The 60,948-nt window shown below is 41.2% G+C and overlaps 7 protein-coding genes across 13 annotated transcripts in view; 5 read left to right on the forward strand and 2 right to left on the reverse strand.

Moving 5' to 3' along the window:
- The window catches only part of ints13 (integrator complex subunit 13), an 8,568-nt gene extending 7,736 nt beyond the window's left edge, over positions 1 to 832 (forward strand). Inside the window, exons 15-17 of the mRNA XM_080051220.1 lie at positions 1 to 120; positions 364 to 499; positions 598 to 832. The exon at positions 1 to 120 is cut by the window's left edge and continues 11 nt beyond it. Coding sequence (XP_079907346.1) covers positions 1 to 120; positions 364 to 499; positions 598 to 634 — 293 coding nt within the window. The 3' untranslated portion in view covers positions 635 to 832. The remainder of the gene's footprint in view (positions 121 to 363; positions 500 to 597) is intronic.
- A 2,816-nt stretch (positions 833 to 3,648) lies between these two features.
- LOC307268624 (high affinity choline transporter 1-like) lies at positions 3,649 to 28,350 on the forward strand. 5 transcript variants are annotated; one of them, XM_080051333.1, is made up of 10 exons: positions 13,621 to 15,820; positions 16,214 to 16,336; positions 18,531 to 18,725; positions 18,826 to 18,939; positions 23,928 to 24,083; positions 24,179 to 24,327; positions 25,116 to 25,313; positions 25,410 to 25,563; positions 25,791 to 26,008; positions 26,611 to 28,350. In XM_080051333.1, the coding sequence occupies exons 3-10, from the start codon at positions 18,542 to 18,544 to the stop codon at positions 27,157 to 27,159; spliced, it is 1,722 nt and encodes a 573-aa protein (XP_079907459.1). In that variant the 5' UTR covers positions 13,621 to 15,820; positions 16,214 to 16,336; positions 18,531 to 18,541; the 3' UTR covers positions 27,160 to 28,350. The 5 variants fall into 5 exon arrangements, with proteins under 5 accessions (XP_079907461.1, XP_079907460.1, XP_079907459.1 ...); XM_080051335.1 differs by lacking the exons at positions 13,621 to 15,820; positions 16,214 to 16,336 and adding an exon at positions 3,649 to 3,705; XM_080051334.1 differs by lacking the exon at positions 16,214 to 16,336 and having other exon boundaries at positions 13,620 to 15,820.
- Positions 3,738 to 13,315, forward strand: LOC307268625 (high-affinity choline transporter 1-like). 2 transcript variants are annotated; one of them, XM_080051336.1, is made up of 8 exons: positions 3,738 to 6,776; positions 6,877 to 6,990; positions 7,301 to 7,456; positions 7,560 to 7,708; positions 7,979 to 8,176; positions 8,273 to 8,426; positions 8,640 to 8,857; positions 9,469 to 13,315. In XM_080051336.1, the coding sequence occupies exons 1-8, from the start codon at positions 6,563 to 6,565 to the stop codon at positions 10,015 to 10,017; spliced, it is 1,752 nt and encodes a 583-aa protein (XP_079907462.1). In that variant the 5' UTR covers positions 3,738 to 6,562; the 3' UTR covers positions 10,018 to 13,315. The 2 variants fall into 2 exon arrangements, with proteins under 2 accessions (XP_079907462.1, XP_079907463.1); XM_080051337.1 differs by having other exon boundaries at positions 7,979 to 8,122; positions 9,469 to 13,313.
- Positions 28,351 to 30,497: 2,147 nt separating the features above from the next.
- LOC307268594 (uncharacterized protein) lies at positions 30,498 to 36,594 on the reverse strand. Of its 2 annotated transcripts, none has more exons than XM_080051288.1 (7): positions 36,440 to 36,594; positions 35,298 to 35,497; positions 34,735 to 34,827; positions 34,495 to 34,584; positions 34,169 to 34,279; positions 33,622 to 33,742; positions 30,498 to 33,272 (listed from the first exon to the last, which is right to left on the reverse strand). In XM_080051288.1, the coding sequence occupies exons 1-7, from the start codon at positions 36,480 to 36,482 to the stop codon at positions 31,594 to 31,596; spliced, it is 2,337 nt and encodes a 778-aa protein (XP_079907414.1). In that variant the 5' UTR covers positions 36,483 to 36,594; the 3' UTR covers positions 30,498 to 31,593. The 2 variants fall into 2 exon arrangements, with proteins under 2 accessions (XP_079907414.1, XP_079907413.1); XM_080051287.1 differs by having other exon boundaries at positions 34,495 to 34,587.
- Positions 36,595 to 41,512: 4,918 nt separating this feature from the next.
- Positions 41,513 to 46,404, reverse strand: LOC307268768 (uncharacterized protein; the record flags this gene model as incomplete). Its single annotated transcript, XM_080051514.1, has 7 exons — positions 46,343 to 46,404; positions 44,482 to 44,589; positions 44,236 to 44,292; positions 43,977 to 44,135; positions 43,313 to 43,472; positions 42,726 to 42,826; positions 41,513 to 41,677 (listed from the first exon to the last, which is right to left on the reverse strand). Exons 1-7 carry the CDS (start codon positions 46,352 to 46,354, stop codon positions 41,513 to 41,515), a joined length of 762 nt encoding a protein of 253 aa, XP_079907640.1. The 5' UTR covers positions 46,355 to 46,404.
- A 1,029-nt stretch (positions 46,405 to 47,433) lies between these two features.
- Positions 47,434 to 52,860, forward strand: asb15b (ankyrin repeat and SOCS box containing 15b; the record flags this gene model as incomplete). Its single annotated transcript, XM_080051228.1, has 13 exons — positions 47,434 to 47,537; positions 47,708 to 47,760; positions 48,020 to 48,157; positions 48,564 to 48,722; positions 49,828 to 49,934; positions 50,050 to 50,188; positions 50,310 to 50,481; positions 50,934 to 51,094; positions 51,278 to 51,422; positions 51,529 to 51,684; positions 51,873 to 51,969; positions 52,096 to 52,249; positions 52,385 to 52,860. The coding sequence occupies 13 exons, from the start codon at positions 47,434 to 47,436 to the stop codon at positions 52,552 to 52,554; spliced, it is 1,755 nt and encodes a 584-aa protein (XP_079907354.1). The 3' UTR covers positions 52,555 to 52,860.
- Positions 52,861 to 54,622: 1,762 nt separating this feature from the next.
- lmod2b (leiomodin 2 (cardiac) b) lies at positions 54,623 to 58,018 on the forward strand (the record flags this gene model as incomplete). The annotated part of the gene is made up of 6 exons (XM_080051515.1): positions 54,623 to 54,898; positions 55,142 to 55,627; positions 55,882 to 56,142; positions 56,300 to 56,512; positions 56,747 to 57,196; positions 57,833 to 58,018. 6 exons carry the CDS (start codon positions 54,623 to 54,625, stop codon positions 58,016 to 58,018), a joined length of 1,872 nt encoding a protein of 623 aa, XP_079907641.1.
- Positions 58,019 to 60,948: the final 2,930 nt, after the last annotated feature.

Raw genomic sequence — 60,948 nt, forward strand, 5'->3', positions numbered from 1 at the left:
TGCTTGAGAAAGAAGAACAGGAGTCAGAGGTGATAAAGGATTCCCCGGACTCTCCCGAGCCGGCCACCAAGAAGCCACGTCTGTCCACAGAGGAGGTTCAGCTTCCAGAGAGAGCTAAAGGTAAATTGGTCTTAAGTTAGGAGCATGCAACATTTTTGGGTCTTATAAAACGTAAGGGGTAACAGACTGTAAGTGCAGGGTACACACACTTAATGTATTAACTAAATGAACACAAAGTGGCAGAAAAGCTATGACAATTCTCAGTATATGAGCCTTGACCACTAAGCTTATTCTGGCAAATACCTTACCATGACCGTCCCTATGTGTGTTTTCATCTGGGGCTTTGTTTCACTGTTGCTGCAGGTCCGGTCTCACTCCTCACCATGTGGACCAATCGTATCACTGTAGCCAACTCCAGGAAGCACCAAGAGTTTCTCGGAAGAGTGAGCTCCGTCAACAACAAATTTGAGTTGTACCAGACACTCAAAGAGGAGAATGGGTACGTTGCTTTGAGTGTGTCCAAATGTATCAGTCTTTGTTTTTGCTTTTCAAACATGTCCACATCTTAAAATGACTTTTTTCCCTCCCTATTTACAGGATGGATGTTCATGAAAACGGCAAGTCTTCTAGATGATGTTTCCACCGATCAGTTGCTTTTACTCCTGCCAAGGAAGAGATTGTGGACCACAGTGTTTTTTTTAGTCTAGGGTGTCACACCTTAAGACTCCCAAAACAAGGACATCAAATAAAATAGACGATGAACAAGGAATTTATAAGTTTTGTACCCCGAATTTTGTAGATATGCTCTTCACATATTGTGTAACACAATAAAAACCTGTCTATAGAGAATTTTGCTGCTCCGCTTGTTCATCTTTTGAAGGGAAACTGTTGGGATGCACTAGACACAAGAGATATTTCCAGGACGTCTGCATTGGAAAATAATGGTGCACTTGAATCAAACATTAGAAACTGTGCTGGGGGAGAAGTCCAGTACTTGTCAAAAAGTCGAGAACGTGCTCTATTGTGCAGACTAGGTAGGTACTTTTTGTTTATATGATCACGTGCCACGAATTGGCCACATAATGGGAATGGAGGGTCGAATTTCTGTATGTGATCGATGAAGGCTGTAGCATATGGCCCTTTAACAGTAGAGGGAGCAGTTGGATCAAAATGGTCCGACACTAGTCTAGTGCTCTTAAATATTGAAAGAGAAACTGAATAGACGTTGTGCAAATGAAGTGAGGACTCCTGTATTGAAAATCACGCTTGTTGTCATTCAAGCATCAGGAAATTAATTTGCCGAATAGCCTCAATCCGCAGTGTTTATGATAGGTTGTTTATTATAGAGTTATTCTTTAGAGGGCTGGTCCTTGAATATACAGTACATTCTGTATATCATGGGGAATACACAATATGAAGGCACATTTGAAAAGCCCAAGATGGGCATGTTGGTAGTATGCTTTTGGTAAAATGTCTGGAGTTATAAGTGCATTAAAATGTCTGCAGTTATTAGTACATTTTTATTAAAACACAAATTTGTGCCTGATTTGACTGTAATTGTGTTTCAACTTGGATTTTGAGATTATTGCAGTGCCATAGGAGGTTATGCTTCGAGAGACTGTACAGTTATTGTTTTGGATGAGAAGTATTATGGGAGCTTGTACAGTGTTGATTTGGCAGAGTGCTGGTCTAGGGATCTTTGTTCCCAACAATGTGACCTATGAAATAGAAACTCAAACATGCAACAAGTATAACAAGTACAATGGAAAAATACAAGTTCCATAATTCCAATACATTATCAAATAAATAAAATTATCAATACTGTCAAATTATTTACTTCATTCAGCCATATTTTCACTGATAGTCATGCATTTATTATTCCTCACCAACAAAAAGACTGATCTGTCTTAAAACAATAATTCATTGTTTTCAGTTATGAAAACCTGCTTCATGTTTTTTTTATTAACAATCTCTACAATCAATGTCTAGAGAAACCAGATACAAACAACTCCGTATACCTCCATTTTAAATAAGTCAATTAGTTACATTAGTGTTATTACAGATCTTTTTTTTCAGATGCAGCTGCCAGCCATGGTGGCTCTACAGTGCTTTTGCTCTTTCATAACGTATTTCCTCATGTAATCCTCAACACAACATACAACTCTATAACATAGTCATTTGTTTTCCATATCTCCTCATATTTCCATCACTACATTAGCCCATATGTTCCTCTGTTTCATTCATCTTTGAGCTCCATTCAGTTGTGGGCTCCCTTTCAAGCATGGGTCAAGTCATTACAACATATGACTTGAATGACTAAGCAGCCAGAACAATCCCCTATAGTCATACAGAAGTCAACAGCAGCAGACTTACCCGGTGAGCTCGCTGTGGGCTGACTTTCTGAGTCAATGTGTCTGGCTCTAAAACATCCAGTCCAGAGGGGGGTTTCCTTTGGGTAGGGTCGGAGGGTCAGACGAGTGGTGAGCGATTTTCTGTCCACGGCCTTATGTGTCAGCCTAGAGAAGTGACACTGTAAGAGGCATGGGGTCAGCCGCAGTCAGGGGTAAATATCGTGCAGTGTGTAGATGAGGTTAACAATGAGAGAGCTGTGTCAGCTTTCATTTTCTTCAGTGGTTCAGAAATACTCAGAAAAATACTTGGTGATAGATCTGATGTGATCTTTGATAATTCGTGCCAGCAGCAATTCGTTCCCACGAGACGTTTTATGTTTGAGGCAGAAAGCCCAGCTTGCTTGATATGTTCCCAAGAATTATGATGATAATAATAATAATAATAATAATAATAATAATAATAATAATAATAATAATAATTTAAACCAGTTTGGATGACTGGAGCTAAGTAAAATAAATAAAAAAGTAAAATAAGAGTGATAAATCTGTATATTTGAAAATTAGATGCTTTCTCGCATGACTCTGGGACTTGATCAATCTGTGCACCAAAGGGCAGTGTGATTAGTTGCTGACAGAAATGACAGTATTTCAGATAAATCCTGTGTGTGTGTTGGCTCCAGCATTGTCCTCATATGGTTCATACTGTATATCAAGTTGGTTGACCAGCCGGTTCTTGTCAGTCCCTGTTCTGTTTAGGATTTCCAGGTAAAAGTGCACAGCAAACTGTGCTCCAATGCCAGACACATCAAAGTGAAATATCCAACTATCTTCAATAAGAAGCCAACTAGACCGTCTCCTACAACACATCTAGTGGAGCTATTATTTGAGATATTTGTAGTTTGAACTGAATTATTATTTTCATGTATGCTTGTTTTTGATTGTGTACACTTGCATGTAGGCCAGGCACTTGAGTGTCCACAGTGCCTCTAGGTTAAGGACACATCAATGTTCAAGTTACCAAAGCAGGAAGGGGATTGCTATTATGAAGATATTACCCCAAAACATCACCAGCTCTGCATTTCCATCACAGGATGATGACTCAGTGACAGTGTTTTTGCATTGCTCTGTGCACCAAAGAGGAAAGCAACCCGTTTTAAGTGCATGCTCACCCATAACAGTCATAAGATTGGCAAGGAGGGCACAATGAGGAATGTGATTGACGTATGGCATGTCTTAACTCCTTCGATTTGAAAGTAGTGCTTTACGAGGGGAGTGAAATAAAAAGCAGAAGCCAAACCTTTTTGAGACAGTTGGCTTTGAGGATCTCGACACAATCATAATACCAAATAAAAAGGTAATACATCTTATATTTGTATACATTATAATAATTAGTATGAGAGAGGGCATATTTTCAAATCTGCTTTTTATCTTGTTTCATATCAAATTTGATCATGTAAGCTTCAACTGGGATTTTAGTCGGTCCGCACATTTTACACACACACATATATCTTTAAACACCTTTTTTTTCCACGTTAAATGGGTGTTTATCTTTATCCGACTTGAGGGTTATATGGTAGAGGATGTCGTGTTCTGGCAAGATTGTAAAGGACCCCAAGGGAAAATGTTAATGTGATATTGGGATTGTAATTAAATTGATTTGATTATGAATGTAATGTCACAAGGCTTTTGTTTTTTCTGTAAGTCTGCATGTCGTATTTTAGAGGTAAATTGTATCGTTAATGGCAGAAGCCCAAGCACCGGAAATCCGGAAGCACATTCAGCAGCTGTATTAGTTCAGATATGTACAGTTGATGCTTAATATTCAGCTTGAGATTGGATATACTGTATGTCAAAACATTAACAAATGTCAACATGACCCAAACCCATACTAGCTGGGATAAGTCCACATATAGCAACCTGTAGTAAAGTAATATGATCATTGATTGGGATGTAAGTGCAGAATGATTTTTCTGCAGTGGTGCCAAATAACTACTAAAATATCAGTACACACTTTGTATGCGTGTGCATACTTATACCTGCTCAAATGTATGTGAGTACATGCCTGTTTACATATAATATGTGTGTGTGTGTGTATATGTAGAAGGGAGTGTGTATGTCAATGTGGAAGTGCAGAAGAATAATGTACCAGTAGAAACAGATAAAACAGCATAAAGCAGATTCACAAGCTTCACAAATTCAGAAAACTTAGTGGATTCTAAATGTTTTGAAAGATTAGATTTATAATTTTATACTGAGATATGCGCTGCATGTAAACTAATTTCAACTGTCTAAACCTCCAAAGACTCAAGTACAAAGCTTTTCTTTGTAGTTCCAGGAAACATACCTCGATGGATGACATGTAGTAACCTGTTGGAAAGAATGAGAGTCTCAGATCACAAGTTGTATGCAGTTTTAGTGGCTAAAAACAGGCTTAAAAATTGCACATAATGAATATCCTTTAAACATTTTAAAGTTTAAATTAACTAGTACATTTAGAGTAAATATACGTAGATAACCATGACATGATTTTTTTTTTAAATGTTTTTCTTCAGATACACTTAAAGCCACTACGAGTAACTTGGTCCCTTGGCGACCCCTTTGGACAAAAGCGGTAGTATTTTTACGACGCCAGCTGTCGTGAAGCTGTTTTCTAGCTCGTGCCGGGCGTGCGAGATTCAAATAATCAGGAAGCAATATAGTGCATGTCCGTGTGTTGAAAGTGTGAGGGCACGGACTCTTTTCGGCTCCGTGAGAGTGGTTAGTGACACAGCATCAACTAATGCCAGTAAGTGCTACACACACCTGATTGCAATGAGTTGATGCAGTGTCACCGAAGTACTCTCACGGAGCTGAAAGACTCCTTGTCCTCACAGAAAGCGAATGAACGAGAGACGGAAGTTAGTATGGATCAGATGAGGTAATGTGTTTATATTGTTGTAAATAATGACTAGGCTTCTCAAATCGCGTTGTTGCGCCACACTGAAATCTGCGACCAATACGGATATGTGACCGAAGAGCCTGCACGAGCGAACCGAAAATCGGACTGGGTGTGCGAACAAGACCAAACGCAGTAATACAAACTATATAAAAACGTCTTTCTTTGCACTGATGGTCTCGTTTGCTGTTAAAGGTAATTTATGATTATTAGAGGAAACATGAGGCTGTTTAAACGATATTTAAATGTTACTCGGAGCTGCTTTAAGACCCCGTTTCCACTTGGCATTAACATCTGACTTTTGTAATCGGATCACATGAATAAAGCTTTAACTACAGGTGAAAACACTCTCAAGACGCATTGAGATCGGATCACAAAAACCACATTCGGAGGTGGTTTACGTCCGTTGTGACCGTTGTGTCCGCATTCATTTGGTAGTGGAAACACCAATGTGACTCTTGTCCACTTTAGGGACCTCCTACTCAACTGCTGCCCCCTGCCTGAGCGGAAATACGTTAAAAGTGCATCACTGGCGTTCATGCAACTTTTATAGAAGCCTCATGAACGTTAGTTGCATCTGCCAGTATTGCAAATGACAAGCTTTCTGTCGCATTTCACTGCGTAAATCTGAAAACACGGAGAGCTGCAAGGCAACAACTTCCTGTTCTTATCCGCTTAAAAAAAAAAGTTAACTTGCGTTTGGCTAGTGACAGGCTTTTAATGTGAAGGCGCACAGGAAATATTCTGTTCGCACGTAAAGTAACTTAACTGCATAAAGCCGTGTACTGGTGGTGGTGACAAGAGTGTAGCAGACGTTAGAAAAGTCGCCCGGCAAACACACATCTTTCACCAGCCAAAGTGGCACAATAACTCACTCGCCTAGGAGTTTTTACTTTTATATACTATCTATGATATTTCCCGCATTTGGCGAGTGTTAATGTAGAGCCCTCTAAGCAGTGTTGTGCATCGCTCCTCCTTGTCTAAATGAGACAGTAGCCTATCTCTTCAACCTAGACTAATTATCTTCGCATGTAATGCATTTATTTAATAGCAAATGCGATTAAAACTGTGGCACTGTACAGCCCTGTATGTTTACTTGTTTGAACCCCACCGGTTAAAAACAGCAATGCAAACGGAAATGATGTACGTGTTGATTTAAATACAGCGCGGGTAAATGGAATCGGATCACAAGTAGACAAAGAAGTCACATTTGAAAATACAAGTGGGAACACACATACTGAGAGCTGGCCACTTGTAACCAGATTCAAAAAGTCAGATGTTAATCCCAGGTGGAAACAGGGTCAAGATGGCGGTGAATTGGCTAGGACTGCTGTCCATTGGAGTGTTTTACATGATCGTACTGGGCACGGGTATCTGGGCTTCAATGAAGTCCAAACGTGAGGAGAAAAAGTGCACTGGGAACCGCAGCGAGGTTGCAATGGTTGGAGGGCGGAACCTAAACATCTGGGTCAGCATCTGTACTATGACAGGTACAATAATAACAATTTACTCACGGACATTTATTTTGAGATCTGTCTTTTGTGGACCTGCTTTGCTCTCATTGCCTTCATGTGTCCTGATGTTTTGCAGCCACTTGGGTGGGAGGAGGCTATATTTTGGGTAATGCTGAAGTGGTCTACGATCCAACTAAGGGGTTGCTGTGGGCCACCGCACCCTTTTCCTGCGCCATGCACCTAGTTATAGGTGAGTGACGACAAATTCAATAGCTTAGATACAACAAATTGATATGCAGAGGAACCATATACTGTTCAATAATCATTCTATGAAAATACACAGTAAAGGTAGATGCTATAAAAGTTACAAACACTATTTCTATGTCTTGCAGTGATGATATTTAGAGTGTATATTTGTCACTGGACTGCCCTGTGTCACATTGAAGGCATTTACGGAGAGGCATCAATTACAAAGAAATTTGCTGCCTGTTTATTTTTAAATGTGTCGTTAAGGTACTGTACATTTAAAGTTACAATATTTTCTGTTTGTCTATCTTCAGGTGGACTCTTCTTTGTCAAACCTATTCGGTCAAAGAACTATGTCACCCTCATGGACCCATTTCAAAATAAATATGGCAACACCATAGCCGCTGTTATCTTCATTCCTGCTCTCATTGCCGATATCTTCTGGATAGCATGTGTTCTTGGTGCACTGGGTAAGACGATTCATTATTACATTATTTCTTCCAAAATCTGCAAATCTTAATTATAAATCTTTGGATCAAAATATATACTCTGAATTTATGTTTTTGGTTCCAGGAGGGACTATAAGTGTGGTCATGGATGTCTCCTCCACGCTGGCTGTGGGCATTTCTGCTGCTGTGGCAATCCTCTACACATTAATGGGGGGACTGTACTCTGTGGCCTACACTGATGTCATTCAACTTAGCTTCATGTTTCTCGGCTTGGTAAAAACATTTTACAGTATTGGTGTATCTGTCGGTCCGTACATCACTTTGGTATACGTTCTAAGAATACCTCCACAACTATAGGATGGATTGCCATGGAATTTGTTGGTCTGACCTTTGGTGCCCCTTTGGATGGATTCATTTAACCTTATTGATCCCTTAATTATTCTTTCATGCTGTTGGTAAATGGTAAACTACTTGCAAATATACACCTGAGCTGTACTCCGTGTTTGATGCTTATCAGCTTAAGTCTTTCCCTCCTTATTGCAGTGGCTCTGTGTGCCTTTTATCCTGACAAGCCCCTCCTCTGCTAACATTACTGCTGCTGCAGTAACCAGGCTGCAACAGGAACCATGGATCGGCAAGCTGGAGCTGGAAGACACAGGTCGCTGGATAGAGGACATACTGCTACTGGTAATGGACACTTTGAACTGTCTTAGAGAGACAGTTCCACTAAAAGTCTACACTGTGAGGACATAAAGCACATTATAATGTATTTAATGTTGAACTTACATGACTTATCTTGCATTAACCTAAGAAGTCCTTTCTCTATTGCTCTCCAAGTCCTTTGGGGGGATCTGCTACCAGGCTTTCTACCAGCGAGTCCTGTCCACACCTACTGATGCCCAAGCTAAGATCACCTGCTATATTGGAGCAGTATTAACCGCAATCCTTGGCATCCCTTCAATTATCATTGGAGCAGCGTCGGCATCTACCAGTAACTATAACAATCTAAGATATCTCTCTCTGTCTTGGTGTAGCGCTATAAGTAGGAGAAACTAAGGCCGCAGTTATGTTTAAAATAATTCACATCCTACAGGAGCAATGTTCTTTGGCCATGGTACTGTACAATCAGTAGTTGACCAAATACCACTCATAAATATGCCTGTCACTCTTATGTATGTTTTAACATGTGCTCAATGTCTGTTAGATTGGAACCAGACCACCTATGGTTCACCCAGCCCATACGAACAAGGCAAATCTGGCATCATCTTGCCAATTGCTCTTCAGCATCTGTGTCCCTTCTACGTCTCACTGATTGGTATGGGAGCCCTCGCTGCTTGTGTAATGTCATCCGTCGACTCTGCACTTCTGTCTGCCGCCTCCCAACTGGGCCGAAATATTTTCAAGAACATCCTCTACAAACGGGTAACATCTTACATGACCAACAGTCATACTGTGGCACTGTGGTTAATATGTTTTTGCTGGATATTATAGTTATTCAAATGAAATACTGAATAAATGTTTACTTTAATTACAATAAAAATACAATTTATTTTCATACATAACCCAAATCACTGATAATAATGTCATGTTATTTCTATGGCATTTTCAGGCCCTTTGTTCACCAGTTTAAAGGCGCACTTTGCAGTGTGCATCTGTGTGAACAGGCATTTTCCTATGGCATGCAAGGCTTTTTTTCATGAGCTCTGTTCATTATTTTATTTTTGCATAGTAATGCTGTTATATAGCACAAAATGTTATGAAAGCTCTGTGCTGTATTACCACACAACAACACACTTGGGGAAGCAACTTTTAAGACAAATAGTTGATGGATTAAACAAAATTATTTTGTTTAACCGTTTATTGTTTAAAGTCATTCATCAGACTTTCACAGCCTTGGTAGACCCTGTGATAATGAACTTATTTAAATTAATTAATTCACATTTTTATCATACTATGCCAAAAAAGAAAAGAACATCAATTGTGGTTTTGGCATATTTATTCCATGGCTTATAAATGGTTTTCCTCTATTTCAGGCATCAGAAAAAATGATAATTGTGGCAATTAAAGTGTCAGTGCTCCTGTGTGGACTGATGGGAGCTGGCCTGGCCATGACAACAAAGTCTGTTCACCTGTTCTGGATCGTCAGTGCAGATGTCTTGTATTCAATGATGACTCCCCAGGTGACTTGCATCTTCTACTTAGCTAAGTGGGTAAACCACTATGGTGCCTGTTTTGGCTTTGTGTTGGCTCTACTGCTGAGAGGTCTGGTTGGGGAACCTTTGATAGGCCTTCCCGATGTGCTGCCACTGCCATGGGACAAGGTACAGGAGGACGGCCACCGATACCGCTTGATCCCTTTCCGCACTGCCATTGTGCTCATCACCACTGGGGCTATTGTACTAGTATCGCGCCTTGCTGTGTGGCTGTCTGAAAAGGGGCTGCTGGGAGGAATAAGCGATGCTAAAATGGACATAAACATATATAACATTACACCAGATCAAAAAGACGCAGAGGAAAATGAGAGACTGGATGAAGAGCAGTTTCACCTATCATCCCAGAGAAGCAATGAAGAAGAGTTTTAAGATTTTTCTCAGCATTAACACTTTCATACTTGTGAGGGAATTTTGGGTCTTTAGTTGTAATATTAATGGTAAAGATTAATAGTTCATATATGCCTATCTTGTGTGTCTGTCTCTCAGACTCTAGGTCAGCCTTGGAGCCTGTTAGGAGACACTTAGGTCAGTTGTATAGATAAAGTCTCACCTCCTTCTACTCCAGAATGTTATGGTTCACTGTGTTCAGCTCTGAACCAAAACATTGGTACGCTTGGTTCCCGAGCCGGGGAGGTGTTAAAGATAGCGAGGTTAATACACAGCACTAAGCATGAGTCTGGCAGAATTGAGGTGCAAGACACGAGAGTTGCAGTCCGGTTCTCCTTGGCCAAGTCTGTAATAGATATCGCTTCATAATTCATCCAAGTCTCCTGAAATATTCTTCCACCTGAGTTGACCTCCAACCTTAAAATAACTTCCTTCACAAATTGGCGTCACAAACAGGATCTCAAGATAACATCGACCTGGTAAGTGCACTAAATTTGATCTATGCCTTACCATGTCTTTGTTTGACGAGATCAGAAAAGAATATATGTGATAGTTCTAAAACTCGGCTTAAAGAAATTAAATTGAAAATAATTGGTCTGTTTATGGTGGAAGGATAGTCCTCGTAATAACGAAATAGATTAGAATTCTGTTTGACAAATAGGTTAACGCCCTGTTTGGCTTAAATGAAAGTAATAACGAAATAGGTTAGCGCCCTGTTTGACAAATGGGTTAATGCCCCATTTGGTTTAAAACTGTGGGGTAGAGCTTCCACTGAAATAGGTAAAGGCCTATTTAGACAAATGGAGATCTTGGATGTTGTTGCAATACTTTGCAGTGTATATGTTTTTGTATAAGTGAAATACATATTTTATATGTTAAATTTGTGTTAGTATGAAACATTCTATCTGTGGGTCACAACATGGAAACCTGCCAGTCCAAAGCAGAGGTTAAGCCTAAAACAAAACACATACAATCTTTGAAGAAAAGCACTAAACATGCACAGACACATGATATTAAAGATGACCAAGAAACACACATTGAGAAAGTTTTTGGTGCCCGACCCGGGGAGGTGTTAGCAATAGTGCAAGGTTAATACACAGCTCTAAGCATGAGTCTGGCAGAATTGAAGTGCAGGTCACGAGAGTTGCAGTCCGGTTCTCCTTGGCCAAGTCTGTAATAAATATCGCTTCATAATTCATCCAAGTCTCCTGAAATATTCTTCCACCTGAGTTGACCTCCAACCTTAAAAGAACTTCCTTCACAATACTGAATGTGAGTGGTGTGTTTAAGCCAAGATTTATTTGTGGGTGTCTAACAGGGATTTGCTGTCATACATACAGTTTGATGTGATCAGGTCCTCATGGCTTTGTTCATCTTTCAGCTTCAGTTCTTCATCTCCTTTGCTCCAGTTATCAAGATACTAGGGACTTTAAGCAGCGGTGTTTTAGCGACGGCTACAGCGTCGGGGAAAGATTCCAACGGTTTCCACTATCACCTAGCAACTCTTAGAACGGCTACTTGCTGCAGTTGGTGTAGCGCTCACAACGTCAAACCCTTGTTCTGCCGTTGTAAACAGACGGACTACGGCTCTGACTCGCTCTGACTACAGCGATAGGAGGTGATGACATAAGTTCTCAAATGCTAAAAATTCTACTCGACCGCCGTAGCCGTCCTCTCAACCGTCGTTGCTTAAAGTCCCTACTGTTTGATATCAGTTCAGTTATCCTGAATTAGCTCATCATCGTCACTAATCTAGGTTTAGGATTGGTAGGGTCAATGAGGGAGTTGTAAATGATCTCCACAACTTCAAAGTCTGTTATGTTTTGTCTTATCTATTAATAAAAAATAGATGCAAAACAGCAATGTTGTTTTGTCAGACCATCTTGATTGTCTCCCACAAACACTCTCACACTTGTTGCTGGTTTGCTGAAGTCAGTGTACAGCCGGCCGCGTCCTGTGGGGCAGGGACACACCAACTCTTTTCTTCTCTTGTCCTGCAGAAGACACAGGGTCAGGTACTTACCAATCAAAAGAAAGTGCAATGTGAAAATGTGCATATGCAAGATGGATTGTATCTCACCATTACTGATTGTGACAGCAAAGGCCAGGTGAAGGAAGAACTGCCTCTGGACCACAGTGAATAGGAACTCCTGGGCCCGGTCATGGTGAGGTGTCCATGGCAGGAAGTAAGACTTCTGGCACAATGTTTTGTTGTTCAAGGTGTGGAACCAACGCCATGGTGCGATTGTCTCTTACTGGCAGCTTGAGTCCCTTCCAAGGCCATCCACATTTTCAGCAGCGGTCAACTGCTGGTTGTCTTTGTCTTGTGTATGAAAAAGTATTTCTGTTATTATTACTTAGGCCTATATAACTTATTTTGATCTGTGATGTGAATGTGATCCGTCATGATAATGATCAGTTAAATGCCTGTGTCATAGGGGAATGTTCACAATTGTTAATGAAAGGAGAAAACATTTAAAAACCTCAATCATATTTACCATGTTAGTGGCATGGCAGCAGTAGGGAAGAAGAGCAGCTTCAAGCGTGGCTTTGTGTTTGGCAGCAGATGGGCAAGGAACAGCAATGTGTAGAAGTTAGAATCAAAAATAAAGAGACGGTGTGTGTGAGAGAGAGAGGCACTGGTCAGACACAATAAAAGTAAAGAACCGTAATAACGTTGTACATTTAGTCAATGCAATGGGCTTGTAAGAGGCCATAGTGTAACAGTGACCCAATACGTAATACTTTTTTTTTTAATGAAATCTATAGCTAGGCCTTTAATGTGGAAACCTTGGTTGAAATTGCTGAGCGCATAATATAATAACAGTTTGCCCATAATGTTACAACCTAAAATATTTTGTTTCACCAATTACATTATGAAGCAACCATAAAAATGTCCTTATAGTGTGAGCATTTAATTAGATTACAAAATGAGTCAATTTATGGTTTGACGGGGTAATTGTTAAATGGAAAGTGTAGTAGACTATATTTTGATATTGATTACGTAAAATGTATGAAGCAAGCATGAGTCAATTTAATAATAACAAACAGCTTCTACAATACTCAAAGCAATAAAAGTAAGTGTAACAACAGCTAAGGCAGCAACAAACTACAGCGAAATAAAGCACGGGCTTCTGGGGGAGGGAGAAGGACGGTCAGGACGAGGGCGAGATTGCAAATGTATATTGGCTACCTGACGTGGAGAATAATAGCCTATAACATTTTAGACGGCGGGGCCCTAACTACAGTGAAATAAAGCACGGGCTTGTGTGGGGGAGGAGAGTAATATTACATTGTAGCAAGTATTTTAGCAAGTTTGTCGACGGCGGGGCAAAAAAGTGTAGTGTAGCTAGACATTTTGGGGCGACTGTGGCTCAGTTGGTAGAGCGGGTCGGCTGATGATCAAAGGGTTGGATGTTCGATCCCCGCCCTGCCACCCGTGTCATAGTTGTTGTGTCCTTGGGCAAGACACTTCACCCACCTTGCCTCGTGTGAATGTCGATAGTTAGCCTGCTATCGGTGTGTGAATGTGTGTGTGAATGGTAACGTGTAAATGGGAACAGGTCTCCCTTGAAAAAGAGTCTCCGGTCTCAATGGGATTTACCTGTATAAATAAAGGTTAAAAAAACAAAACAAAAAAAAAACATAACGACTTACCTGGGAGAGTGTGTCGACGGCGGGTCCATGTAAACCCGGCCGGCTGCTGGGGAGAGCGTCGACGACCGCGGGTCCGTTATCTTAATCCTGCCGTTAGCAACTTTATGTCCGTTATCTTAATCCTGCCGTAAGCAACTTTATGTCCGTTATCTTAATCGGGACGTGTCGACGGCAGGTCAATGTAAGCCCGGCCGGCTGCTGGGGAGTGTCGACAGCGGGTCAACTTTACGTCCTTTAAACTCTGCCGTATGTCTGTTAAACTTTATGTCCGTTATCTCGAACCTGCCGTTAGTTTGCGGCCGGCTGCTGGCATTCATGTGGCATATGTGTCAGCCAGGTATGATACCTGCATACTGCTGCGCACTGTGAGACTGCGTGCGCACTGGGCGTTGGCACATGCGCACTGGACCAACTGTCGAGCAACTGTGCGACACGCCTGCTATTATAGTAGTATGATAATAATTTAAACCAGTTTGGATGACTGGAGCTAAATTCAATAGTGACTGCCATGTGCAAAGTTCTCAAAATAAGTAAAATAAGAGTGATAAATCTATATATTTGAAAATTAGATGCTTTCTCGTATGAATCTTGGAATTGATCAGTCTGTGCACCAAAGGGCAGTGTGATTAGTTGCTGACAGAATCCTGTGTGTGTGTTGGCTCCAGCATTGTCCTCATATGGTTCATACTGTATATCAAGTTGGTTGACCGGTTCTTGTCAGTCCCTGTTCTGTTTAGGATTTCCAGGTAAAAGTGTACAGCAAACTGTGCTCCAATGCCAGACACTTCAAAGTGAAATATCCCACTATCTTCAATAAGAAGCCAACTAGACCGTCTCCTACAACACATTTAGTGGAGCTGTTATTTGAGATATTTGTAGTTTGAACTGAATTATTTTCTTCATGTATGCTTGTTTTTGATTGTGTACACTTACATATAGGCCTGGCACTTCAATGTTCAAGTTACCAAAGCAGGACGGGAACTCCTATTATGAAGATTATGGGCTCCAAACTAACCTTTTTTACTAGGAGCACTGGCGCCCCTAACTCAGAATATTTAGGGGCGCAAGCAGAACATTTAGAGGCACACCTTAAATAGACCTGCAACGCATCTATTCAAATATTTCCCAATTTTAACTAGCCCTCTGATTTTTTCCTCCTCTATTTTTGCTGACTCCTCTATAAGGAAAATGGTTATTGGCCCAAAAGCAAGTATTAGTAACTAGATGACATTATCAACTAATCAACTAATTTGCATTATATGCAATTCTGAAAGAGGCACAATTAATAGAAAATGTTGACCAAGTAATTTACAAATTAACTAGGCCTATTTACATACACAAACTCACTTTCCAAACTTTTTGGGTTGCCATACAACTACAAGGTTAGCTTTTTTATAGATATGCAGTGGCCTATTGAATGTGGACCTATAAAATAATTTTCGTGTTCACAAACATCACCTGACACACGGTGCTGGCTGCTGCAGGTGGCGGGGGGCTGCTCAGACTCAGCTCAGACTGCCCGTGTGAGTGAGTGCCCCTAGATTTATAAAGTACTTGCATTGTCTCAAAAAATTGTCGCAAAATGTGAGCATTTAGTCGCAGTTGGAGCCCTGAGATATTACCCAAAAACATCACCAGCTCTGCATTTCAATCACAGGATGACTCACTGACAGTGTGTTTGCATTGCTCTGTGCACCAAAGAGGAAAGCAACCTGTTTTAAGTTCATGCTCACCCCTAAAGAATGTTCTAAGTCATAAAAATTATGTGAGGAGGGCACAATGTCAAACGTGAGTGGCATACTGTCTTAAAGCTGGGGGTGGAGGACTTGTTCTCTTTGGTCCCTCCCCTATGGTCCCTCCCTGACACGCTCTACACCATCAAAGTCGTGCCAAAGTGAATGGACAGTCCCAACAGCCAATAAGAACAGAGAATCGGAGCCTCGCTCTGATTGGTCAAAGTGTACAGTTTATGTTAATTTTGACCAATCAGAAATCACATACCCCAGCTTTAACTCGTTCGACTTGAAAGTAGTGCTTTACAAGGGGAGTGCAATAAAGAGCAGAAGCCAAACCTTGTTGAGTCAGTTGGCTCTGAGGATCTCTACACAATCATAATACCAAATAAAAGGTAATACATCTTATATTTATATATTATTATACTCATGCTTTTCTCGAATGTGTGTATGCACTTATCCCTTAATAGAAACTAGTCATACCTCCTTATGGTGTGACACCTGGGTCTGATCTAGTATTTCACATGTGAACAAAGAGCACGCTATGGAAAGAGATCATTAAACTCGTCAGAGTAATTAACCTGTCCTCTTCATAAGAATGTAGGAGAATTACTGTACCAACTAGTTTTTTCAATGAGGTCCAAATACTTTTCAAAATTCATAGAACGACGCCCAGACACAAATAGCAGAGCGACTCAGATAAAATAATCCATATGACAAAACTGTACAATTATATATGGCACACAAATGGTTAATTTTTTTTTTTTTTTTTACCTTTATTTATACAGGTAAATCCCATTGAGACCGAAGACTCTTTTGCAAGGGAGACCTGTTCCCATTCCCACGTTACCATTCACACACACATTCATACACCGATAGCAGGCTAACTATCGACATTCACACGAGGCAAGGTGGGTTAAGTGTCTTGCCCAAGGACACAACAACTATGACACAGGTGGCAGGGCGGGGATCGAACGTCCAACCCTTTGATCATCGGCCGACCCGCTCTACCAACTGAGCCACAGTCGCCCCATAGGATGTGATGATGTTTGAAACAATATTTTGAAAATGTCTACTTTTCTAATATAATCTGGGTTTGATGCTTCCACCGATATTGTCCGAGTACAGTAAAGGAAAGTTACACCTAGGCCTTCAGAGCCATCATCCAGAAAATCAAACCGCTTAATAACTCCTCAATTGGTCTCTCGAGGATAAATAAAAGTTAAATGAAAATGAAATGAAAAATAAATTAATAAATAACTTCATGATGACGTCACGGCTATTGTCATTGGATTAACCACCCAATTGCAGTAGTTACAGTAACCTTTAACAAGTGTAATACAATGAAATTACACTAATGACACTAAACATGTTGACTAAACCATCAAGAGCATAGGCCAACTAATATTACACACTACACAGCTTGACAAGATGCTGCATCACGAAAAGACCCCACGTAGTCTAAATCATGACATGACCAAATAATCAAGAACAAATTCAAAACAGCCACAAGTCACTAGCAACTACCGGTCAAGGCAAATGTCACACACACACACACACACACACACACACACACACACACACACACACACACACACACACACACACACACACACACACACACACACACACACACACACACACACAGATCCCAGCTTAATCACAGACCCTGCGCCAGGATAGAAACTAACTGTCAGATCTTCTGTCTATCAATTTAGTTTACATTTTTAGAGCAGCAGCTTAGAAAAACAAACACTATTTGCATGTTTTCATATGTTTTAATATGGAAAATTATGCTGGGAAGCAGCGCACTACTAGCGGGTCATAGAATGAATAGCAGAACGGCACTGGCAGCGCACGTAGCGCGTCCTGTGGTCACCGCTCCTAGTAAACACCGGTTTGAAAACCCAGCGTAGCACCACACACGGCAGCGATCGGTTGCAAGTAGGCTAGCAGACATATCCAGCAATAGAATTAGCAATGAGCCAACTACAGGCCTACCTTTCATAAGTTGCTGTCTTTGATTGGAAGTGTCGCACAGATCGTTTATCCAGCTGGGTCATTGCGGCTAGCTGCGGTGTTGTTCGACCCTGCTTCACAATGTCCAGCATTTCTTAAATGGTCCTTTTCTCAATAAAAAACTTCCCCAGTAAATTGGCCATTAAATCCACTCCAATTCTCCTCTGTAATCCACTGTCTTTCGACAAAGTCTTCTATCTATGGAAAGTAATGTCGGCTAGCTAGCGGTAGTTCAAGTAGGCTACTTTCCCTCCCGATTGCGATTGCAACCTCTTTACATGTCCATGATTGCAACAAGGCCAGCTAGAAGGCCTAGCCGTGTAAAATGATACGCCCAACTCGGAAAACTCGAAAACATGTCAATCACAACATCGTCCCAATTAATTATAGGCAACTGTCATGGTCTGTCTTTGTCCTGTCTTGTTCCTCCCAATGTCCTGTCAAGTTTGATTACTGCTCCCTCCCCTAATGATACACCTGTCCCTCGTTGTCTACCCTGTCTTGTGTGTGTATTTTACTCCCTGTGTGTCATTGTGCTGTGTCTTTGCATTGTACCTGTTGGTGAGTCCGTTCCATGTGCCTTGCCTTTTGCCTTTTTGGAGTTTTTGTGGTTTTTTTTGGACAATAAATTACCTTTATTTGAAACGTCTTGCATTTGGGTCCTGCCTGCCTGCCTGTCTGCCTGCCTGCCTGCCTGTCGTCACCGTAACAAGCAGATTCATAAGCGGTGCGAATTCAGAAAACTTAGTGGATTCTAAATGTTTTGAAAGATTGGATGTATAATTGCACACTGAGACATGCATTGAATGTAAACCAATTTCAACTGTCTAAACCTCCAAAGAATCAAGAACAACGTTTTTCTTTGTAGTTCCAGGAAACATACCTCGATGGATGACATGTAGTAACCTGTTGGAAAGAATGAGAGTCTCAGATCACAAGTTGTATGCAGTTTTAGTGGCTAAAAAAAGGCTTAAAAATTGCACCTAATGAATATCCTTTAAACATTTTAAAGTTTATATTAACTAATATATTTAGAGTAAATATAGATAACCATGACATATGAATAATTTTAATGTTTTTCTTCAGAAACACTTAAGATGGCGGTGAATTGGCCAGGACTGCTGTCCATTGGAGTGTTTTACATGATCGTACTGGGCATGGGTATCTGGGCTTCAATGAAGTCCAAACGTGAGGAGAAAAAGTGCACTGGGAACCGCAGCGAAGTTGTAATGGTTGGGGGGCGCAACCTCAACATCTGGGTCAGCATCTGTACTATGACAGGTACAATAATAACATTTTCCTCAAGGACATTTATTTTGAAATCTGTCTTAAGTGGACCTGCTTTGCTCTCATTGCCTTCATGTGTCCTGATGTTTTGCAGCCACTTGGGTGGGAGGAGGCTATATTTTGGGTAATGCTGAAGTGGTCTACGATCCAACTAAGGGGTTGCTGTGGGCCACCGCACCCTTTTCCTGCGCCATGAACCTAGTTATAGGTGAGTGACGACAAATTCAATAGCTTATACGCAGAGAAACTATATACTGTATATACATATACACTCACCCGCCACTTTATTAGGTACACCTGTTCTGAGGCTTACAAAAACAGAAAGCTAATCAGCCAATCACATAGTAGCAATTTAATGCATTTAGGCATTTAGATGTGGTCAAGACAATGTACTGAAGTCAAACCGAGCATCAGAATGGAGAAGAAAGGGGGTTTAGGTGACTTTGAACATTGCATGGTTGATGGTGCACGGCAGGATGGATCCATTCTTTCATGTTGTTTACGCCAAACTCTGAACCTGCCATCGGAATGTCACAACTGAAATCGAGACTCATCAGACCAGGCATGATTTTTCAATCTTCTATTGTCCAATATTGGTGATCCTGTGAGACTTGTTGCCTCATTTTCCTGTTTTTAGCTGACATGAGTGGCACCCAGGGCTGGACTGGCCATCGGGCGTACCGGGCAAATGTCCGGTGGGCCGGCAGGCATTTTGGGCCGGGCCGGGTCCATTTATAAAAAAAAAAAAAAAAAAAAAAAAAAAAAAAAAAAAAATTATGGACCCTCGGCTGTGTGACTCGGCCCGGCCCGGCCAAGTCACACAGCCGAGGGCCGAGGGCCCTTCCCTCTCGGGAGTGCCATGGACATATAATTGTGCGTGCAGGCTGTCAACTTCACCTGAAAGTTAAATAAAACTTTGTCCCAGGCCAGGGGTGGCCAACCAGTCAGAGACAAAGAGACACATTTTTTACTGTGTTACTGCAAAGAGCCACATCGTACACACGGGTACACACTAGGGGTGTGAACGTTTACAAAAATGCCTAACCGTGTACACGACAAAAAAAATTTCGTGTACACGGTTAACCGTGACGTCATTGTCCTCGTGCCCCCGCCGTCTTGTAGGCGCGCGCGCACACACACATACGCGTTCGTTCGCCTGTAAACACACAATTGACATGAACTACGCTCGTTTACACACCTCTTATAATAGATCCATGGCACACACACACACACACGTTCGCCGTCATAATCGCGCTTCATTCATTTCCTAATTAAATAGCCTATCGCTTTCTACATGTCCACGTTAAATGCATGTTGAACAGGTGTTATAAAGTTCGGGCTACTTACGAGCGTAGTTCACGTCAACCGGGTAACTTTAATCTTTAGGTTATCTTTCATCACTCTTCCATGGCTGTGAGTCGAGTCCCAGCACGGCGACTCCCCGTGTGTGTGTGTGCGCCGATACACACACTCACTCACACACACTCGCCGAGGGACAGACAGATTCTCGGCAGACTAGCTTTTATCCTCCCCAATTAGTTTATTAGTGATGTAAAATCAATAAACGCGTGTCTCCAGAACATATTTAAAAACTTTGAAATTTGAAGGAAAAAAAAAAAAAAAAACGGTTTTCGTTTATTGATTTTTCCTAAACGGTTATGATTTACTAAACGGTTACACGTGTACACGTGTACACGTGCACACCCCTAGTACACACAGTGGCGATTCCAGGAAATTTTGACTGGGGGTGGCCAAGGTGGGCCACAGAGCTAGAGTGGGGTGGCCATTGCACCCCTGAATGAATAGCATGTGATATGCTGTACAACCAATTCAAAGATGATTTATAATCCCAAATGCCCAAATCATGTTAGTATCCATTGTAATGTTTGTCAGAAAACTAAACCCCTGAAGGGGGGTCTGGGGGCGTCCCCCCCCCAGAATATTTTTTGTGTTTTTAACATGTAATCTAAGCATTCTGGTGCATTCTGGCGAAGATAATAAAGGAAAAAGTCAATATTTATTTCAGCTCAGATGAATAGTAAAATTAGCAAGACAACATAACTTGCTAGCAGCCAGATGCCTAACAACTGCACAGAGGGACGGATGACCACTAGCTTTTGACCAAATATCTTGCTAAAAAAATAAACCTTTATTTATGAAAGTCTGCCCTTGCTAAGAACATGTTACACTCACTAACTACAAACTTTAATTTTTTTATTCAGATTTCAAAAATCTGCTGGGACACGTGCCTATACACAAGCACACTTATGCTGTTTTCAAGACCTTTGCTGACCAGAGACCAGTTCTAGTGGCCACAGTCCTACCACTAATTTAGTAATTGAAAATTGCAAACTGATCTCATATCAGTGGATTGGAGTGTTTGTGTGATGAACTTGGCAACTACCTATCAAAAAAAGTTAAGAAAGAAAATACATATCATCTCTGAACTAGGATACATATCAGGAAAAAAATCTTACTGGCACTGGGGTGGCCAGTAAGATTTCAGGGGGGTGGGGGCGTTTTTATTTTCGCGGGGAGCTTGCACATGCATGCACAAGCATTATTTATTAAAAAAAAAAAAAAAAAAAAAAAAAAAAAACAGGGGCCCCACACTAGGACTTGAAACGGGCCCCCAGATCGTTAAGGCCGCCCCTGTGATAATGACAGGACTGGACTCCTACAGTACTAAAGACGACAGGGCAGTCATTTTCAACAATGAACATTGTGTGCACTGCCTCACACACAAACTCTCAGTTCAACCAAGTCCACAAACAAAAATATAACAATTTAAAATAGCGTTTTTCTCGTACTATGCATGTTGCTTTGTGGGACTTACTTTTAGCATGGAGAGAGCTGAAGTGGCGCCGAAGATTTGAAGCCTTGAAATGCGCAAATGACACCTGGCATATAAGGCAGAATGGTCTGCCATAACGTTCAACAAAAAATATGAACTCTCCCACTCTGTTTCGGAGCGAACTTGACACAAATAGTTTACTCACGGAAAACCTCCCTCCAAGCTGAGCGGGCAGTTTTATGTTGCGTCCGCACCAAACGTTTGCGAACGTTATGTTGCGTCCTCAATTAAACATTTGCGAACAGGCATACACATGGGGCCTACAAATTAATAAAATAAAAAATGAAATAATAGACAACATGTAAAACGAAAATAAGAGCCGCATGAAACGTTTGCGAACATGCACACACATAGGCCCACACAAAAAAAAAGTAGGCTATATAAAAAAATTAAAAATTAAAATTATAATCACATAATTTGATATGAACTGAAGAGCCGCACGAAGCTGGGCAAAGAGCCGCATGCGGCTCGCGAGCCGCGGGTTGGCCACCCCTGTCCCAGGCCATTACTCATTATGATTGGTTCTAGGCTGGGCCTGGCCCAATCACACACACAGCAGAGGGCCGCCCATTCAGAGGCTGAATTAAATTGTATTATCATGCATTCAACTTCTACTCCGTAATTATGAGCATCTGACGATGGTCAGTTACGTTCAGGGCCGTCGGACTGCGGACAGGCTTGGGGGGCCCAAGGCAGAGGGGGGCTGCACCCCAAAAAAAAAAAAAAAAAAAAAAATATATATATATATATATATATATACTGTATATATATTTTTTTTTTTTACTGGCTCAATATAGGCCCCTGATCTTTGAAGGCCCAGAAAAACGTTATTTAGGGAAAAAAAAGATTTCATGGGCCTTTCATTCGTCAGTACATTTATGTTATTTTTTAAATAACATTGTTCGGGGCTACGAAGATCAGGGGCCTATATTGGGCCATTAAAAAATACAAACAAAGGAAAAAAATTCCCGAAGCTGACTGGATTTTTAAAACATGTACATTTCTTCTTTCTGCTTTTTGGTCATCTGTGTCTATACATTATTCCAGCAAATAATAGCCTACTAAATAGCTTACATAGGAAACAGTTGATTTATCCTTAGTTTTCTCTTCAAAGTGCACCAGATTGATGAATTTTACTTTAACATTTGAAAAAAATTCTTCCGGGGGAGCATTCCCCCGGAACCCCCTAGAAGGTCCAGGGTCCACGACACAGTCTCCCAAATTCCTGTGAGAAACACTGTGTGTGTGCATGGTTATTAAGAGTCATTAGACCAGGGGTTGTGTTCAAGTACGCGTAATGATTTGGTCATTCATCAATAGAAACATTGTGTTGTTATCTGGCTCAGAGAGTGACCAGTCACTCATACGTTTTGGACTATAGACAAACATAGCTTTTACATGTTTGTATTGTAAGACTGCCTCTCAGAGGGCCCATCAGGACTTCCTGTATAGGGGCCCAGAATTTGGAGCAACGCCCCTGCCTCCACATATCGTATAAATAATCATGGTGGGCTGCCATGGCCAAAAATGCCAGGGCCGATTTTTTGTCCCAGTCCAGCCCTGGTGGCACCCGATGGGGTCTTCTGCTGCTGTAGCCCATCTGCTTCAAGGTTGGTCGTGCTTTGTGTTCAGAGATGATATTCTGCATACCCTGGTTGTAACGAGTGGTTATTTGAGTTACTAGTGCCTTTCTATCATCTCGAACCAGTATGCCCATCCTCCACTGACCTCTGACTTCAACAAGGCATTTTACGTCCACACAAATGCCGCTCACTGCATATTTTTTTCTTTTTCGTACCATTCTCTGTAAGCCCTAGAGATGGTTTAGAGTGCAAATCCCAGTAGATCAGCAGTTTTTGAAATACTCATACCAGCCCTCCTGTCACCCTCAACATTGCCATGTTCAAAGTCACTTAAAACCCCTTTCTTCCCCATTCTGTTGCTCAGTTTTAACTTCAATAAGTTGTCCCATCCAGGTCTACATGCCTAAATGCATAGAGTTGCTGACATGTGATTGGCTGATTAGTTATATGTGTTAACAAGAAAATGAACTGCTGTACCTAATAAAGTGGCCGGTGAGTGTACATATATACAATACACAGTAAAGTTTGATGCAATAAAAGTTACTTTTAGAGTGTATATTTGTCAATGGACTGCATTTCGTCACATTGTCCCCTGCCAGGACCTTTGTGACCATTAAATGAAGGCATTTGAGTTGTGATTAATAACTGAGGAAGATGTGTTCAATTACAAACAATTTGCTGTCCGTTCATTATTATTAAATGTGTCGTTAAGGTACTGCACATTTAAAGTTAGAATGTTTTCTGTTTGTCTATCTTCAGGTGGACTCTTCTTTGTCAAACCTATTCGGTCAAAGAACTATGTCACCCTCATGGACCCATTTCAAAATAAATATGGCAACACCGTAGCCGCTGTTATCTTCATTCCTGCTCTCATTGCCGATATCTTCTGGATAGCATGTGTTCTTGGTGCACTGGGTAAGACGATTAATTATTTCTTCCAAAATCTGCAAATCTTAATTATAAATCTTTGGATCAAAATATATACTCTGAATTTATGTTTTTGGTTCCAGGAGGGACTATAAGTGTGGTCATGGATGTCTCCTCCACGCTGGCTGTGGGCATTTCTGCTGCTGTGGCAATCCTCTACACATTAATGGGGGGACTGTACTCTGTGGCCTACACTGATGTCATTCAACTTTGCTTCATGTTTCTCGGCTTGGTACAAACATTTTACAGTATTGGTGTATCTGTCGGTCCGTACATCACTTTGGTATACGTTCTAAGAATACCTCCACAACTATAGGATGGATTGCCATGGAATTTGTTGGTCTGACCTTTGGTGCCCCTTTTGATGGATTCATTTAACCTTATTGATCCCTTAATTATTATTTCATGCTGTTGGTAAATGGTAAACTACTTGCAAATATACACCTGAGCTGTACTCCGTGTTTGATGCTTATCAGCTTAAAGCTCCCATATTATACACTTTTCGGTTCTATTATACACCATATTATATGGTCTTAGTGGTCCCTAATACGTTTTTCTTTAATTGTTTGCTGAAAAAAACTTTCAGATAATTTATTGTACTATGCTGATGTTCAGCTAATCTCACAATGGCCTATTTTTTAAAAAGAGCTGCAGCTCCCCTCGTAAATATACAATCTTTGAGCTCCCCCCGCCCCCTGTCCGGAAGCGAAGCCAGATACGCCTCGCCCTCTGTCTGTCTGGGCCGTGGACCAATAAGAAATAGAGGTGTGGGCTGCACAGTGGAAGCTTCTGGCTTTCCAGTTTTTGAGGTCAGAAACGAGGAGAATTCTGACTGGAGTATATTGGGGGGGAGGGGTGGGGTTTCAGAAAGGGGGAGAGTGAGAAAAGGAGAGATTGTTATTTTTTTTAAATATTTTGGTAGTCTTAGGCACACCGTGGACCCATGGATATGTTAGAACACATTTAAAAAGTGCATTTAGCATAATATCTGACCTTTAAGTCTTTCCCTCCTTATTGCAGTGGCTCTGTGTGCCTTTTATCCTGACAAGCCCCTCCTCTGCTAACATTACTGCTGCTGCAGTAACCAGGCTGCAACAGGAACCATGGATCGGCAAGCTGGAGCTGGAAGACACAGGTCGCTGGATAGAGGACATACTGCTACTGGTAATGGACACTTTGAACTGTCTTAGAGAGACAGTTCCACTAAAAGTCTACACTGTGAGGACATAAAACACATTATAATGTATTTAATGTTGAACTTACATGAACTATCTTGCATTAACCTATGAAGTCCTTTCTCTATTGCTCTCCAAGTCCTTTGGGGGGATCTGCTACCAAGCTTTCTACCAGCGAGTCCTGTCCACACCTACTGATGCCCAAGCTAAGATCACCTGCTATGTTGGAGCAGTATTAACCGCAATCCTTGGCATCCCTTCAATTATCATTGGAGCAGCGTCTGCATCTACCAGTAACTATAACAATCTAAGATATCTCTGTCTATCTTGAAAATAACATTGGTGTAGCGCTATATAAGTAGGAGAAACAAAGGCCGCAGTTATGTTTAAAATAATTCACATCCTACAGGAGCAATGTTCTTTGGCCATGGTACTGTACAATTAGTAGTTGACCAAAAGCCACTCATAAATATGCCTGTCACTCTTATGTATGTTTTAACATGTGCTCAATGTCTGTTAGATTGGAACCAGACCACCTATGGTTCACCCAGCCCATACGAACAAGGCAAATCTGGCATCATCTTGCCAATTGCTCTTCAGCATCTGTGTCCCTTCTACGTCTCACTGATTGGTATGGGAGCCCTCGCTGCTTGTGTAATGTCATCCGTCGACTCTGCACTTCTGTCTGCCGCCTCCCAACTGGGCCGAAATATTTTCAAGAACATCCTCTACAAACGGGTAACATCTTACATGACCAATAGCCATACTGTGGTTAATATGTTTTTGCTGGATATTATAGTTATTCAGATTAAATACTGAATAAATGTTTAATTACAATAAAAATACAATTTATTTTCATATAGTATAACTCAAATCACTGATAATAATGTCATGTTATTTCTATGGCATTATTCAAGCCCTTTGTTCACCAGTTTAAAGGTGCACTTTGCAGTGTGCATCTGTGTGAACAGGCCTTTTCCTATGGCATGCAAGGCTTTTTTTCCCATGAGCTCGGTTCGTTATTTTATTTTTGCATAGTAATGCTGTTATATAGCACAACATGTTATGAAAGCTCTGTGCTGTATTACCACACAACAACACACTTGGGGAAGCAACTTTTAAGACAAATAGTTGATGGATTAAACAAAATTATTTTGTTTAACCGTTTATTGTTTAAAGTCATTCATCAGACTTTCACAGCCATGGTAGACCCTGTGATAATGAACTTATTTAAATGAATTAATTCACATTTTTATCATACTATGCCAAAAAAGAAAAGAACATCAATTGTTGTTTTGGCGTATTTATTCCATGGCTTATATGGTTTTCCTCTATTTCAGGCATCAGAAAAAATGATAATTGTGGCAATTAAAGTGTCAGTGCTCCTGTGTGGACTGATGGGAGCTGGCCTGGCCATGACAACAAAGTCTGTTCACCTGTTCTGGATCGTCAGTGCAGATGTCTTGTATTCAATGATGACTCCCCAGGTGACTTGCATCTTCTACTTAGCTAAGTGGGTAAACCACTATGGTGCCTGTTTTGGCTTTGTGTTGGCTCTACTGCTGAGAGGTCTGGTTGGGGAACCTTTGATAGGCCTTCCCGATGTGCTGCCACTGCCATGGGACAAGGTACAGGAGGACGGCCACCGATACCGCTTGATCCCTTTCCGCACTGCCATTGTGCTCATCACCACTGGGGCTATTGTACTAGTATCGCGCCTTGCTGTGTGGCTGTCTGAAAAGGGGCTGCTGGGAGGAATAAGCGATGCTAAAATGGACACAAACATATATAACATTACACCAGATCAAAAAGACGCAGAGGAAAATGAGAAACTGGATGAAGAGCAGTTTCACCTATCATCCCAGAGAAGCAATGAAGAAGAGTTTTAAGATTTTTCTCAGCATAAACACTTTCATACTGAATGTGAGTGGTGTGTTTAAGCCAAGATTTATTTGTGGGTGTCTAACAGGGATTTGCTGTCATACATACAGTTTGATGTGATCAGGTCCTCATGGCTTTGTTCACCTTTCAGCTTCAGTTCTTCATCTCCTTCGCTCCAGTTATCAAGATACTGTTTGATATCAGTTCAGTTATCCTGAATTAGCTCATCATCGTCACTAATCTAGGCTAAAATTTATTCTGCGGTTGAGAGTCACCTGTTGGCGGGGGTTGGGGTTGCATGATTATCAACATTGCAAAAACCCATAACATGTTAGAGGCTTTCCATTTAATGTTGTAAAGATTAAATACACTCTGCTTGGTCTTTCAATTGAACTTAATGAACCTTTTTATTTTATTTTTTTTAAAGATATTTTTTGGCATTTTTATGCTTTATTGATAGTGTAGAGACAGAGTTGAAATGGGGCAGAGAGGGGAGTGACATGCAGAGAACGACCGCGGGCTGGAATCAAACCCTGGTCCGCTGCTGGCCGAGGCCCGGGGGGGGAAGACGCCCTACCTACTGAGCTAAGGGCGCCCCCCTTTTTCTTGTATTTAAGAGTTGTAACTTGAAGAATGTAATAAAGTTTTTACTGGCTTTGTATTTTCAAAAATGCCCAGGGGCCGGTTTCCCGATAACGTCATCTCTTAGCGAGCTACGAAGACTCCTACGTTATGACTTTCCAAAGTTGTTTACCTCTGTAGTCGTGGTTACCGAACGGTCTCTTAGGAGAAACCATACGTCGTACGTACACTGCTGAAATCGATTGCTCAGAGTTCGATTTTCCATTTCCTGCTTATTTCATGCGAAGCTGCATGACAAGTCTTTGCGAATAAAAGATTACTAGAAATCCTTCTAAGCCGAAACATTTATTTAACACCTCTTGCTTTATAATCTAAGTAAGAACAATAATCACGTTTCGTGGTGGGTCAGTAAGGAAACTGAAAGTAGAATATCGCCAATGGCCTATATCAATAAAAACAGACGGCCCAAACAGCGTCCAAATGAGCTAAAATCCTAAATACAATAAACAGTAACATGGCACACTTATTTTAAGGTAAGCTTTAATTGATTATTCATTAATTTTTTCACACGTTTACATGTTTTGAGGCGGAGAATCCGACGCACACGGCGGAGCTGTCAGCTGAGCCGGCTCAGCTGACAGCTCCGCAGTGTGTGGAACACAGTGCGATGGTTCTAGTGTTAACCTTGGTCGAACGTATTACCATAGCCTATGCCTACTGATTTAAAAAAGGTAGCCTAGGCTATAGAAAAATATAGAAACAGCGGAGGAGATTAAGATTGTTTCCAGCAATTATTTTCTTCGTGAATGACTTGTGGCAGTTCCATGCGCAACAGGGATGTCACTCGTGTCCGTTTTACGCATGGTGCTTACGGAAGGAAATGTGGGGGTCTGTAGTAGCCAAGCCTATCTCTGGCGATGCCACAGCGATCGCAGGGACTTACTTGTCATTAAACTTATAAATCTGACTGTATTTCATATCAAAGGGACACAGCGATGACTGTATTAAATATCAAACTGATAAAAACGATCCGACTGTAGGCTGTAGTGTATCACGTATAAAGTAGCCTATTTTCAACTACGGGCATTTTTATGTCCCAGCAGTGAAATTTGGGATTTATGTTAAAATTTGTCATATGATGCTTGATCAATGTAAACACAGTGTTGTTATACACCATGGCTTAAAGAATTATCACAAAAAAAATGTGATTTAATGCAATTTATGAAGCATTATGGGTCCAAAAACACCACTTTTGTTCATGTCCCACACCTGTGTTCTCAATGTTGAGATACGTAAAATGAGTTAATTAAATTAAAATATGACATTATTTCAAATGCAATTGTTTAATAAACATATTACTTTACACCATATTAAAATAATTATTTTAGTTTACTGCTTATTTATATGATTTTTTCATCTTAATGTGCCTGTCCCACACATTTGAGTCCTTACCGCAACACTGAACAAATACCATAGTGACATTTTTTTTCAAAGCCAAACAAATCTAGTTTCTATAGAAAAAGAAGTAAGTAAGTGAGCACATGGTTGACAGGCTGGGCCACCCACACTAGGTGACCCTCAAAATCCAGAATAACAAAGTAAAGATCATCTTTTCTTTGGAAGTATTAATTGTGTGTCCTTACCATACAGCTTAGAAATTGTGTATTTTGGACTATATTTAAAAAATAAGTTAATATTACTGTAGTATTCATGTAGGCTATATTAGTTGCCAAGAGTCAAAGCTAACATAGCAGACCTTGATAGCTGCCATGAATCTGCAATATTAGCAAAAATGTCATTTCCGCAACATGTCTTTACCGCAACAGCTTTAGGTGTTGCGGAGACAAATTCATTTTTTATTATTTTATTTTATCAGTGATTACAACTATGCACAAAGCTTTTTGAAAACTAATTCATATGTCTTAATGTTATAAAAATTAAAAAAGGAAAAATATATGAAATTAACATTATTGTAATGTTGCGGTAAGGACATTGAGGAACAAACACATAAGAACAAGTGATGAAAACGATAACAAAATAAACATGTTTCCAGATTAAATTCTTAACGACTATATGCAATGCTGTGTACCTGTTCATATATTACTGACCCTGATGGTTAAATTCAAATTCATAGAAGTTGATTTTTTAAATTTGGGAGAGTCAAAAGTGACCATAGTTGCAGAAACACCCATTGACGGACATCGCATCCAATCAGTTAATGCTGATTGTCAAGTCAGTTAGATGACTATGTAGGCTACTTATAGTTTGAACACTTTGTGAATCAGAGTGAATGGTATTCTGCTAAAATATATAGCTTACTTTAAATGTGAAATGTACGCTGTATACAGTTATCGTTTTTAACAGTTTGTTATTTAATACAGTCATCGCTGTGTCCGTTTGATATGAAATACAGTCAGATTTATTAGTTAAATGACACAAATGAGAGCTGAAACATCCCTACGGTAGAGCTAAGAAGGCTCTGCGGGCGCTCCAGACCAACCTTACCAACGTAGGACGTACGAAAGAGATTCGTAGCAAAGAACGTTTCGGGAAACAGGCGAAATGTTAAGTAGGAACTCTACGTAGGGGTTACGAATGACGTAGCGTTTGGGAAACCGGCCCCAGATAACTTGAGTGAATTAACTTTAACAACTCCTTAGGTCCCATATTCAGAGTTCATGTTGGGCAGTTTGGTCAAGTCTGCAGTGGAAAAAAAACGATTTTTACACGACACACACCAGTAACACAATGATCATTTGCCAAGTGTATTTATTTTTCTGTAAAACATCAAAAACCAGACAAAAAGAATATTGAGTACAGATATGGTAACTGGAAAAGTAATTGGAAGAATACAAATTCACTGCCCAACCTCGTGACATATTTGCATAATGTTAACTGCGTCCAAGCTAAAATGTCTTTCTTGTGTTTATTCAACACCATTAGAGAAACACAACTGCATCTACTGCTGGTTAAAAGTGAAATGCTAATCAACACAAACGAGCTTTTTTTCAGTCTATACAAAAAAGTAGCAGGGATGTTTACAGTTAATAAAGGTTACATAAAAAAAAAATAAGCTTGTTGTAGGAGTAGTTTCAAAGCACTACAATTCCCACAAGGCTACAGTAACAAAGATAAAATGTTTCCTAGTGACACTACAACATTTTATTCCATAGCAGACAAAGTATCTACGGTCACATGCATTATAATAGTTTATTGTATTGTTAACATGATGCTCTTCTTTTAAATGCTGGCTATACTAAGGTAGCGTCTTAAAAAAAAGCACAATTGGAAAATATTTATTGTAACCCATTCTAGGTTTTTTTGCAGTAAAAGTATTACCAACAACTCTAAAACAGACCAGGAAATAATCAAAAAACACTCTATTGCTACCTTATGGTTCTCAAAATGTGACAGCTTAAGTCATCTTCATTACCTAAACTCATTTTGTCACAACCACCTAGCTCTTTGATAAAGAGCACTGATGTGCAGTTTAACAATAGACTTGATTTGTTGATGCTCCAGCAATCTGGGCTATGACTTCAGTCAGATAATAGCCATTAGAACTCAAATTATAACTTGATAATTGGTGGCCTTGAAATTCAGTGATTAGAAATAATTATCCTAACATCATTCAAAATATGTATTAATTACCCAAACCATCACGGCGTCCTGATCACCACGAGGGAGCAAACCCCCAAAACATGAAAACTTTGAAAATCAAACGGTTTAAAGTTTCAACATTTCGTAGCTACTCAATTTCTGATACCAATACTTTTGGGTTACACAATTTCTATTATATCAGTGTTCGGCGTTAGCCCTGAAACCCCTGATCGGAGCGTCCTTATAAAATGTTTCTTTGATTAATAATCATCGCTAGCCTCCTCGTCCTCTTCAAACTTCCTCTTGAGGGCGTGCTTCTTATGCTTACCCCTCTGTCTCCGCTTGGCAGCGAATTCGGGGTCAGCGTCCCTCAAGTGCAACTGCTCGTGCTTCTTGAGGAGGCCGGGGACGGAGAACCCTTTCCCGCAGGTTTCACAGGTCCAGGGCTTCTTACACGTGTGCGTCCTTTTGTGGACGTTCAGATGGGACGCCAACTTGTACGTCTTCCCGCACACGTCGCAGCTGAAGGGGCGCTCGTTGGTGTGCAGCCTGATGTGGACCTTCAGATTCCCCACCTGGGTGAAGGTCTTCTCGCATATGGAGCAGCGATACGGCCTCTCTCTGTTGTGGATCCTCAGGTGAACCCTCAGGCAGTACTTGCTGGAGAACTTCTTCTGGCACACGGGGCACGGGATCTTAGCTTTGGGCACGTGGTCTTGCTGGTGCCTCTTCAAATCAGACAAGTAGACAAAGGTCTTCCCGCATTGAGAGCAGAGGTACTGACGGTCGCCGATGTGGTAACCCATGTGTCTCTTCAGCAGGCTGGGCACGAGGAACCTCTTGCCACAGCGCTCACACATGTGAGGGCGATCTCTGGTGTGCCAGCGCTCGTGGTTGGACAGCTTGAAAGCCGTGGGGAATGTTTTGCTGCACTGTTTGCAGGGGAACGTCATCTGGCTGGTGTGGCACTCCATGTGTCTTTTGAAGTAGGTGGACTGTGTGAAGCCCTTGTTGCAGATGTTGCAGTAGAAAGGCTTCTGGCCGCTGTGGGCCATCATGTGCTTGGTCAAGCTTGACAGTTTGATGAAACACTTGCCGCACTGGCCGCAGGCGTAAGGACGCGCCGTGCTGTGGGTCTTCAGGTGGTTGTTGAGGAACGCCTGGGTCCGGAAGCTTTTGTTGCACGCCGTGCAAACGAACGGCTTCTCCCCTGTGTGAATGCGCTCGTGGTCTATTAGCTTGGACTGGTAAGGGAAGGTCTTGTCGCACACGCCGCAGGTGTATCTGTCGGCCGGAGGTTTGATTTGCTTTTTTCTTCTTATGCTCGGCTTCATGTCGTCATCTGCGTCAAACCTGGCCGGAGGAAGTGGTGGCAGGGCTGGCAGCGAGAGAGAGTTGGTGGCAATCTGAGATACCCACTGATGCAATGTGACTCTGTGAGTGTTGGGCTTTTGACCGTCTGTTGTTGCTACACTGCCTCCTTTCTGTGGGGTGGAAGCAGGTTTAACCGGCAATGGAACTACCTTGAAAGGGACTGTTTTCAAGGGCAGCTGTGCTTCTGGTTTCTCTGCTGCTGCTGCTGCATCTTCCGCTCTGCTTTGTAGAGTATTGGTAGGCTGTCCCTGTGTAGCAGCCTTGTCTTGCACCACATGTTTCTGAACTGTTGTTGTGACTCTCTTTCCCTTAGCAGCAACGCTATGAGCTGCTTTATGACTGTATCGCCCTCTGCCCTGTGCTCTAGTAACAGGGGCTGGCGGGCTGTCAGAGTCATCCGACATCATTCCAAAGTCATCGTTGTCACTCATGTGGGCGGGGCTTGCTTGGCTGAGGTTGACCTCCAATTGCTTTGGGGATTCTGGTGGTGGAGGTGGTTCTACTGGTTTGGGCCGAAAGGCCAGTGAAGTGAGCACGCAGTCGCCCACTGAGGTCGAGATGGTAGCTGCACAAATGGAGAAGTAATTGAAAAATTAATTTTCACTGTAATTAAAAGGAATACTTCACCCATATGGAGCCACTTATTATAATATAATGAATAAGGTTTTTCTTCCCTCAGTCTGCCCTTGGCCCAGCTGTCCTGCTAATCGTGAGACAGTGAGAAGATAAAACACTCTTTTTGCCTTTTCTCAGCCAAGGATGAACCGATTCTAAAATGTTTGCACATTTATACTACATAGGATCTCAGAGTTCAATACACCTTCATATTTCTACCAGTGAAGTAGGTCTTTAACTATTCTCTTTTTTCTCTGTGTGAGTCATCATATGTTCACGCAAAAAGAATAAAAGTATACCTTTAACACTGAGGAGGCCCTTGGCCTGCTGGTGCAGGAGGAGAGCCCTGAGGTCCCCTGTTGAGGGGACCAGACCTCCACACGCCTCCAAGATGGGCTCTGTTGAGATCATGGAGCCAAGCTGAGGTAGAGAGGCAAGAAATGGATATAATGTATGAATTTGCAGTATAGATTTAAATTTGACCTCTTGGAAATATGCATGGTAAAATTTCTGATTTCTTTGTACAGATTATACATCACTAGTTTATAAAGCCTCTTTTAACAGCTCACCAAGGCTGTTGTAGAAAGGTGACAGTTATACAATATAATTTAACCTAAATGTCTCCCATTTTATTTTGTAAATGCATAGATACTGTAATGTGTTATTAATGAGCTATAGAAAATAATAGTTTGCTCTCTTTATAAATGTTTACTACAAAACACTTTTGGAGATGAAAGGGACTCTGTACATAGCTCAAGCATTTTGCCACTAAATCAAGGTTAACTAGATAAAGGGTAGCCCACCCAGAGTAAAAAGCCAAAATACAATGACTGCACATGTGTGTACCTGAGAGAGATTGGGAACAGGAAGAAGTTGCTCCATCTTGCACACCAGACCTGCAATCAGAGCCTGTAGCGCTGTGTCGAACTTTGTGCCGTACTGAACAGGAAACACTTCCTGCAGAGGGAGAAATATGCACAAGTTTAACCATATTGTGATGTTGTTTTTTCCCCCACATTTTTGTTGTCAAATTCAAGTGAAGCGAAAAAGCATGTTTTACCACACCTGAGTGAACTGCCATTGTGTATTTCAAATGGAGAGTGACTTTGTGTGATTGCAACCAATGACTGTCTCATAGCACATCATTAACACATTAAGACAGTTGTGGATACCTGGAAGAAGAGCTTCCTCTCAGCAGTGTTCTTAAGCAGATTCTGGACCAGCACCATGAAGTTTGTTTGAGATTTCTCCACCTCCGAGTCCTTCTGTAACACAGGGAATACTGTAACTGTAAGTTTTATTCACACAAAAGATTGTGTTCTGAATTGAAATAAACACAAGGCATGTTTAAAGAGGGTATGAATGTATTTTTCATGTTTCTCAGAAGAGGAAGAAATGAGTTCCATTCTTACCGCTGCAGATGAGGAGACCTTCAACTTATTTATGAGGGTTTGAATAGCCCTGGAATCTGGTGGGCCCTCTTTGTGGAGCATTTCCAAGATGATCTACAAAGGCAAGTTCAAGAGACAGATTACAGCCACAAACCATAAATCAAAATCTAACACAAACAAACACATTATAAACATAGAGTTTAATTGCACTAATCTGTTTTCAAGAATCAAATTTTTCAGCATGTTGAAAAGGTGTTTTGAGATAACACGATATCAAATCACAATTTTGAGAGCACAAATTCTGAAAATCCAATATGGTTGACCAGTACATTCAAGGATACATAGATATAGAAGCCATAGCTTTAATGCCCTTTAATACCATTATAGAAGTTAACAACTGAGAACTCTTGCCCTTTCAAGTATGGATCACGGATTGGTTTAATCCATACCAAGTTAAACTCACGGTTTGGATATTTGCTGTTTGTGTTGACGAAAATAACATTCTGCTGTTCAATGCGCGCGCGTGCGCGCGCGCACACACACACACACACACTCGGGCGCACACAGTAGATGGTAACCCTCACCCTTGCTCTCAACCCCAAGACAAGCTGGGCAGTCTGCTTGAAACTCATGAGCTCGGGAACGATCTGCGTCACCATGGTGACAAACTCCTCCACTTTCCCGTACAGCTTGACGTTTCTCTGGCGTATGACTTGCCATATGTATGAGTAGGTCAGCTGCAGAGGGGACGCCATCAGGCGAAGGGAGGCCAGGGGAATGGCACCTGTGCACAACACAACAAATATAGGAAGCGTTTGTTAGGATGCGTGAAAGAAGCTCCATAACATTATCTTTTTGGTCCGTATTCTAAATGTGTATGAATGAACATGTTTATACCTACTACAGCCAAAAAAAGAAAAAGTGTGTCTCCCATACACTACATTCATACTCAAACGTAAAAATTATGTTGTAGTCAATCTTTTAACTTAACTGTCACACAACACACTTATTCTTTCCATTGTTTTGACTTACTAAACAACGTGTTATTCTTTATTTTAAACGTATATAATGGGTTTATATGATTTGTGTGTTCACTGCTGCTGTGTAATTAACTTATAAGATCGATCTCCCCCTCCTCTCCTTTAGAATAAAGGACCACTGAGTTAGCAAAATGTTCGTGTTTATGTGAAAAAGTAGCAGAAGAAGAAGCGGTTTGGATTGAGAGAGTATATGGTGGAGACAGAAGCTCCTGTAGGCGGCGCTGCAGTGCAAACGATGTGCTCTGATCACTGCGGATAAGCCGCAGAGAGGTTGAAAAGTGGGCACGTTTTGTAGTGTGCATATGCAGTCGTTGAGAGAGAGAACGAGCGCCAAACTACAGCCTAGTTAGATTTAAACTGGGGTTAGATCCTGTGGGAGCCGGTTTACTGTTATTACATAGTAGATGTTGTTACACGCATGGAACGGTTGAGCAGGACATCCGGAGGGAAGGACGATTTCATTTTAAACCAAGCAGTGTTGACAACCCCCAATGCAGCGAGTGAGCCAGATAACCACCAAACAGCGTCTTAATACCCGAAGACACTTTGCTATATGCACGTTGCTCTGCTCTTAAAAGCAAACAGCCACTTTACTGCAACAGATGGCCAACGCTCGCTCTCATTTTCCGACCACCGTTTTCGGCGGCAGCTACTGTTAGCTTGCTAACGTTAGCTTAGCAACTTACCCGTGGTATCAGACCGTTTCTCCATTCCGTTTCGCCCCTTCATGCGCTAACCAAACGAACTGCTAGGACACCCCAACAATGTTGCACCTCACCCCGAAATATAATGTTTTAAAGTATTTAGCCGTCTTTCTACCGGCCGTCAAGCCAGGAAGAATAATGGCGACGGCTAGGGAGCGGCTTTCCAAAACAAAAGTCTGAGTGTTTCCGGCGGATGTTAATGTACACAACAAGAGCACAGTTAGGCCTATTAAAGGCCTACTTCACCGGTTTGAATATGAAGGTGTATTGAATTCTGAGATCCTATGTAGTATAAATGGGCGAAAAAAATTGAAATCGGTTCATCCTAGCCTTAGAAAAGGCAGCAAGAGTGTTTTTTTTAACCCTATATTTCTCTTTCTCGTGACATCGCAGAAAGAGAAATCTAGGGTTAAAAAAAACTTACTTTGTAAATATTACTGTGATGTCTTTTACTGTGACATCACAGTAATATTTAAAAAGTACGTTTTTTTTGGTGAAGTAGGCCTTTAAGCAGTTGATGTGAAAAACACGGAAACGCAATTGGTTATTGGTATGGCTGAATTTATAAATATTTTGAACAATTACATTTGTGGGGAAAAAAGCATTCTTTATCTATTAATCAGTGGTGGGCCGTCAGGGCCAGCAGGGCCTTCTCTGCTGGCCCTGTCAAAATCCAAATAATATATTTTTTTTTGTTGTTTAAAATTATATTAATTTGTGTTTAAATGTGTCTGAATTTAATAAAAAATGTCAGTACATTACAAAAATAATTAATTTTTTTTTGCAATATAGTTATTTTTTGTGAGGCTGAGCTGGATTTCCCAGGCATATCTCATCTAAACGCATCACAGCTATGTGGAGCAGCGGGGCCTGCACTAGAAGTATTGCTGGCCTTTCATTGAAGCTGCCGTCTCCTATTGGATAATAACGCTGACTGACGTGTCTCATCAGCCAATCAGATTTTGATGTGTAGTGACAGCCCGCCCCAAGGCCCAGCGATATCTCAGCCGCTTGCCCCCCGTGATGTCATCAGCGAAGTTTGAAACTTCGGCGCGCGCACTATTAGCATTGTGATGATGTGAGTGAACTACTATGGCCATCTTTCACACAACCTACTGCTCCCGCTGCCGATCTAGCGTGGCTATTTAAAGGTGATCGTTTAACATAGTTTAGATATAGTTTCGACTGGAATAAGCTACACATAAGCTGGATGGGCTGACAACGTTTTTTTGCGGCACTTCACTGACTGTTACTACGACGCTATGACTGGCTAACAGCTAGCACCGAGCGGAACAAGTTACCGGTATGTTGCTGGACCTGTCTGCTTTTTAAACCTGTGAAGGAACATGGCACTTCACGGATTTTAACAGCCTTAATGGCTTATAGGATCCGAGGATGGATTTCCTCTACAAGTGATGGGTGAGTGTTACTTTTGGCTGTGTCTATCTGTGAAAAGATAACGTTTTTTATGGGGTTTTAAAACCATTTTGTTTGTTTGTTATAGTCCGTGTAGTAGCCTATATTGCTGGGACTTGGGCAGTAGGTGATGCTGTTTTTCATCGTTGATGCCGCTTTCTAAGCATAATATGGGAACCAACTCTCAACTACACTTCTTCTTAATATGCTGGTTGGATTGGCTGTTGTAAAATATTTGGTCGGAGTTCGCTACTGAAGGCCCTGACTGAAACCCCACGGTACGCTACTGCTATTAATATATATATATATATACATATATATAGCCTATATATATATATAGGCTACACTCAACAAAAATATAAACGCAACACTTTTGTTTTTGCTCCCATTTTTCATGAGATGGACTTAAAGATCTAAAATTCATTCCAGATACACAATTGTACCATTTCTCTCAAACATTGTTCACAAATCTGTCTAAATGTGTGATAGTGAGCACTTCTGCTTTGCTGAGATAATCCATCCCACCTCACAGGTGTGCCACATCAAGATGCTGATCTGACATCATGATTAGTGCACAGGTGTGCCTTAGACTGTCCACAATAAAAGGCCACCCTGAAATGGGCAGTTTTGTCTCACAGCAAAATGCCACAGATGCCACAAGCATTGAGGGAGCGTGCAATTGGCATGCTGACAGCAGGAATGTCAACCAGATCTGTTGCTCGTGCATTGAATGTTCATTTCTCCACTATAAGCCATCTCCAGCAACTTCGCACAGCCATTGAAGAGGAGTTGACCAACATTCCACAGGCCACAATTGACAATCTGATAAACTCTATGCGAAGAAGATGTATTGCACTGCATGAGGCAAATGGTGGTCACACCAGATACTGACTGGTTCTGAGTCCCCATACCCCCAATAAAGCAAAAAACTGCACATTTCAGAGTGGCCTTTTATTGTGGACAGTCTAAGGCACACCTGTGCACTAATCATGATGTCAGATCAGCATCTTGATGTGGCACACCTGTGAGGTGGGATGGGTTATCTCAGCAAAGCAGAAGTGCTCACTATCACACATTTAGACAGATTTGTGAACAATGTTTGAGAGAAATGGTACAATTGTGTATCTGGAATGAATTTTAGATCTTTAAGTCCATCTCATGAAAAATGGGAGCAAAAGTGTTGCGTTTATATTTTTGTTGAGTGTATATATATATATATATATATATATATATATATATATATATATATATATATATATATATATATATATATATATTTTTTTTTTCTTTACCAAAGACAAATAGTAGGCCCCTACAACCTAATCAAATGTCCATAAAAGAGTGTTTCATTGCATTAAAACCACAAGTGCAATTTATTAAAAATGTAATAATCAAAACATTGTATGAATCCTATTAGCCTATTCTTTGTGCAATCCATAACCATGGCAATACACATCTTCAAAACCCCGGTCACTGGACTTGTGTCTCTGTAGAATGACATCCAAGGTCGAGAAAGCCTGAGTGGATGAACTGATAATGTACTAAATTATTATAGCCTAATCTCTTTTCTGAGATCCTTATGGGTAAGTCACTTCAAAAACCAAGCCCCTTGTCGTCCATGTTAAGTTAACTTAGGCAAGTTGTGCACTTTTACTCTAGGCTATGTATCAACATACATTTTTACATTGCTGACAATATAACTCAGAATATATGCTACATACAACAAGACTGGCTCTCATAGGCCATTTGCAGGTTATAGACAAAATAATGTCAACATTTCAAAAAAAGAACACTTGTAAACAATGTCAGACTACAAATGTGGGCTATGGTGTTCATTTGCATGACAATTAACCAGACTTAAAGGACAGGTTCAGTCAAACAAACTGTATGGCATAAGAGTGTTGGAAATCACGACAACAAAGACAATGAAACGGATATGCAAAATACACGCATCGGGGGATGAAAAATACAGCTATAGGCATCCAGCTAGACCACCTAAGGTATAGCACATTTTGCAAATATGATTTAGTCACACAACTATAATATGTTTACATAAAGTTTCCAGTAGTTTGTCTACCCCCTGTACATTCATGACTTCAATTGGTTTACTTGTCATTTGTCATTGTAGAAAAAGTTAATTACATTTAGTAAATGGTTGATTTTGTGACATAATAACTTAAATATCTCACATTTTCACAGAATACATACAAAAAAATGCATCAATCGGTCACAAGAAAGATAACAAAACCTCGTCCATAACAGGAAGACTTTTAAATAAAGTTATATCTTTTCAGATTTTATCCATGTGCTTTTGAAGTAAATCATTAGAATACAGAGCACTGTTACTGAAATGCTAACACTCTGTTGTAGATGAGGCTACGTAGCCTGCGGTCTGAAAGGATTCTTTGCCTGTTGATTCATAGGGATTTTGCCAACATCAGTCGTGTTTGTAACTGGTATTTCCTCCAGCCGTCGGCCAATTCTTTTGTGACGAGAACAAGCTCTCCTTATGCTTCTCACTGAGCTCATCCGTCCGTCCATCTATCTATCCCTATCTCCCTCACTTTCCCTCACTCAGTTAGTCCTGTCTCTCGCTCACTCTCTCTGACACATAAACGGTACAAGAGCGCTCACACTCGGGGAGTCATGTTCTCATGACTGAACATGATTGACTCAGTGAGTAAGGCATTAAAAACTCAAACAGACTCGCTGTGACCGAGCAGCAGCAGCTATAGATCACCGGGCAACAGCTTCGAAATACAATGGCTGGATTCAAAGGGCCCCTGGCGATGGCTATCGGCCATCTGGTCAGATCTTTGATACACAGAACAGTGCGTTGTTGAGCTGCTCACAGTATTGTTTGTGACTAGTTTGGTTGACACTTTGTGACAGATAACAGATCAGATTAATGTCAACAACATAATGCTGGAAATAAAATGCAGCTCCTTCAACCAGATTTTTACTTCTGATGCATTGATGGGAACGCACTTCTCTGCATGGCTAATGTATTTCAGTAGAAGTGAGTGAGAATACAGGAGCAGGCTTTGAGTCAGTGTATCGACTGTTGTGTTGACTCTACAGCCTCCGTAACCTCCACGATACAGCCAACAAATGTACAACAAGGGTCCCATTTCAGAATGAAAACGTCTCCCAAACAGTGTTATATAATTTTGTTACGAGTGCTCCAGTGATCCTTTTTATGGCAGCTCAAGACTGGAGCACAACAACACCCTGAATACACCCTGAACAGTTCAGAGAAAAAAATAAGAAAAAAAATCAATGCCACCTAAATGCTGTTAAACATTGGCCAACAAAAATACTATTAATGTACTTCACCAGCCATTTTGGCAAGTAACCAGCCATTGTGTAAAGAGTTCTTCCTATGGTCCCCAAAAAAAACCTCTTTGGGTGGTTAAGTGCTAGAAGTGCCGTGGGGAATTTTGGTGATACACCTGCGTTTTTTGCACACGGGTGAGTTTCTCTGGTAGCTCAGGTCCACAACACTCAAGATGAGTGAAAGCAGAGCAGGAGTGTCAGACCACCACCCCGTTTATCTGCCAGGTTCCCCTAGCAAACAACGGAACAACCTGCAGGATGTGAGTTACACCGCCGTCCTGATTTCAAATGCACAATAATGCATCATCCACTCTCATGTTCGGGGATCACATCCCCCACTGGCTGAGCATCCGCAGCGTGGGTGAGCGCTTCGAGTGGGATGGAGACAGACACACTGGGGATGGAGTCAGAGGGTGCAATCGGACTATTTTCACTGTTGATTGCTGGTATACGCCTTCCAGACTTGACCTATAAATAAAAAACAAAAGATAGAAAAAAAAAATCACACTCAGTGCCTGAACAATTTTATTTTATCCTGTTTTCTATAGAGATAATACATCTCCAAAGTGAACATGATAACATATGTTAATAACGAGGGGCCTCAAAGTACTACTGAATATTTGATGAATCGTTGTTAACTTTGCAGGAATTGACCTCCTGGAAGTGGTCACGGAAATGAAGGCAAAGGCACATTATCATATTAGACAAAGCCACAAAGACCAAAAAACACAAGAGTTAGTGTAGTTGATGGAAAACCCATTACCGTGGATTTTTATTTGAGATCCGGGCTCTTAGTTTTCCCATAATATTACAAAAAAGCAAAAGAAGCACTATAAGTAGGTTATATGCAGTCAATATAATTTGTAGCTAAGATATCATCCTCTCTTAATATCTAATTGAGAAGTGGCTCCAAGCTGAATTTTCCATTATGGCAGAGACGGAAGAGACATGCACTCACCGTGGTATAGAAACTATTCATGCCTGTTGGGTTTGTGAATGATTGACCTGCTATACACACATACAACTATCTGCCCTGATAATCTGATAACTGTGTTCCGACACACTCAGTAAAGAAGCAAAAAAGCTTTTATAATGGCAGGTAAGTATAGGCAAAGTTGTCTTTTCCACTGATGCTTTTCAATCAGAGCTTTTGGCCAACCGTTTGTAATGACGATGCTAATGTGCAGATGTTTTAACACATTTCTCATTTTAGTTTAGTGTGTAAGCATGCCAGCATTTTCTAATTAGCACTAAACACAAAGTATGCAATTATCTGGAATGGGTATGTTTGCAGTTATTAGGTCATAAAACATAGTATTGGATGCATTAAAAATCTTTGACGGGATAATGGTGCTAATTGAAAAGCTAAGGAAACACCAAATGTATGACCGTACAATGTCACAAGAAGAATACTCCCTGTATGTCTCTGTATTGGGAATCTCTATTTAAAAAAAAATATATTTTCATGTTTCACCAAATATTAGTTAATCCCCATTGAGTTGACTGATTTACTTACCAGCCAAACTATGATCACAACGCAAGCTGCGAAGGGGATGAGAGCCAGCAGCATGGGAGTCCTCTTGGACCAGCTGTATCCACGACCCTCGTCCTGACCCTCTGCAAGAAGGAACTATCATTGGGCATCGTTCCTGACTACAGTTACACCCATAGACATCTGATAGTGGTATAGGCCGATCCTCTTAATGTTTATTTTATTGAACTTTTGGATACTGGTGGGATTCAATCTTACTGACAGGATTCCTAATTGGATCCGTTTGCTCAAAAAAGCTCATGTTTGGTTCACTTTTGATATTTCAAGTGGCATAACAACTTACTTAACTGGATTTTACAAGTAGGCTACAAGCAGCTTGCGACTTGCGTTTAATGCAGCTTTTACAGTCATATGATTCCTTTAATTATCTGAATTGGTCGCTCTGTCAAGGTATACGTATCTGATTCCTGCCCCCTAGCTTGTATGTTATTGACCCCAAATCAATATCTGCCCACTAATAGGCTACTAACCCGCTTTAGTCTATGCTTTGTAAAGCATCCAATTAAAAAAGGAAAACATTGTAAATGCAAATGAATGGTGTAGTAGCCTACCTGGTGTTGGTTGTGGCTTAAGGCAAGGTGGCGGCTTGCACGAGAAGCCGGATGTTCCTTGAGAGGCGGTTTGTAAGAGATCTCTAATGTAGTCAAAGTAAAGGCCAGACACTAGGCCCCCTTCCCGGTAGTGACACTGGAAGACTTGCATCGCTGTTTCCTGGGGGATCAGTCAATAACAAGCGATCCTGAAATAACTCAATTATGCAATTAAATGTGCAAAACAGCCTTTAAATGTCCCAAATATAGCCTAGCCAAAGCATGTTGTGATGAACATATGTACAATTGACTTTACAAATTTATTTTTTGAAGGTGCCACGAGGATTTTAAATATTTCTGAAACGGTCTAATTCTTCCTCTGATGATCATAAATTACATGTAACAGCAAACGAGACCATCAGTGCAAATAAAGCTATTTTTATAGTTTTTCCTAATGCATTTGTCATGGATACGCTCAACCAGGAACTACAGATGGCGTGGTAAAAAAAAATATACTGCTTTTGTCCAAAGGGGGTGCCAGAATTAACACAAACTGAAAGTTTCTCACAGCACCTTTAAGTAAAATTAAAAGACAGCGATATCTCTTCAAAGAAACATATACACATTAATTCAGTATTCAAATATACAGTAAGTTTGGCTATAGAGCTAGCACTTTCTGATTTACCAGTTCCTCATGATCAAAGGTGAAGCGTAAACTCTTCAGCATGGCGATGAAAACAATTATATTTTCTTTGTTGGAGGAGATGGCACCAAACATGCTGGCAAGCTTCCGAAGACTCTGCTCCAACGGATAGATGTTTAACACCACCCAGCACGTGCCAGCCTGTAGATGCAGATTACAGAAGTAAAAATAGCAACTTCTGTTTAGTATTAAATCCATCATCTGTTTCACATTTTTTCTGCTTAGGCGTCTTCATACGTACCACTTCTTTGGGAATGTAACTAACAGGAATTTCATAATCAGAGGGGATGTTCTGCTTCTACATTGGAGACGACGGAAGAGAAAGATTGGTGCGACATACTATTAGTGATACAAGGTCTAAAAAGTTGCATATAGGGACAATGTCTTAACATAGAGAGCGTATACACACAAAATACAAATATGAATGGGATACATGAGTGTGATATACTGTATATATCAAGCCTATGGCAGCTCAAATTCATCTCACCAATAACGCCAGCTTGCTCACATCATCAGTTATCGGTGTCCCAAATTTTCCAGAGCAGAGATCCAAACTTGTGAACAGACTCAAGAGGAGACAAGGTGCTTTCAAGATCTGGAGGACAAAACATATACAAACGACATCCTGTGTTATTATATGAAATCACATCTAATGATCTGTACTAATCATTGTACGGCAATGAAGAGTCACAAAAGAAGTGTTTAGCTGCTATTTTTCAGAGGAAGGTTTATTTTTTGTATATAAGCCCTTTTATATGAATCCAGTTACGCGTTAACACCTGGAACCAGTTTGACACCCAAAGCGCCCTAACCCTTGATCAATTTTACTATCAATGTATTTCTGTATAGGAAGCACACTCCTCTACTCTTCCCATCCCCATTTTCTGATATCAGGCAGGAGTGGTGTGCCTGATGCATTACCCTCCAGCATGCTGCTAAATAAAAAAAAAGCAGACACATAAGAGAAACATTTCAGCAAACAAAACCTTGAACACATGTACACACAAGCATAGTGCACACGGCAATGACATGTTACATATTCCTTTGCAGAAAAGGAGCATTATATATTTATGAAACAGGGGATCCAATTTATAGTTTAATGCTTTACTTTGGACTTAAGTGACATCGTCCCAAAATAATCAATTTTTTCTACATTAGTTGCAATTAGATGTCACATTGGTCTGACGTCACCTTACCCAAATGGTGGATATCATGTTTTGTAAAATAGATATACAGTATCTGCTTCTCAAATGTGAATATATTATGTTATATGCTATATATGCTTTGCCATATGAGACAGCAAATTGAATATCTTTGGGGTTTGGACTTTTAGAGACAAAACTAGCAAATTGAGGACATCACCCTGGAGTGGGAATGGTATTTTGATTTTTCCTCATATGAATTAGTAAAGAAATGGGCAAAAAAGAGTAAGCTACAACCCAAATCCAAAATCTAAATGATCCCTTTTAGCACAAAGAAAATAAACACTTCACCATTTACCAGTAAGGACCAAATGCACCGAAGTAATTATACTTTAAGATGTCAAGATTTGAAATGCACACAATAAGCTATTATATAATGAACTGACAGACTTCAAAGTTGCCCATGAGACAGGATAGGAATGTGTGTGCTTCAACACAATTACCATTCACTTAAAATGTTCTTTTAGCAGCAAAATGAAGCGAATGTGCAGTCCTGGGAGAGTATGTACTGATTTCTCGTTCAATATATTGAGTGAATGCAAACATGTCCCATCACTTTACCCACCCCCTCCACCCCCCACGCTTTTAAAAGGGTGCAACAGCAGCAGTATATGATGCAGAACATGCAATTAGTGCAGCCCTCTAACACATTAAGATACCTCTTAATGTGTTAAGAGGTCTCTTACAATAGTGCAACTCTAAAATGAATTTATTTCTGTTGCGTAAACTTACATTTTTAAGAAACTAAACTCCAGGAATATTATTTAATTGTAGTATTTATGCTTATACTTACAATTAAAAAAAATACTATTGAAAAATGAACGACTGATAATGAATAGGTGATAGGTGATCATTTTACTTAACAATTTACTGTGCAAACACATTGAGCTCCTTTGTCATTTTAAAGATATTATACATTTGTAAATCATTGCAGGAATAAAGCTGAAAAGGCACCAAGAATGTAACAATAAAATGAAAGATTCTTACTCTAGATACAAATATTTTGCTATTCAAAAAGCTAAATTCAAGTAAGAACTAAGCTGTGGGATATACCTGCAACAGTAGCCTATATAAGTCGATGCACTTGCATAACATGCAATTAGACCCACTATCTGTGTTAAAAAAAAAAAAAATAATTCTACTTACTTTTTTCCTCATATGGAGCAAATATCCGTGGTTGCTGGAATCCAATGCATGAAATGAAGTGTTTTCTGTTAAAAAAAAAGAGAAGAAGACTGAGCTCAGTGTGCGTTTGATGCCAGAGCGTGTAGTGAAACTTGAGGATGGGGCTGGCAGACTGCATTCACTCCAGACAGATTGGTGTTGGAGTCTTTTGACGTGGTGGAGAGAGGCCGCCTACAGGCTGAGTCACTGTGTCACACGCCGATGCCGTCTGAGACTTTTTCCATAAAACTCCCACATATCAACTTGTTCGTCAGGAGAGAGTGGGCGCTTGTTCGTTTTCTCGAGGGAATATGTTTTAGCTTAGATGGTTATTCCCTGAGCTGTTTATCATAGAATGAAAATAAAATGACAAGTAGAAATGTGTTAATGTTAATGGGTAGCTGATATCTTCCATTCTGATCTTTGATTTATTCGTGTATCAATTTTTACAATCACAATCAATTTATATATACATTTATTTTACAAGTTTTGGCCATCTTTCTGAAATACACCTGCTCTGTTTCTGAAGTGCTTGAGGGGGTGTGTTAATGTGAAGCAGGAATGTACAGTTGCATAGTATAGTAGGCCTCTTAATACGGATTGAGGAAGTCCCTGTAAAAGCCCTTATCTTTCATTGATTTTGAATATTGAATCAATACCAGTCACAAAGGAGAAAAAAAAATCTGATTAATTATGGCTAACCTTTGAGATAACTGTTGTTTGCAATGTGGATATGTGACATGTATAAAAGTATTTTGGATACGTATTTGTGTGTAACGTGTTTTGGTTAGATCTGACGAAATGTCCTCATTTGTAGTAAATATGGGAAGTGAGAATGTGACAGGCATACTCCGAGTCACTCTGTCGAAACCAGGTCAAATCTAAATATAGCCCCGACACTTTAGGACCCTGCAAAAACAAAAACACATGGGCTTGCATGCAGAGGCACACAGGAACATATTGAAATAACAGGTGAGACGGACTAACATCCAATGCAACTTTGTGGTGTCATCCATTGCCTTGATTTTTAGTGCAAAACGCATGCAATCCCATGTTGTCTCCCTGATACAGAAATGGATGACCTTGAGCAGGAAAGCATAAATGAGGAACTTCTTGACTGTGCCATTCGAGAGAGCATTCAAGATGCAAACAAGCTGCCATGTTCAATAACCAACAGGTAGGAGGAGAGAGTCCACATGTCCAAAAATGTTTTTCCATAACAGTTATGGGTGGGACTACCTATGGAAAGTAAGATTCTGAGTTCACAGGAAATCCTGAATTAAATCATTTGAATCTATTGTGTTTATAGAGTAACATTTGACCTAGTATTCTCCTTTGGCTCATTAGGAATGAAACAAACAGTGAAGACTTTACAAAGATAATGGAAGCCATTCACAAGGGTAAGCTTCCCATTGAACTGTTTCAGCACAAGACAATGTATATGTGGTGTTAGAGTAATCCTATTCAAGAAAGCAAGAAAAATGTCAGGCAGAACTACCTCCAATTTGTATAATTTGTGGGTATAATTGCACACACACACACACACACACACACACACACACACTCATGCATGCATTGTGAGCTCATTGTAATCACCCCATGACTATTGGTTTTCCTGTGTGTCGCTCTATGGGTCTCTCTGGTTGTGTGTCTCCACAGGTGATGTGTATGCGTGTATGCATATGTATGTGTCGTGTGGTGCGTCTGCCTTCGGTGAGAGCGACAGCAGGGGCCGGCTGCCTCTGCACGCGGCGGCTGCGCAACCACGCCGACAGATCCTGCAAGTGGTGCTGCAGGGTGAGAGCTCAGAGCAAACAGTCCAATGAGATTAAAAGTGCTCCGAGGAACTTTCAGTTTGTGTGAATTCTAGCACCCCCTTTGGACAAAAGTGGTAGTGTTTCCCCTAAGCCAGCTGTGGTTCCTTGGTGAGCGTATAGCCATGACAAAGGCATTACGAAAAAATATATAAAAATAGCATTCTTTCCACTCATGGTCTCGTTTGCTTTTCCATGTCTTTTATGATCATCAGAGGAAAAATAAGAAGGTTTCAGAAATACTTAAAAATCCCTTGTCACACCTTTAAAAGAAAAAAGCATGGAGAATCTGGCAAATTGACCGACAAGTTAGAATACCTGAGGGAGGCTAGAGTGTGTATATTTCCAATGTGAACGTACTTTGATGGTGTTTTTTTTTTTTTTTGCAGCATCCACAGAGCTGACCTTGGAGGAGCAGACAGAGGAAGGGGACACACCACTGACTCTGGCAGCAGAGGCCGGTCTGGTGGACAACGTCAACTTGCTGATGCAGCACGGAGCTTCACCGCACAGCGCCAACAGCAGCAATGAGTCTCCACTGATGATTGGTAGAACGCACAATGAACACCAACACAGAACACAGGCAACTCATAGTCACTGGATCACTCACTCATCCCTTAACAACAGTATATCCCAATAAAAGGGGTTATTTGTAGATTACCACTTGTGTGTTACGGTTGGGCAGAGAGTACACAGGCGCGGAGACAGTACCAGTTTTAAGAAGTTTATTTAGTAGGCAGAAGCTGAGGATATGGGCCGTGATCTGGTGAGGAGGGAACGGGCTTGCTGGCAAGTGGCTCCAGGGGGGGGAGAGTAGCGGAGAAAGTCCAGGGAGCGAAGCGAGAGCAGGCAGGCAGGGAGCAAGGTCAGAGAGAGAGAGAGAGAGAGAGAGAGAGAGAGAGAGAGAGAGAGAGAGAGAGAGAGAGAGAGAGAGAGAGAGAGAGAGAGAGAGAGAGAGAGAGAGAGAGAGAGAGAGAGAGGGGGCTGGCGTCAGGCTGGGAGAGCTGTGGCATAGGAAACAGGAGTTAGGGAAGTTGGCTAAGCTACAAACAGGTAAGAGACTGGCTAGATACTGATAAGTCTACAATCTGGCAGTATCTGGAAGGTTGGGCCGGGTTTATGAAGAGCAGTTGATTGGTGATTGATGGCAGCTGTGAATGCTGGTGCCTGATTCTAACACACCTGACTCCAACCCTGCAATTAAACCAGACACAGACAAGGGCAAAGGGGAAAAAAACAACACCAGAGCTAGGGGCCCAGGCAGGATCATAACATTGTGTAATAGAAAATGATTATTGTGCAAACAATGTTATTATATTGTTGTTAATACACTACGGATTGGCTATTATAATTCATAAATAAAACAAGCTTTAGGATTTGTCATGTGTCTTTGCTTAGTTTAGGCCATATTCTCTGCTAATGTAGATTATTTTATCTGTTAGTTACTGATCAAATTGTGCAATCACACTTACTTTTTAAAATGTATTTGTTAGATTTGCTTAACAACACTACTACCTGGCATGTTAGCATTGCCATTGTGCCAGCCCACAACACATATGGCTGTAGACCTGTTAAAACACCAATAACCTTTTAATCCTTAGCCTAATAAAAGTGTGTCTCTTTAACATAACGCCTTGTGTTTCCTACATGTAGCAGTGAGACAGAGATCATACGACATGGTTTTAGCCCTCGTCATGGGTGGGGCCTTTGTGGAGCAGGTGTGTCTCACTAAGTGGACTGCCACACATGAAGCTGCAAAGGTGAACAGCAAAGCATTGTTATTGGTTAGAATCGTTAAAATCCGATTTTGTTTTATTTTCTTCTCCCTTATTCACGACCATCCCTTTTGTCATTGCTGCCTATCTACTGTACCAGGTGGGTTGTCCAGCCATTCTGATGCTGCTGATTCGTCACGGAGCAAAAGTCAATACCAGAGACGGTCAAGGGGTGACTCCACTTGGGATCGCAGCTGAATATGGCAACACTGACGCTTTGGATATACTCATACAGCATGGTAATACAGTGTGATGATGCTTCTCATTTGACATGCTTGTATGTTGAGTAATACCACACACACTCACAACAATTTCTCTCACTCATCTGACGTTGGTGTATTCTCCCTGTGCCTCCACTAGGTGGTGATGTGAATGCCCGGGCACACAATGGAGACCCAGTCCTGTATGACGCAGCCGGATCTGGAAACCTGGACTGTATCGAGCTGCTCCTGGAGCACGGAGCCAACGCCAATGTTGCCAGCTACGCCTGCCAGCTGCCCATCCACAGAGCTGCGTATGAGGGGCACATACTGTAAGCTGACCTTCACGCTGTGTGTGACTGAGCACCCAATCACCCTGAAGCACCAGATATGGCAAACGATCAAGAATATTCAAGTTTTTAAAGAGTCCAGATCCAAACAGAAATAAATTACTGGAGATAAATGAACATTCTTTTCCTCCTATCCATGTTGCAGCCAACTGGATCAAACCGCAGCCTGCAACATGTCTCTCACACTTCACAACTCTGCTGTGTTTTTCGCTGTAGCCATTTATACAAAGAGCCTTTTGTTTATCCCATGTTTTTCAGCTCCGTCACCGAATAACACAGTTGCACGCACCGCAATTAAATGGACAATTTTCTCAATGTCTTGTTTTCACGGTTTGTGTCCCTCACCCTCTTCCTGTTTGTCTCCCTATCTGTCTCTCTCTCTCTCTCTCTCTCTCTCTCTCTCTCTCTCTCTCTCTCTCTCTCCCTCTCTGTAGAGCCCTTAGGACTCTCATCCCCATCACCACACAGAGAGCCATCCGCCTTTCGGGCCATAGCCCGGTCCACACAGCAGCTGACGGGGGACAGGTTAGCTGCCTGGAGCTGCTTATCCAGAAAGGATACGACATCAATGCCTTGCTAGCCACACACATCTCTGGTAGGGCACAGCTGGACACACACACACACACACACGCACACGCACACGCACACGCACACGCACACACAAAATGGAAATGGCAGCTTTTTAACAGTAATGTTTTATGCCACTAAATAATACACCCATACTACCACACTGAAATCACTTGCATTGTCTACTGCTCAGGTGTTAATCTTGTTGCAGAGCACTACGGGGACCTCAGGAAGACTCCTCTGTACTTCGCTATTTGCAACGGTCATGTGACTTGTGCCGAGATGCTGCTGAAAGCTGGAGCAGGAACTGAGCTGGACCCCTTACGATGCCTCCTGGTCGCTATACGCTCTGAGAGGTGTGCGGCATATACGTGCACATATGTCTGCTTTCTCATTCGCTCTTAATGTGGTGGTGGCCATAGGTTGCGTTGAAGTAATTGTTCTCTATTTGGCCATTTCCAGGTATGAGCTGGTGAAGCTGCTGTTGTCCTATGGGGCGGAGGTGAATTGTTACTTCAGAGTAATCAGCAACACATTGTTCCCCACAGCCCTGCAGTACTGCCTGAGGGACCCGGTCATGCTGCGACTGCTGCTCAACAGTGGATATCAAGCTGACAAGTACGCCTACAAAGTGTTAAAGGAGAAAAGGGTTACACAACATAATTGATTTCAGGGAAGTAGGGGGTTAAAGTCACCCCAGCTCAGTTTTCCCCAATGGCTTCCATGTTTAGGAATTGGAATAAAAACACATTAAGGGCATGTACAAATTGTTAGACATTTCATCTCTGCAACACTGATTCTTGCAGGTGTTTCCAATGTATCCATGGTCACGGTGAGAAAATTGATATATCCTGGATTGACCTCCACAACCAAGCGTACCAGATTCAACCTAACGTCTTCTCAGTAAGAGCCAATCCTGGCAGACATACAGTATATACATATACTGCTGTAAACCACATAGCGATAAAGACTAATACACATGCACAATTACCACCAATCAGCCCAATCAATGATTTTTCTCTCCTTCAGTTTTGCGAGTTTGTATCGGTGTCATGGCTGACACATCTGGCCGGCAGCGTTGTGAGGACGCTCCTAGACTACGTTGGCCATGTCAGCATCTGCCCTGAGCTCACACGCGTCCTGGATGGGAGTACCGAATGGGATGAGATTTCTGACATACTGAGTAACAATTCAAATCCATATACAAAAAAATGTTGTTGTCCCATTTGGTTGATTTTTAAGGATGCCTCTAGGCTATAATGGTATGTTTGGGTTTCTGTGTGTGTGTGTGTGTGTGTGTGTGTGTGTGTTCGTCCAGGCAAGCCACGGTCTCTGAAGCACTTGTGTCGACTGGTAATCAGAGGTTGCATGAGCCTCAGGACCCTGAATGACCCCGGAGCCATGGCTGCTGTCCCTTTTCCTCCGACACTGAAGAACTACCTGACCTACAGAGACTACGGCCTGCACGATGACCCCTCCGTGACATGAAACACACTTTATTTATAGCTGTGTGATTGTAACATGAATGAAAATGAGCAGGTCACACTTTGGCTGAATGTATTTTCTCTTAAAGCCCTTTTGTATTAAGTAATTTTATATAAGTTGGGGTGCGTTTCAGCTTATGACTGTGACAGCTTTTTTTTTTAATAACAGGCCAAAGTATTTAGGTTATCTTGCTTTATGAAGTAAATCTTTTTCACTGACATAGTACTTTCTATTGCTAAAAAAATAACTGGGACAATCCGCAATGAAATCTATACTGATTTAAAGGATGCATTATAGTTTACTTTGGACAAAAACGGAAACAATTCTGCATTGCCCTCATGCTCTCTTTCTATTCCAGTAATCCAATCCAATAATAGGAATGTATATCATTTATATTCTAGACTGCATTGTGAACTTTTATAAAATATACTATTAGTACAGTTGAAAAATGGATGTAAAGCATATGAAATGGATGTCTCACCCCCACAGGTGTTTTCACTTCTCACTAATTAGACCTTTGCTCATGAAGAAGATGGGCAGGAAATTGTATGATCTCACTAAACTACATCCATCACTCAGAATGATTTAAGTGTACACTGTCTAGCCCTATTGGGTGGTCAGAGGAAGACCACAGTTTTTACACACACATTCCTGAGAAGAGCAGGTTAAGTGGAGAAAGCTCTGTGGCCGGACAACATTATACTCACTTTGTGTGCAAGTAAATGCATATTGTGTAGCCAATATGGAGTTTGAACATTTTAAAAATAACAACTTTGTTATAGTATTTTACTTTTTGTTATTTTGCAATAAACAATAATTATATATAAAAAAAAAGTGTTAAGCTTTTGCCATCTGTGTGTCTTCAGAGGTTTTGGATGGTGTATCCTGCAGCTTAACTGACTAAAGTGTTTTTGCTCACTGTTGATCCTGGCAATATGTAACCACAACTTGTTACTCGACAGCAGATAAGAACAAACAGAATTATAAGCTGTGTAAAACCCCTTAATGTCATTAGCATAGTTCCTGTTCATTCATTACGTTGTCTGTGCCAGACTGAAATAGTTGGAATGATGAACTATGTGTGGGTAGAAATGATTAAGGATTCATCCATGCATGTTTTTACATATTTTCATGGCAATCCATCCAATAGTTATAGGTTTTTGTTTGTTCCTCTCATGTCAAAATCTACTTAATGATCAGACAGACAACAAATTAGGGGGAAAAGGTTAAACCAAACAATAAAACACTACATTTCGCCTTAGTCCTCTGATTACATAACTATCTATTGGAAAAATCACCCAAACAAATACACTTGTCACTCATAAGCTACATGCTTTATTGTGGCTTCCCTACTCATCACCGCCATTTTAAATGTTTTTTTTTGTTTTATTTTAAAATCATTCAGACCAACTGGCAATAACCATGGAAAACGAACAAAGACACATCTTTGCCGTTTGACATGCAGTGATTGAAGCCAGTGCTGTTTTTTGGGGCAATACATAATCTGTTTATCTTTCCTGTACTGTTCACTTGGGTCAGGTTGGTCTTTTTTGGCCATGAACAAAGCCACTCAATCCGCAGTGACAGACTGTTACGTTGACAGACCACAGTCTCTGAGCTCACATGCTTTTTGTAGCTCTGTCTCTCAGAGCAGTGCCTCCCAAAAAAAGACGCTGCATCATGGGGCCCGCACTTTGGTACGTTCCCCCCTGATCCCTCTCTTAAGGCCTAAACGGCAGCTGTTGAGATTAGAAAGGAGAGGACATCGACACACACTCACACAAAAGCTCTCCCTCACTGCCACACGGACGACCAGGAGAGATCTGGTTCAGACTGGACCCTATACATCCAAACACCTTCGCATGGCGACGATCCCCTCGGCTGGACTCTGACTTTCAAACAAATCCTTATGTCTGAGGATCTCCAGCCAATTCACGGTGGACCCTTTCTTCTGTCCCCACACGGCAACTTGATTTTGGTGACCAGACTGAATCACATGCACCTCAAGAGCTGGTCTTCCTGAAGCAGTTAACCCGTATACTGAGTGGTCCGTGGGAATCACGCTTTGGCCATGAGCTTTTTTGGGTACAGACGGGAGCTGAGTAAGTACGAAGATGTTGACGAGGACGAGCTATTGGCTTCCCTCAGCCCTGAAGAGCTGGCTGAGTTGGAAAAGGAGCTGGTGGACATTGATCCTGATGCCAACGTGCCCATAGGTCTCAGACAAAAGGATCAGACAGAAAAAACCCCAACGGGCACCTTCAGCAGAGAGGCCCTCATGAAGTATTGGGAGACCGAGACACAAAGACTGCTGGAGGATGAGATAGCTGGAGGAAGCCCCAAACTGGTCAGTGATAACATTTAATTAAGTTTGCTAAGCATTTGTAAAATGTGTCAGGACACTCAAGAGAGATTACTTACCTATTTCAAAACGCTGTAAGTAAGAAGTTATTGGAAGTACTAATATGTAGGCAAATCCCAACCAACCCCTCTTTCCTCCACAGTTGCTTCGAAACCATTTTACAAAAACAATACATAACAACAGTCGCATTTGCATTTCAAACACTCACTTATTTAATCAATAATACAGGATGAAGAACAAGAAGAGTGTGTGACAGAGGAAAACAGCGAAGAAGAGGACGAAAAGGACGTTGAAAATGAAAAAGAACAGAAAAAGAATGAAAAACAAAAGGAGGATGAAGAAGAAGAGGAAGAGGAAGAAGATGATGATGAGAAAGAGGAGGAGGAAGAGGAAGAGGAGGAAGTCGTCACAGAGGAGGAGGAAGAAGAGGAGGAAGAAGAAGAGGAGAGCGAGGGGGAGGAAGAGGAGGAACAAGAATTAAAATTCAAACCTGAAACCTCAAAGGATTCCTGGGCACTGACGTCACAGGCCGACGCCCCAATGCTACTGAAGCCACCGAGGGTGGAGCCTATGAGATTGACTCCTCCCCCTCCACCTGTTGACCCAAACTCGACCGGGAACCCAACTGTTGTGGACGAAGTTCTCCAACAAGCTCTCAGCAATGACAGTGAACTCACAGAGGTTAATCTCAACAACATTGAAGATATTTCCCAGGTACGAATAAAGACTGTTAAAGGTTTGTTAACATCAGTAAAAATCTTGCAAAAACAGCTGTGACTTTTGATTGAATGCCAGTTTATTTTGAGTAGCTTCGATGGTAATTGCATTTATTTTAGTAGTGGAATGCCTTGCAACTTGGGTGCACAACTTGGTAAACATTGTCGTCAGGGATGCTCTGACCTTAATGGGACGGTGGTGAGAAGTTCTCTTTGTTCTAGGAAATATAAATCACCTTGTTTACTTCTTAGGAAACCCTTATTCGATTTGCCGAAGCTTTGAGGTCCAACACACACGTGCGGGTCTTCAGCCTGGCAAACACCCGAGCTGACGACCCTGTGGCTCTGGCCATTGGTAAGATGCTGAGGGAGAACTCGTCCATCACCAGTCTGAATATAGAGTCAAACTATGTGACTGGAAAGGGCGTGATGGCGCTGGTTCAAGCACTTCCAGGAAACAATACGCTGACTGAGCTTCGGTTCCACAATCAGAGACACATGTGTGGAGCGCAGGTCAGTAGTTCTCTCACTTCCCATTTGGTCTCAATGTCACAAATGTTCACTAAGCAACCAAATTCTGGTTAGCAGTTCTACTTCCTCTATTTGCATGTGCAAGGTGTAAACGGTTGGGACACTTAATGCCTCTCTTACCCATAACTCACCCCAACAGGTGGAGATGGAGATGGTGAAGATTCTGAGGGAAAACTGTACCTTGATCAAGTTGGGCTACCAGTTCAACCTGCCTGGACCTAGGATGAGCATGACGGGGATTCTCACCAGGAACCAGGACCGCCAGAGACAGAAACGGATGCAGGAGCAGCGACAGCAGCAGAACCAACAGGGGGCATCCTTGGGAGTTGTTAACCCCAGAGCAACTGCACTAGTATGTAAAATTGTCCCATAGTGAGATATAACGAATAAAATAGGGTGATTTTTCGATTAGTCTGACTGGACGGTGTCCGATTGGCTGCAAATTGCATTAAACTTCTCTTTTGTTCTCTAATTGCTTTCTATGTGATTAACAGTGACAAGATGTTCAGCTAACAAGCTATATGCTAATACAAACCACTGTCAAAAGGTGGACTGTAATCTTCCGTTTCCCTCCCTCTATCACTAGAAAGGAACCCCTCGTTCATCACCTTACAGCTCACCCAGAGTCTCTCCCTGGTCCTCCCCAAAGCTCCCACGGGGCGACCTGGCTAAAAAACAGACTCCTCCACCTCCTCCTCCCCCTCCACCGCCTCCCGTGCCCCCACCTCCTCCACCACCGCCCCTTCCACAGCTGGAGAAGAAGCCCACCAGGATGATCGCTGAGGTGATCAAGGCGCATGAGGCGGTCGGCAAGAAGGTGAAAAAGCCAAAAGGCAAGAAGGGCAAAAAGGGGAAGGAGAAGGATTCGGGTAAAGACGAGACGAGCAGCATCCTGAAGGAACTGAAGAACGCACTAAGGCCCGTGTCAGCGGAGAAGAGAGGAGAGGAGAGCAGCAGGCCTTCCACGCCAATGAGGTCCAACCATGACAACCTGATGGAGTCCATTCGCAACAGCAGCATCCGAAGCCTGAAACGGGTGAGTGGACAGATGTGTGCAATATAGGACCTTTAAACAAAGGTGCTGATTTCATTAACAATCCTGTTTTTTCAGTGGTATTTTCCCTTAAAAACTGTATCAGATTGCAGTTGGATTACTTAAAAATGTGTTGAGCGAAAAAAGTGGCAAAGATTTTGGGCAAAAATATTAGTCCTCTTCAAGCAGCCAAGCAATACACTTAATGCAAAACTGCACTCACTACTACTAGAGGCAAACTAAACAATTAAGCAGTTTAATTTAGATGAGGATGACACAGTGTCTGAGTCAACTCTATGGCTGACATGGTGTGTTCTGTATCAACACTTGGGTGGGCAGGCAAAAGGTTGCTTTCCCCCAGCCAGCACAGTGGTATGATCACAATATGTTTGCAGCCACAGAGCCGAGAGAGACAAAATATATCCAAAGATGTCTGCCAAGCCAGTCAAGTATTTTTACCCTGAAGAGGGAGGTGGAAGATAGAAAAAACAAATACAAGAACAGAAACAAATAAGAAAGCATTCATGTTTATCCAATATGATATTTGGCTGGAGCTTATTACAAAGCTAGAGTGGAAAATTAGCTCTGCCCTCCGATAGCAGGGTCTCCTAGCTGTGAAATTCCTGCCACTTACTGCAGGTATTTATAGAAGCTCTTAAGTGGAGCTTTGATAAAGACAGATATGACACGTTACCACAGCACACACCAACAACACCCATTCAACACAACTGCCCTGTTAGCCCTTCATCTGTTGACGCCACTGAGGACATCACAAACAGATTTGATGCAATGTCCAGGTTTGCAGAAAAGTGTCGTAATGTGTAGCCCATGCAAATGATTAAATTGATTAATGGAATCATGATTTCTGTAGGGATTATGCATAGTGTTAGTCATAATCTTGAAGGCCAACAATAAGAAAGTTTAACTTTTCCAGCAGTCCATTAGCTTAGCATAGCATAAAGACCGGGAACAGGGAAACGATCCACTTACCAGCTCGGTCCTCCAAAGCTCACTAGTTAACACCATAATCAACATATTAGCTAGCTGCTAAGTCTTCTTCTTTGGGGTTTTACAGCACTTTGCATCCAAAATGTCGCACTACTGGCAACTTCCGGAATCTTTAACACCTATAATGTCCAGTTTTTAAATTCTTTCCATGTAGTTTGCTAGCTGTTTGCCCCTGTATTCTAAGAACTAAGTAATGTTTTGACTCATTACTTTTAATATTATACAACTTTACGACACAGGTTGTTTTCTCTTAGGTTCTTTATCTTGTTATAATGAGTTAATTAACTTACGATCTCTAGCTGGCACCTAACACTTGAAGAACTATATGTTTCCATGTCCGTTTAGGGCTTCCATAGTAGGAAGCCATTTCATGGGAAATATTGTTTGAAGACTACATTCTTGTATCCGCGGCTCAAAGGTCATAACGGCTAACTGTCTATCTTTGAGACCACTGACTCATGTGCATTCCCTTCCTTCCTATTTTTGCTGTCCTTGTCATGTTTCTTAGAAAGCATCAGCATGTCTTAAAAAACATTCTAACGGCCTGCATTTAAAACCAGCATTGTCATTTTCCAGGTGGAAGTCCCAAATCATCTATGATAACAAGCAGGAAATAAAAGAGGTCTTTTATTCGCCATGGAATATTGGGATGTCTGCATAATGATGGTTATGAGGTAACTGACACGGTGAAAACATTGCTGTGGAGGCAAAAACTGAAATCTTACTCATGAAAAAGAAAAATATACAAAAAAATTGCACTGCAATAACAGCTTTACATTTTACTTAAAAAAAAAAAAGTATTTATGTATTGAAATTGGCATTTGTATTTTAACTTTGAAATGAGTTGACTGAACTGTTTACTGATAAGTTTTTCTAATTCACTGTTTCTTATAAAATTGTAAATATGATCTGTTGTCCATGTAATTAATGTGTTGATTTCTAAATATAGCCATTTGGTGTTTACAATACTACTGGTCAAAGGTCGCAGTCTGTTTTTTTTTATTATTTGGTTATTGGGTGAGCTTCATTTAAAAGAAAAGGGGTCAATGTGTTGTGCAGCTGTATATGAAGCACAATCAGCCACTGTTTTTTTTATCAGTGAGTCAGTTTACTGATCAAGCACCACTGATGCATTCTCCCACTCCAACACACTCATAATACACCCACTACTGTTTGCATGTATTAGAGCAGGGTTGTTGTTGCACACTTTGTGAGAACAAATCACAATGCATGATGAGTAAATAGAAGAATACAATACATGTTTGATCATATAAGCTCTAAAAAACTGTAAGAATAGAACCAATTTAGTAAGCAAAATGCCTCTTATGAGAAATATCTTCTTAAAATGTGCTACCATCATCAGCCACCATACGCTACTGGTTTTATTTACGGATTTATTCTATTCTTTTTTCAATGTTATATTTGTTCACTTTCAATACTATATTAGAATTTCACCACACTCCAAAAGCCATTCAAGTTATGTAGAGGCAGAAGGTACCAATAAAAACTAGGCTGGCCTTATTATGGGACAGTGGGATCACAGCACATAGACAAGAAACAAATTATTCAACCAATCAAGGGATAGGGATGCTCAGTCTAGAGAGACATAATGACATAACTGAGAGAGAGAGAGAGAGAGAGAGAGAGAGAGAGAGAGAGAGAGAGAGAGAGAGAGAGAGAGAGAGAGAGCGAGAGAGCGAGAGAGAGGGGTTGACAGATGAGAGAGTGAAAGCAAGAGACCTGAGCTATCAGTCATCTAAATCCTGGTCCTGCATCTGTTTATTTGTTTGTTTGGATGAGTTGCCGTGACTCCTAAATCCACGGTGCAGCTGTTACAAGACAACACGGTCAGGGGCTCAGGGGAGATGCAACAACAAAAAACTAAAATTGGAAAACATTGACATGTTTTTTGTTTAAGTGCAACCTGGCAGGTGGTGCACAGAGCACTAAATAATAATTATTTTTATGATATCTATTCTCTTCTTAACGCGTGCCACACTTAACGTAAATATAATAGCTACAAACATAAAGGAAAGATGAATTGATAAACAAATCTTAGTACATCCGTTTGCCAAAATGCCAGCCAGGAAGCTTAGTACAGCAGATTAATTAGTCTAATAGTGGGCAGTGTATAGCACATGTATAACATTGTATATTGCTTGTAAAAACAACTGTTAACTAGATTTCGGCATACTTAAATCAAGCTCCTGTGCAGCTGATACCACTCTCCTCAATGGCCTCTCCCAAGTGCAGCAGCTCAGTATGCACAATGCATTCCATACGCTAAGTGTCCTAAGAATAAAGCTTCCTCTACTCGAGCAAAGCACTTGCCATAAATTTCCCCCATAAAATGGAGACACTTCCTGTTTGTAAATGAGGTCTCTAGACTCACGGTGGTCCCTGCATTATCTTCATTTAGAATTCAAAATTATTTTTAAGCTGGACAGAGGCTTTCACACACCACAGGGAAATCGAAAACCAAAATTGTTAAGCGCTCAGAATTGCATGTATTCCTTTAACACTGAAGTCAGCCTCCATTAACCAGTTTGCATTCCTTCCTAATGTGTGCATGCGGCATTCCTGCTTTACAAAATGAAACCATTTTCCTGTGCTAATTTTAAGCTGCAGATTTTCCTAGAATGCAAACCTAGCTTTGAGTGAATTATAGGGCAATTTCACAAAATAATTTATGAAATAATTCTTGATATTAATCTCTACTTAATTATAGTTAGGTTATTAGACATGTG

This window comes from Ammodytes marinus, assembly GCF_949987685.1.
Source record: "Ammodytes marinus genome assembly, chromosome: 22".
NCBI classification, from domain to species: domain Eukaryota; kingdom Metazoa; phylum Chordata; class Actinopteri; order Uranoscopiformes; family Ammodytidae; genus Ammodytes; species Ammodytes marinus.

Coding starts and splice junctions, on each gene's coding strand:
- LOC307268625 (XM_080051336.1), top strand. CDS start 6,563: ATGTTAATCCCAGGTGGAAACAGGGTCAAGATGGCGGTGAATTGGCTA. Junction 6,991..7,300: donor CGCCATGCACCTAGTTATAG/GTGAGTGACGAC, acceptor GTCTATCTTCAG/GTGGACTCTTCTTTGTCAAA. Junction 8,427..8,639: donor AGCAGCGTCGGCATCTACCA/GTAACTATAACA, acceptor AATGTCTGTTAG/ATTGGAACCAGACCACCTAT.
- LOC307268624 (XM_080051331.1), top strand. CDS start 17,913: ATGATACACCTGTCCCTCGTTGTCTACCCTGTCTTGTGTGTGTATTTT. Junction 18,940..23,927: donor CGCCATGAACCTAGTTATAG/GTGAGTGACGAC, acceptor GTCTATCTTCAG/GTGGACTCTTCTTTGTCAAA. Junction 25,564..25,790: donor AGCAGCGTCTGCATCTACCA/GTAACTATAACA, acceptor AATGTCTGTTAG/ATTGGAACCAGACCACCTAT.
- LOC307268594 (XM_080051287.1), bottom strand. CDS start 36,482: ATGAAGGGGCGAAACGGAATGGAGAAACGGTCTGATACCACGG. Junction 35,498..36,439: donor GAAACGGTCTGATACCACGG/GTAAGTTGCTAA, acceptor TGTTGTGCACAG/GTGCCATTCCCCTGGCCTCC. Junction 34,828..35,297: donor TCTTGGGGTTGAGAGCAAGG/GTGAGGGTTACC, acceptor TTGCCTTTGTAG/ATCATCTTGGAAATGCTCCA.